The sequence below is a fragment of the Salvelinus alpinus genome, chromosome 16 (assembly GCF_045679555.1).
Source record: "Salvelinus alpinus chromosome 16, SLU_Salpinus.1, whole genome shotgun sequence".
In the NCBI taxonomy this organism is placed as follows: domain Eukaryota; kingdom Metazoa; phylum Chordata; class Actinopteri; order Salmoniformes; family Salmonidae; genus Salvelinus; species Salvelinus alpinus.
In genome coordinates this window covers 30547943-30620031 of record NC_092101.1, presented here as the reverse complement: position 1 = coordinate 30620031, position 72089 = coordinate 30547943, and the positions used below count along the sequence as shown (strand labels likewise).

Sequence of the window (72089 nt, the reverse complement as noted above, 5' to 3'; positions counted from 1 at the left end):
TGACTCCAACCTAATTGTATGTAAACTTCCGACTTCAACTGTATACACTCGCTTATACATTATGCCTGTGGAACAAAGTTCATATTTATCCTACTGACAAAGTGCTCTACGGAACAAATCAAATAGTGCCTAATGGCATCTATAAACTACTTACATTGAATTCAGAAAGTGTTCAGACCACTTGACTTTTTTCACATTTTGTTACGTTACAGCCTTAATTTAAATGTATTCTATTGTTTTTATTCCTCATCACTCTACACATAATACCCCCAAATGACAAATCAAAAACAGGTTTTTAAAATACGGAAATATCACATTTACATACAGTACCAGTCAAAAGTTAGGACACACTTACTCATTCAAGGGTTTTTCTTTATTTTTTACTATTTTCTACATTGTAGAATAATAGTGAAGAGATCAAAACTATGAAATAACATATATGGAATCATGTAGTAACCCAAAAAAGTGTTGTTTTTTTGTTTTTGAAAGACAAGCACATTTTTTTGTCCATTAAAATAACATGAAATTGATCCGAAATACTGTGTAGACATTGTTAATGTTGTAAATGACTATTGTAGCCGGAAATGGCAGATTTTTTAATGGAATATCTACATAGGCCTACAGAGGCCCATTATCAGCAACCATCACTCCTGTGTTCCAACGGCACGTTGTGTTAGCTAATCCAAGTTTATCATTTTGAAAAGGCTAATTGATCATTAGAAAACCCTTTTACAATTATGTTAGCACAGCTGAAAAATGTTGTCCTAATTAAAAAGCAATAAAACTGGCCTTCTTTAGACTAGTTGGGTATCTGGAGCATCAGCATTTGTGGGTTTGATTATATGCTCAAAATGGCCAGAAACAAAGAACTTTCCTCTGAAACTCGTTAGTCTATTCTTGTTCTGAGAAATGAAGGCTATCCCATGCGAGAAATTGCCAAGAAACTGTACAACGCTGTGTACTACTCCCTTCACAGAACAGCGCAAACTGGCGCTAAGCAGAATAACAAGAGGAGTGGGAGGCACCGGTGCACAACTGAGCAAGAGGACAAGTACATTATAGTGTCTTCTCACAAGTCCTCAACTGGCAGCTTCATTAACCTTTCAGCACACGGTCTAGTTTCCTGAATTTCCGCCTGTCTGACGTGCCCAAGGTAAACTGCCTGTTACTCAGGCCCAGAAGCTAGGATATGCATATCATTGGTATAATTGGATAGAAAACACTCTGAAGTTTTTAAAACTGTTAAAATAATGTCTGTGAGTATAACAGAACTGATATGGCAGGCGAAAATCAGAGGAAAATCCCTCCAGAATGTTTTTATTTTGAGCTCCCAGCCACTTCAAATGTGAAGCTATTGAAAACTATGACTTCCGCCTCCCAGATTGCAGTTCCTATGGCTTCCACTACATTTACATTACATTTAAGTCATTTAGCAGACGCTCTTATCCAGAGCGACTTACAAATTGGTGCATTCACCTTATGATATCCAGTGGAACAACCACTTTACAATAGTGCATCTAACTCTTTTAAGGGGGGGGGGGGTTAGAAGGATTACTTTATCCTATCCTAGGTATTCCTTAAAGAGGTGGGGTTTCAGGTGTCTCCGGAAGGTGGTGATTGACTCCGCTGACCTGGCGTCGTGAGGGAGTTTGTTCCACCATTGGGGTGCCAGAGCAGCGAACAGTTTTGACTGGGCTGAGTGGGAACTGTACTTCCTCAGAGGTAGGGAGGCGAGCAGGCCAGAGGTGGATGAACGCAGTGCCCTTGTTTGGGTGTAGGGCCTGATCAGAGCCTGAAGGTACGGAGGTGCCGTTCCCCTCACAGCTCCGTAGGCAAGCACCATGGTCTTGTAGCGGATGCGAGCTTCAACTGGAAGCCAGTGGAGAGAGCGGAGGAGCGGGGTGACGTGAGAGAACTTGGGAAAGTTGAACACCAGACTGGCTGCGGCGTTCTGGATGAGTTGTAGGGGTTTAATGGCACAGGCAGGGAGCCCAGCCAACAGCGAGTTGCAGTAATCCAGACGGGAGATGACAAGTGCCTGGATTAGGACCTGCGCCGCTTCCTGCGTGAGGCAGGGTCGTACTCTGCGAATGTTGTAGAGCATGAACCTACAGGAACGGGTCACCGCCTTGATATTAGTTGAGAACGACAGGGTGTTGTCCAGGATCACGCCAAGGTTCTTAGCACTCTGGGAGGAGGACACAATGGAGTTGTCAACCGTGATGGCGAGATCATGGAACGGGCAGTCCTTCCCCGGGAGGAAGAGCAGCTCCGTCTTGCCGAGGTTCAGCTTGAGGTGGTGATCCGTCATCCACACTGATATGTCTGCCAGACATGCAGAGATGCGATTCACCACCTGGTTATCAGAGGGGGGAAAGGAGAAGATTAATTGTGTGTCGTCTGCATAGCAATGATAGGAGAGACCATGTGAGGATATGACAGAGCCAAGTGACTTGGTGTATAGCGAGAATAGGAGAGGGCCTAGAACAGAGCCCTGGGGGACACCAGTGGTGAGAGCACGTGGTGCGGAGACAGATTCTCGCCACGCCACCTGGTAGGAGCGACCTGTCAGGTAGGACGCAATCCAAGCGTGGGCCGCGCCGGAGATGCCCAGCTCGGAGAGGGTGGAGAGGAGGATCTGATGGTTCACAGTATCAAAGGCAGCCGATAGGTCTAGAAGGATGAGAGCAGAGGAGAGAGAGTTAGCTTTAGCAGTGCGGAGCGCCTCCGTGACACAGAGAAGAGCAGTCTCAGTTGAATGACTAGTCTTGAAACCTGACTGATTTGGATCAAGAAGGTCATTCTGAGAGAGATAGCAGGAGAGCTGGCCAAGGACGGCACGTTCAAGAGTTTTGGAGAGAAAAGAAAGAAGGGATACTGGTCTGTAGTTGTTGACATCGGAGGGATCGAGTGTAGGTTTTTTCAGAAGGGGTGCAACTCTCGCTCTCTTGAAGACGGAAGGGACGTAGCCAGCGGTCAAGGATGAGTTGATGAGCGAGGTGAAGTAAGGGAGAAGGTCTCCGGAAATGGTCTGGAGAAGAGAGGAGGGGATAGGGTCAAGCGGGCAGGTTGTTGGGCGGCCGGCCGTCACAAGACGCGAGATTTCATCTGGAGAGAGAGGGGAGAAAGAGGTCAAAGCACAGGGTAGGGCAGTGTGAGCAGAACCAGCGGTGTCGTTTGACTTAGCAAACGAGGATCGGATGTCGTCGACCTTCTTTTCAAAATGGTTGACGAAGTCATCAGCAGAGAGGGAGGAGGGGGGAGGAGGGGGAGGAGGATTCAGGAGGGAGGAGAAGGTGGCAAAGAGCTTCCTAGGGTTAGAGGCAGATGCTTGGAATTTAGAGTGGTAGAAATTGGCTTTAGCAGCAGAGACAGAAGAGGAGAATGTAGAGAGGAGGGAGTGAAAGGATGCCAGGTCCGCAGGGAGGCGAGTTTTCCTCCATTTCCGCTCGGCTGCCCGGAGCCCTGTTCTCCTGTTCACTAGATGTCAATAGTCTCTATACATGGTTTCAGGCTTGTTTTTTGAAAAACCAACGAGGAATAGTAGTTTATCCAAGGGTAGCACTAAGGCAAAAGCAGTCTCTTTGCGCGCGTGAACGAGGGCGCGCTCTTCGTTATTTTCCTTTCCAATTGAACATAGTAGTCTCCGTATGAAATAAGATCATTTATTTAGATATTAGACTACCTGAGGATTAATTAGAAATGTCGTCTGACTTGTTTGGACTAACTTTACCAGCAAATTTTGGGACTTCTTTGTCTGCATCTTGAACGGGTGGATTACTGAACTCAATGATGCCTACTAAACTGACTTTTGGGGAAATAAAGAAGGACTTTATCGAACAAACCGACCGTTCAATGTGTAGCTGGGACCCTTGGGATTGCAAACAGAGGAAGATCTTCAAAAGGTAAGTGATTTATTTTATCGCTATTTATGATTTTGTGACGCCTGAGCTGGTTTGAAAATATATGTTGTTGTGGGGCACTGTCCTCAGTTAATCGAATGCTATGCTTTCGCCGTAAAGCCTATTGTAAATCGGACAACGCGGATCGATTACCAAGATTCTAAGCTAAAGAATCATGTATGAAACTTGTATTTTCATGAATGTTTAGAACATTTCTAAGTGACCCCAAACTTTTGAATGGTAGTATATTTTAGATTTTAGATTCTTCAAAGTTACCATCCTTTGCCTTGATGACAGCTTTGCGCACTCTTGGCATTCACTCAACCAGCTTCATGAGGCAGTCACATGGAATGCTTTTCAAGGTATGCCTTGTTAAATGTTAATTTGTGGAATTTCTTTCCTTAATCCGTTTGAGCCAATCAGTTGTGTTGTGACAAGGTAGGGGTGGTATACAGAAGATAGCCCTATTTGGTAAAAGACCAAGTCCTATTATGGCAAAACCAAATAAGCAAAGAGAAACAACAGTCCATCCAATGAAATATTGTGTCCAAACTTTTGACTGGTACTGAAAGTATTCAGACCCTTTACCCATTACTTTGTTGAAGCACCTTTAGCAGTGATTACAGCCTTGATTTTTCTTGGGTATGACACTACAAGCTTGGCACACCTGTGTATGGGGAGTTTCTCCCATTCTTCTCTTCAGATGCTCTTAAGCTTTGTCAGGTTGGATGGGGAGCGTCGCTGCACAGGTATTTTCAGGTCTCCAGAGATGTTCGATCAGGTTCAAGTCCCTGGCTTGACCATTCAAGGACTTTCAGAGACATTTCCCGAAGCCACTCCTACGTTGTCTTGGCTGTGTGCTTAGGGTCGTTGTCCTGTTGGATGGTGAACCTTCGCCCCAGTCTGAGGTCCGGCAAGCGGTACCGGAGTGCTAAGTCTAGGACCAAAAGGCTCCTTAACAGCTTCTACCCCCAAGCCATAAGACTGCTGAACAATTAATCAAATGGCCACCGGACTATTACATTGACCCCACCCCCCCACCCCTCCATTTGTTTTGTACAAACTTTAGTTTTTTTTTAACTCTTTCTTGAACTGCACTGTTGGTTAAGGGCTTGTAAGTAAGAATTTCACGGTAAGCTCTACACTTACCGTCAAATAAAGTTTGATTTGACTGCTCTGGAGCAGGTTTTCATCAAGGATCTCTCTGTACTTTGCTTCGTTCATCTTTCCCTCGATACTGACTAGTATCCCAGTCCCTGCCGCTGAAAAACATCCCCACAGAATGATGCTGCTACCACCATGCTTCACCGTAGGGATGGTGCCAGGTTTCCTCCAGATGTGACGCTTGGCATTCAGGCCAAAGAGTTCAATCTTGGTTTCATCAGACAAGAGAATATTGTTTCTCATGGTCTTAGTCCTTTAGGTGCCTTTTTGGCAAACTCCAAGAGGCTGTCATGTGCCTTTTACTGAGAGGCTTCTCTACCATAAAGGCCTGATTGGTGGAGTGCTCCAGAGATGGTTGTCCTACTGGAAGGTTCTCCCATCTCCACAGAGGAATTCTGGAGTTTGGCCGGGTGGCCAGCTCTAGAAAGAGTCTTGGTGGATCCAAACTTCTTCCATTTAAGAATGATGGAGGCCACTGTGTTCTTGGGTACCTTCAATGCTGCAGACATTTTTTTGTACCATTCCCCAGATCTGTGCCTCGACACAATCCTGTCTCGGAGCTCTGCGGACAATTCCTCATGGCTTGGTTTTTGCTCTGACATGCACTGTCAACTGTGGGACCTTATATAGACAGGTCTGTGCCTTTCCAAATCATGTCCAATCAATAGAATTTACCACGGGTGGACTCCAATCAAGTTGTAGAAACATCTCAAGGATGATCAACGGAAACAGGATGCACCTGAGCTCAATTTCGAGACTCATAGCAAAGGGTGTGAATACTTATGTAAATAAGGTATTTCAGTTTTTATTTGTAAACATTTCTAAAAACCTGTTTTCACTTTGTCATTATTGGCTATTGTGTGTAGATTGATGAGGGGGGAAAATAACTTCATCCATTTTATAATAAGGCTGTAACGCAACAAAATGTGGAAAAAGTCAAGGGGTCTGAGTACTTTCCCGAAGGCACTGTATATCTCTATAAAAAATGTTTTATAGAGCCACTTAAAACCCTTTAGACTGACACCGTCCTTTCATTTGTGGTGGAAACTCATTTTTCTCTCAATGAGGATTCATTTATTTCTCTAAGGAGAGGAATGATAACTCAAATATCTATTTATCTCCTGGCCTGTATTTAGCTTTGGCTACACTTGCATAATGGGAAAGAGAGAGAGGCATTGTAATTTAAAAGCAAATAATTTTAAGCAGGCGGGTTCTCCGGAAAAGCCTTTGCAAATAAACCTCCTTTATCTAAGCAATTAATGGTGCTGTGGGAAAATCCATTTAATTTCCTCTCTCTTCTGGCCTGTGATAGCATTCTGGAGAAACATGACACCTTTGTAGGAATCCATCCAGGCCTGCCTGTCCTGGGTCAAGTCCAGTCCAGTTTTGAACAGTTTAAAAGTGTTGAGATCACTGGTGTAGCTCACACCCACACGATTTGGGGGCCCCAACCCCCATCTTCATCTTTTTCAGGTTGGGGTCCCCTCGAAGATCAGGCTCCGCAGATTGTATATGAACACGTATGTTTTTATTTATTCTATTACAGGAAATGTACTTTCAAACTGCAACATTTTCTCTTAGACTCATGGCAAAATGTGTAGAATAGCAGGAAAATAACTCTAAAACAACTAAATTTTCACTTGACCTCATTGCAAAATGACTAAAATAGCATGAGATTAGCTAAATTTTTCTCTCTGCTTGGAAATTGCGGGCTTCCTTGCTAAACTGTGCTACGCCACTGGTGGAGATAGCATTGGAAATAACAACGTGATTCAGAGGAGTTGGGTTAAATCCTTTCCTTACCTTGGCATCCCATTTGGTTTCATTGATCAAGCCTAGTCTCCATTCCATTGGTTTCATTCATACAGCCTCCATGATGATGCTTGTTCTATGGTAATCTGCTTTATCAGCCTCTCTTGCTGTTGACCTTTGCCAAGGAGGAAGTAAAACATCAGAGGGGCAGTCTTAGAGCCACGCTAAGGCACTCAAGGAGTCATAACAAAGCACAGAGATTACAGCAGGATTGGTGCTCTGTGGTATTTCTGGAGAAATGTCAATGTGAGATTACACTCGCCTTCCTGTTTCGTCAAACACTCTGGCACCAGGAAGCCTGATAAATTCTGATTTCCCAGGAAACCAGTGATTATGGCAAATACCACGGCTTATTGCACTTAAACGACCAAATAACAACATGATTATTCATGTTAAGTGGAGATGGAGATTTGAACGATACTTCCATTTTTGGAGGGTTTTAGAAATTATATAACTGGACAACTTGTTCTTTCTTCAGATCCCTTAGAAGTGAGGTGATTTTACAAATAGTTCTATTGTACTATAAAATATCCACGCAGGTGTTCTGCCTACTCTTTGAAGTTTGATTGGAATTGCATTCCAAATATTGTACCAAGATTAAAGTCAGATTTCATCCAAACTGAAATCAATAACGCGGTAATAAAACATATGACCTCATTCACATGATGTAACCGAAGTTCAGATAACCTGCTGCCAACATTACAGTTATTGAATCTTCATCTTGGTGATAGAGCATAATGTGAGGGTTGAAATACTTGGCCTCGCTTTACATTACAAGACCATGTATTTGCTAGTTTAACTAACTACCATGTAGTACATAGTTAATACGTAATTACACCATTTGTAGTACCACTTATTCATTACGTCCAAATAGTTAACGCATCTGGACCATTTTACAGAATCCTGTCTAATTGCTCTCCATATAAGCACAAACTGTATGTGAAATGACAACTAACAACGAAAACAATGACATCCCAGCCAGTGGGGTTGCATGGCAGTGTTTTCCCTTGGCAGACCTTTCTTTGGGTCATTACATCTCTAAGCTGAGCATAGAGCATATGTCCATGGAACAAACAAACTGCCCGGCTGCCAACTGGTCCATGTTTATTTGAACTGCATTATAACTATCGTCTTTGGCAGTTTGGGCTTCCAGTAAAGTCTGTAATCAAAACAAAGCTTTTGTGGTTTTGTATGCTTACATGGTCTCTGATCCGTTACCACTGATGTTGCTGCCTAGAGCACACAAACACTTTCCAAACATGCTAGCTTTTGATGGAGCTGCCACTAACAGAGAAAGTTATTTTGCTTTTTTTCTCAACCCCCATCTGCCTGACACAGTGCTGCTGTTCTACTGAGGCGGGGAAAATTGGGGAAAATGTATTGTTCACCATGTCATCAAGATAAGCCAAGCTGCTTGGTGCCCCTTTATGGTCCACTTGAGAACATGCCAGATGCCATTCTGTTATCAACAATACTGAACGAATTTCCCTCTCTTCAGTTTCCATTTTTACAAACAAATGATCTGTCAATAGTCCAATATGCCACTGTTTATGTCTGGAGGTCTATAGATTAGATCCATAGCCTACATGTTCTATAGACAACACAGCACACATGGAGCAAAGACAAGTTAGCAAGTCTCAACAAATCTGTTCAAAATATTAATTCTTTGGCCTTTGTTATTCTAACTCAGGGGAAAACGTTATCAAGAAAGTTTGATATTTCAGTAGAACAATGTTAAGCCCCTTGTTTATGTAACTGGTGTGGTCCTGGATTGTCTGGGACAGGAACGGCACCTTCTCCTATTCAGGAAACTGGCCTCTGTTTTCCGTGTGCTCTCCAAATATCCCTCCCTGCCAAGCAGCCTGGTCTCTATAGCATGGCTACCGGCTGTAAATCCTGTTCCGTCGACCAGAGAATGGTATTGTTTTAGTTCCTGTCTTGGATTCTATTCAGAGATGCTCTCCAGCATCTCTGAGCCAAATTAAGGGTTCTCTTTTTTTCTTTGTACACAGAATGTTCTTCAGACAGTAGAAGGATCAGACTGTATGTCATGTTTACTTGTTCTTTGAGTATCATGAGTGTGTAATTGCAATTTTCCAAGCTTGTTCATCTTTTGTTTTTGATATTTGTTGTATTTTTCCCCCCATGTTCTTCTCAGAAGATTCCTCACATCAGATTTGGAGGGATTGTTTACTTTCAATGTACTGTAAACATGCAGATGAAGCATAAATGGTACCAAGGGACTGATTTACTGCATTATGGTAATTTGTTCAAAGCAACTAACAGTTAACATTTATTGAATATATGTTGGACTTGTGGCAATTTAACCTCTAAAATGCCAGCACCATGATCCAACAAACCATGCTGATGTCAGCCATGTTATTGTGTGAGAAGTTGTTACAAGTTTTAAACAAATATTTTATTTAACCTTTATTTAACTATGCAAGTCAGTTAAGAACAAATACTTATTTACAATGACGGCCTACCAAAAGGCAAAAGGCTTCCCGCGGGGACAGGGCCTGGGCTTAAAACTAGTGTCTAGTTTGAGAAACAGACGCCTCACAAGTCCTCAACTGGCAGCTTCATTAAATAGTACCCGCAAAACACCAGTCTAAATGTCAACAGTGAAGAGGCGACTCCGAGATGCTGGCCTTCTAGGCAGAGTTGCAAAGATAAAGCCATATCTCAGACTGGCCAATAAAATGAAAAGATTAAGGTGGGCAAAATAACACAAACACTGGACAGAGGAACTCTGCCTAGAAGGCCAGCATCCTGGAGTCGCCTCTTCACTGTTGACGTTGAGACAGGTGTTTTGCGTGTACTATTTAATGAAGCTGCCAGCTGAGGACTTTTATGCATCTGTTTCTCAAACTAGACACTATAATGTACTTGTCCTCTTGCTCAGTTGTGCACCGGGGCCTCCCACTCTTTCTATTCTGGTTAGAGCCAGTTGTTCTGTGAAGGGAGTAGTACACAGCATTGTACGAGATCTTCAGTTTCTTGGCAATTTCTCGCATGGAATAGCCTTCATTTCTCAGAACAAGAATCGACTGACGAGTTTCAGAAGAAAGTGCTTTGTTTCTGGCCATTTTGAGCCTGTAATCGAACACACAAATGTTGATGCTCCAAATACTCAACTAGTCTAAAGAAGGCCAGTTTTATTGCTTATTTAATTAGCACAACAGTTTTCAGCTGTGCTAACATAATTGCAAAAGGGTTTTCTAATGATCAATTAGCCTTTTAAAATCATAAACGTGTCATTGGAACACAGGAGTGTTTGCTGATGGTTGCTGATAATAGGCCTGTCACGCACTGACCTTAGAGAGCCGTTTTATTTCTCTATTTAGTTAGGTCAGGGTGTGATGTGCGGTGGGCATTCTATGTTTTCTATTTCTTTGTTTTTGGCCGAGTGTGGTTCCCAATCAGAGGCAGCTGTCTATCGTTGTCTCTGATTGGGAATCATACTTAGGTAGCCTTTTTTCCCACCTACAGTGGGGAGAACAAGTATTTGATACACTGCCGATTTTGTAGGTTTTCCTACTTACAAAGCACGTAGAGGTCTGTCATTTTTATCATAGGTACACTTCTACTGTGAGAGTCGGAATCTAAAACAAAAATCCAGAAAATCACATTGTATGATTTTTAAGTAATTAATTTGCATTTTATTGCATGACATAAGTATTTGATACATCAGAAAAGCAGAACTTAATATTTGGTACAGAAACCTTTGTTTGCAATTACAGAGATCATACGTTTCCTGTAGTTCTTGACCAGGTTTGCACACACTGCAGCAGGGATTTTGGCCCACTCCTCCATACAGACCTTCTCCAGATCTTTCAGGTTTCGGGGCTGTCGCTGGGCAATACGGACTTTCAGCTCCCTCCAAAGATTTTCTATTGGGTTCAGGTCTGGAGACTGGCTAGGCCACTCCAGGACCTTGAGATGCTTCTTACGGAGGCACTCCTTAGTTGCCCTGGCTGTCTGTTTCGAGTCGTTGTCATGCTGGAAGACCCAGCCACGACCCATCTTCAATGCTCTTACTGAGGGAAGGAGGTTGTTGGCCAAGATCTCGCGATACATGGCCCCATCCATCCTCCCCTCAATACGGTAGAGTCGTCCTGTCCCCTTTGCAGAAAAGCATCCCCAAAGAATGATGTTTCCACCTCCATGCTTCACGGTTGGGATGGTGTTCTTGGGGTTGTACTCATCCTTCTTCTTCCTCCAAACACGGCGAGTGGAGTTTAGACCAAAAAGCTCTATTTTTGTCTCATCAGACCACATGACCTTCTCCCATTCCTCCTCTGGATCATCCAGATGGTCATTGGCAAACTGCAGACGGGCCTGGACATGCGCTGGCTTGAGCAGGGGGACCTTGCGTGCGCTGCAGGATTTTAAATCCATGTCGGCGTAGTGTGTTACTAATGGTTTTCTTTGAGACTGTGGTCCCAGCTCTCTTCAGGTCATTGACCAGGTCCTGCCGTGTAGTTCTGGGCTGATCCCTCACCTTCCTCATGATCATTGATGCCCCACGAGGTGAGATCTTGCATGGAGCCCCAGACCGAGGGTGATTGACCGTCATCTTGAACTTCTTCCATTTTCTAATAATTGCACCAACAGTTGTTGCCTTCTCACCAAGCTGCTTGCCTATTGTCCTGTAGCCCATCCCAGCCTTGTGTAGGTCTACAATTTTATCCCTGATGTCCTTACACAGCTCTCTGGTCTTGGCCATTGTGGAAGAACTCAGGTTGGAGTCTGTTTGATTGAGTGTGTGGACAGGTGTCTTTTATACAGGTAACGAGTTCAAACAGTTGCAGTTAATACAGGTAATGAGTGGAGAACAGGAGGGCTTCTTAAAGAAAAACTAACAGGTCTGTGAGAGCCGGAATTCTTACTGGTTGGTAGGTGATCAAATACTTATGTCATGCAATAAAATGCAAATTAATTACTTAAAAATCATACAATGTGATTTTCTGGATTTTTGTTTTAGATTCCGTCTCTCACAGTTAAAGTGTACCTATGATAAAAATTACAGACCTCTACATGCTTTGTAAGTAGGAAAACCTGCAAAATCGGCAGTGTATCAAATACTTGTTCTCCCCACTGTATGTTGTAGGATCTTGTTTTTTGTTAGCTCTGTGAAGCCTGCAGAATGTGACGTTCGTTATTATTTTTGTTGTTTTTGTTTGATGTTCTGAGTATTAAAGAATCATGAACACTTACAACGCTGCACCTTGGTCCACTTCTTCAGACGAGCGTTACAAGGCCTCTGTACGCCTATGTAGATATTCCATTTAAAAAATCTGCCGTTTCCAGCTACAACAGTCATTTACAACATTAACAATGTCTACACTGTATCAATCAATTTGATGTTATTTTAATGGACAAAAAATGTGCTTTTCTTTCAAAAACAAGGACATTTCTAAGTGACCCAAACGTTTGTACGATCGTGTATGTTCATCGTTACAACCTTCGTAGGCACATTGTTAAATCTCAGAGCTGTTTCCAAAAACCATCATTACTAAAGTTGCACTTGAAAACACTCATTATTTACCTACTACCTCAGACCACTCGTAGAATAGCTAACTGGGTCTTTAGAGGTTTTTATGCACTGACATGCCCCTTTATAGAAAGAAGATCTCCGCTAAACATAAACATCTTGATTCTATCTGTCATGATTCTTTCTGTCGCTCTATTCTATCTATCTGTGACCGCTGATAACTTCAGAACGAAGTTGACTACAATACAAAGTTGTCAATGTCTTTGCAATTGTTATAAACAAGCAAAGGTTAAAAAGATGCTTCTGGGGCCTCCCGGGTGGAGGAGGGGAGCGCTAGCTGCGCCACCAGAGTCTCTGGGTTCGCACCCAGGCTCTGTCGCAGCCGGCCGCGACCAGGAGGTCCGTGGGGCAATGCAAAATTGGCCTAAGTCGTCCGGGTTAGGGAGGGTTTGGCCGGTAGGGATATCCTTGTCTCATCGCGCTCCAGCGACTCCTGTGGCGGGCCGGGCGCAGTGCGCGCTAACCAAGGGGGCCAGGTGCACGGTGTTTCCTCCGACACATTGGTGCAGCTGGCTTCCGGGTTGGAGGCGCTCTGTGTTAAGAAGCAGTGCGGCTTGGTTGGGTTGTGCTTCGGAGGACGCATGGCTTTCGACCTTCGTCTCTCCCGAGCCCGTACGGGAGTTGTAGCGATGAGACAAGATAGTAATTACTAGCGATTGGATACCACGAAAATTGGGGAGAAAAGGGGGTCAAATTTAAAGTAAAAAAAATAAAATAAAGATTCTTCAAATGAAAACCGAGATGACTGCATTAAAAGATAAATACAGCTGGCTATATACTGTAGGCCTATACATTTAAATCATATTGAAAAAAAAATCAATTTCATCAATTTCATGTTCAATCAATTGAGTTCTATTTTACTGTCTGTAATTTTTGCCTACATTTTTTGTGTAGGCCTAACAACATGTGCGCGCAATAATGTGCCAAATATTACATTTTGAATAGCAACACTGATCCGTGAGCAGCACTGCCTTTCTTTCAATCCTATCAGTATCGACACATGCTCTAACTATGCACTTATTGAAAGTTCTCCTTACGTGGTGTTGTGGGAAATGCATGTGAGTTCTTCGGTCGTTATAGAAACAATGTATCCTTAAAACACTTGTAAGCTTAAATTCGGTCACTATCGGGAAACCAGGACCTGGCTATTAATTCATAGACACATGGCTATTTATACAAAACATGGATTCTCCCTTTAAAGAGGAGATGGAAACCTCAGTCAAACCTCAGTCTACTTGCTAGTGCCAAAGAAAGCTGGAGAGTGTGGGTGTGGCCTCTATGTCTACGCATACCATTACTTGTCAATGGGGAAATGCAATCACTGTTTACTATTGTCTTCTTGATTACAGCATGGTCAGTTACATTTGTCACACTGTCTAATCAACACAATGTTGCAAACAATTCAACACACAACTACTTTACATTGTTGTATTTCCAACATTTTATAAACTTCTTCTAACATGAGGTCCAGTCCTCTTGTAATAATTATATATGAACAAAAAATGACTGTCTCTAACTCCCATATGGATTATGGTTTGGTCTTTCACCTTGTTTTCTTAAATGGCTGTAGATGGGATATCTGTGACTGAACGTTTCCTATTAATTTGCTTTGTGTGATGGTTGAAAAGGCCTAGCATACATTGCTCAAATAGATCATGTTTATCTGAAAACATGTTTCTCCAGCTCCACTGGAGTTTGGGCCAGTCCTGGGACCCCCTGTTTGCAGTCGATACTCAAACTTGAATTCACAACAATTTTTTCTAATTGAGAAAGATAATCAAAAGGAATGGGAACACTTTATTTAAAGGTCCATAATAAACCATTTATAAGGCATTTACAGTTTGCTCACCATTTATTAAATCATTATGCCAACATTTGTAATATTAGTATGCTAATTATTCATACGTATACATATATATATATATATATATATATATATATATTTCCTTAAACATCCTGTTTTGTGTGATAATTGTTTTACCAGGTACCACAGGAATGTCTAGCAATGGCATGCCCATCTTTCATCTTTCTGTATTTATAAAGTTTAGATAGAGTTCACTTTAGATTAGGGACTGCAAAAATACTTTACTAATGATTAGTAAATGGTTTATAAATGTGGGAGTAATTATTAATAAATGGTGAACACAATTTATAAATGCCTTTGTTTATTAAGGACCCTTCAAATAAAGTTTTACTAAAGTAATCTTGATTTGCGTGTTAATAAAAGGAATACTTCGGGATTTTGGCAATGAGTCAGATGAACTCGTGGATATACTTTTCATGTCTCTGTGTCCAGTATGAAGGAAGTTAGAGGTAATTTCTCGAGCCAATTCTAATAGAGTTAGCACAATGAATGGAAGTCTATGGGTATCTACTAGCATGGATTTATCTAATAAATTACTTAACAAATTTCTCTTTCACCACCTGATCAGTGGTTGAGTTCAGTGCAACTTTTTTTTCTTTGTAAATGTAAGCATCTGATCCCAGATCTGTGGTTAGGGATTAACCTCTACTTCCAGCCATACCAGTTCTAGCAGACCACTTCTCATGCAGTCGACCCTGACTCCTCTGCCTGCAGTCGTAGACATCCGTTTCATTGGCTAATGCTCTTGTCCCAAAGCCAATAGGCTCTCTGTATATAAACTCCCCAAGAGTGCTGAAGGACAAAGTCAAAAAGAAAAGGGACTCTGAATCTTACGGTGGTGGACTCACTCAACAAAACATCAAAAAGGAAAACTTTATAAAATGTGTAAAGGATTAGCTGCGTTGCCCCAAACATGTCGGATAAGGTGAGATACCAAAAGCAGTATGCTCTTCTGTTTCTCTGAAAGGGTAATTTCTCCTATTTTTGCCTGAAATAAGCCCAGAGAAATTACATTCAAAACATTTCTGAGTTGATTTCTTAGTCAGAAAATGTTTGATCTATATTCAAAATCTGATTTCTGTATTTATAGTTTTTTTTTCATTTTGTAAAAATGCTGAGATGTTTTTAGTATGGTTTAAATTATTGAAAGATTCTGTATGGTAATCTAGATTATTGTGAATATCGTTTGCTCTTCATGTTAAGACAAGTGGAAAGTTTAAAGTTTATTTAAATACTTGATCAAACATTTTCAACTGTCCAAAAAGTTACACGTTTCCAGTTGCAGAGATAAAGGTATTGTTTCATGATCTTAATACCTAGCATTTTGCTGACTGTATTCCCATTTGCAGCACCAACTCAGCTGCAGGTCAATTGCGTCCACATGCAAGACAGGAACATTTAGCCAAGCTGAAAAGCATAACAGAGGTTCACTATCTGCTCTTTGTCATCCTCTGGTCATGAATTTATAAAACAGCATAAGCAGCCAAAAGGGAAAGCGGAATCAGTATGATATACTGCACAGCCCTGTTCCTGTTAAATGGGTTGATTAATATAGTATTCATGCATATGATGTTTACTTCTATATTGAGTTATGGATTTCCTAAATCAGACTATTATCTGGAGAAGTATTTTTATGAAATAGTAGGAAGTTCATAAATAACTAATGGCGATAATGCAGGGCTGTTTTACAAACAGGCATTCCCTGAAAGCCGCTCATCAGTCAAACAATTAGAACAGTTACCAGTTGATCAAAAACCCTAAATTTAAGATACAGTATATTATCCTTTTCATGGGTGATTTCTGTTTTAATTACACATCGTTACTTGGAGATGTCCTAAAAGAAAGTTGCCTAGACCAATGCTACTAACACATCTAAAAATCGTAACAAATAATTTTCTTCTTCATGTGGGCTATCCTGATTTAAAATGTCAATGCCCTGAACTCCTGGGCAATCTCTTAATTACAGCTCTGTTTAGAATGAATATTCTGTAGAAACCCATGGAAATGTGTGGTCAGTCGTAGTTAGGGTTGAAAATTCCTGGAACTTTCAATAAATTCCTGGGTTTTCCGGAAATTGCAGTTGAAAGATCCCGGAGATAGGCGGGAATAAGCAATCTGGAATCCTCCAGCCAGGATTTCTGGAAAACCAGGAAATTGATTTAAAGTCCCTGGAATTTTGCAACCCTACCTGGAATCTATACTCTTAGAAAAATGGTGCTATCTAGAACCTAAAAGGGTTCTTTGGCAGTCCTCATAGGAGAGCCCTTTGAAGAACCCTTTTTGGTTCCAGGTAGAACCCTTTCACCAGAGGGTTCTACGTGGAACCCAAAAGAGTTCTCCTTGGAACCAAAAAGGGTTCTATCTGGAACTAAAAAGGGTTCATCCTATGGGGACAGCCAAAGAACCCTTTTGGAACCCTTTTTTCTAAGAGTGTAGATGTAGTTGGGTGTCATCCCCGGTCAGGAACAACAAGGTCTGTCTTGCTAACAAGAGGCTGCACGTGTGTCTGCATGTGTGGCTGTGGTTTTAGTTGAGCCCATCTATTGATCGCTGACTACATGGATCGATGAAAGTAACAAAGAGGAATCAACTACGTGAGGCTCACCACGTCATGAATTATTGATCAGACTTTGTTTTGTTTAGTTGTCTCTGCTGTTTTTCTAACCTGAGTAATGGGACCAGTAGATAATGATAAAGGTGGGTATTCTATTCAAAGTATTTTTGGTTTACTCACTCAAATGTTCTCTTTGTAAAAAAATGTATTTTGATTATTGCCTTTTTGCAAATAGCAAGTAAAATTGTTAGTGTGTTATTGTGTCCCAAAAATATTGTGGACACTCTCTTTAAGTTTGAGATGGCTTTGAGAAGTGGGTATTTTGATTATTATGATTAATAGTTAACAGAATAAGCTGATTGAAGATTAAAATGAAAGTCATATTATAAAAATGACATAACCTTTTAGCCCTTTTACATGTTATGATTACATTATAGTGTAATCTAACTCCTGACACTGTGCCATTGAAAACAAAGGCTACATCACAGGACCTCTACTAATGGGTCTGATTCATCTGAGGATGTGTTTGTATAATCCTGGGTCTGAAAGGGTAAATTTAAGATCCAAATAAATGAATGTGTAGGCCTAGTTAATGATTAGTGTCACAATACAGAGGCGGATGCAAGATGCAAGCAACGATGGTTTAATGAAACAGTTTACAACATCAACAGGACAGACAGAATATACTCAGACGTAATCCAACCCAGGGCGCATCCTCTGATGATAGCGTGCTGAGAAATCCAAGGGAGTGTGTCCGGCTGGGTAGGAAGGAGCACAGCAGATAATCCACACAAGGGCGGCGAGAGAATGAGCACTGACACACGACACAACCTCAGGGAAGAAACAACGATCTGACAACAAGAAACACAGGTTACAGAACATATAAAGGGGAAGATAATTAATTCCAGCTGGCGCAGACAATCAGGCCAAGATTGGGAACCACGCCCACACAAACACGAGAGAGAGAGAGAGAGAGAGAGAGAGAGAGAGAGAGAGAGAGAGAGAGAGAGAGAGAGAGAGAGAGAGAGAGAGAGAGAGAGAGAGAGAGAGAGAGAGAGAGAGAGAGAGAGAGAGAGAGAGAGAGAGAGAGAGAGAGAGAGAGAGAGAGAGAGAGAGAGCGAAATAGAGAGAGAAAAGAGAGAGTGAGGCAGTGGATTCATGAACCGTGACAATACCCCCCCCCCTAGGAACGCCTCTTGGCGTTCCCAGGCAAATTTACCTGTCGATTGAAATCATCGATAAGGGAGTGATCCAGAATGTCCCTAGCGGGTACCCAACTTCTCTCCTCCGGACCGTAACCCTCCCAGTCTACCAGGTACTGGAATCCGCGTCCCCTCCTTCTCGAGTTCAAAATCCGATTGACAGAAAAGGTGGTCTCCCCATCAACAAGTCGTGGCGGCGGGGGAACCGGGACCGGCGGGTTAATGCGTGCCTGAAACACCGGTTTTATCTTGGACACATGGAAGGTAGGATGAATTCTCCTATACGCCGGAGGAAGCTTGAGCCGGACCGCCACCGGACTAATGATCCTGGTGACCTTGAACGGCCCGATAAATTTGGGGGCAAGCTTGTTAGAAACGGATCGGAGTGGAATGTTCCTCGTAGAAAGCCACACTCTTTGTCCAACGACGTATACCGGAGGCTTCGACCGGTGGCGATCGGCCTTAGCCTTGGTGCGCGCCCCCACCCGGAGGAGAGTCTCACGGGCTCTGCTCCATGCGTGATGGCACCTCTGGATGAAAGCGTGAGCGGAGGGAACAGTGACCTCGGACTCTGTACTGGGAAAGATAGGTGGCTGGTAACCTAAACTACACTCAAACGGAGAGAGACCCGTGGCTGCCACTGGCAACGAATTGTGAGCGTACTCAACCATAGAGAGTTGTTGACTCCAGGAAGAGGGGTTCTTAGAAACCAAACATCGCAACACTCTCTCCAAATCTTGGTTGGCCCTCTCCGTTTGACCGTTGCTCTGGGGATGAAACCCTGAAGAAAGACTGACACTCGCTCCCAGTAACCTACAAAACTCCTGCCAAAACTTGGACACAAATTGGGGCCCCCGGTCAGAAACTACGTCCATCGGCAGGCCATGTAAGCGAAAGACATGATCCACGACCGTTACCGCTGTTTCCTTGGCAGATGGTAATTTAGGCAAGGGAATAAAATGAGCCGCCTTCGAGAACCGGTCCACCACGGTCAAAACAACCGTCCTGCCCTGGGAGAGCGGGAGACCGGTAACAAAATCTAGCGCGATGTGGGACCAGGGTCTCGAAGGGACCGACAGCGGTTGGAGTAACCCATCTGGGGGTCGATTAGAACTCTTCCCAGTGGCACAAACCGAGCAAGCCAAGACAAAACTGTGAATGTCACGAGCCATCAGCGGCCACCAAAAGCGTTGCTTCACTAAAAAGCTAGTACGGCTGACTCCTGGATGACACGCTACGTTGGAGCAATGCCCCCACCGAATAACATCGGACCGACACCCCTCCGGTACAAACAACCGATTAGGCGGACAACCGGGCGGAGGCGTTACCCCTTCTAAGGCCGTTCTGACCCTCGATTCAACCTCCCATATAAGTGTGGAGACCACTAGGGTCCTGGGTAGGATGCACTCGGGAGTGGATGGGCGTTCGGAATGGTCAAAAATGCGAGAAAGGGAATCGGGTTTGACGTTCTTGGAACCCGGGCGATACGAGAGAGAGAAGTCAAAACGTCCGAAAAAGAGTGCCCACCGCGCCTGCCTGGAGTTGAGTCTCTTGGCTGTTCTGATATATTCCCAATTCTTGTGATCGGTCCAAACTATAAAAGGTACCCCCGAACCCTCTAACCAATGGCGCCACTCCTCCAGTGCTAACTTTACTGCCAACAACTCTCTGTTGCCAATGTCGTAGTTGCGTTCCGCAGGTGATAACCGATGGGAAAGGAACGCGCAAGGGTGCATCTTGTTGTCAGAAGCGGCACGTTGGGAAAGTACCGCACCTACCCCCACCTCTGAAGCGTCCACCTCCACCACGAACTGACGCGAGGGATCGGGAGCTATGAGGATGGGGGCCGAAACAAAGCGGCTCTTGAGTTTGACGAATGCAGCCTCGGCTGTATCGGTCCACCTGAACGTCACTCTGGGGGAGGTTAAGGCGGTAAGGGAAGCGACTATCTGGCTAAAGTTGCGAACAAAACGCCGGTAGAAATTGGCGAATCCCAGAAACCTCTGTAGGGCCTTACGGGAATCTGGGCTTGGCCACTCCACCACAGCCTTAATCTTGTCAGGATCCATGCGAATACCTTCAGTCGAGACGATGTAACCTAGGAATGGAACGGATTGTGCATGAAAAATGCATTTCTCCGCCTTGACAAAAAGTCCATTCTCCAACAACCTCTGGAGCACTCGTCTGACATGCTGACCATGTTCCTGGAGAGAAGAAGAAAAAATCAGTATGTCATCCAGGTAAACATATATGAACTGATCAATCATATCTCTCAGCACGTCATTGACGAGTGCCTGGAAAACCGCTGGGGAGTTGGATAGCCCGAAAGGCATGACCAAATACTCGAAATGCCCTCTGGGGGTGTTAAACGCTGTTTTCCATTCGTCCCCCCTCCTTATGCGAACCAAATGATAAGCATTACGTAAATCCAACTTAGTGAACACAGATGCTCCCTGTAACCTTTCAAAGGCTGAGGACATCAACGGTAAGGGATAGGTATTCTTCACTGTGATGTTATTCAACCCACGGTAATCAATGCAAGGACGCAGAGATCCGTCCTTCTTCCCCACAAAGAAGAACCCCGCCCCCGCTGGCGAAGAGGAAGGACGAATGAATCCAGATGTCAGAGAATCAGAGATGTATCTCTCCATAGCCTCCCTCTCAGGAACAGAGAGAGAATATAACTTACCCTTAGGCGGAGACTCACCTGGCAATAATTCTATTGCACAGTCATAGGGACGATGCGGAGGAAGAGAAGCAGCACGGGACTTACTGAACACCTCCTTCAGGTCGAGGTATTCAACGGGCACGTTAGACAAATCCACTGCCTCCTCTAGAAACACAGAATCAGACACAGATGAACAAGCCGACACTAAACAGGACTCAAGACACTTGTTACTCCACATGGATATAGAGTTCTGACCCCAGTCAACTCTGGGGTTGTGTTGGGTGAGCCAAGGGTGGCCGAGAACTAATGGTGCCAGAGGTGAGTCCATGAGTAGAAATGATAATGTCTCAGTGTGATTGCCGGAAGTGATGAGTGTGATAGGTTCAGTGGTGTGAGAAATGTTGGGGAGTTCTTGACCATTGAGAGCGTTGACGGATATCTTGTGCGTGAGTGAGGTGATAGGAATCTGGAGCTTGTGAGCGAGCTTGAAGTCCATGAAATTACCCTCTGCTCCTGAGTCCAGTAAGGCTTGGGTGTCGTGCGTGTGGGTGGCCCATCTTAGTCTTACCGGGAGGAGGGTGGATGATGAGGTCTTCTCTATGGTGACACCACCCGATAGTAGCCTCATACTTACTACCGGGCTTGATCTTTTACCGGGCAGGAATGGATAAAGTGGTCCGCTCTACCACAGTAGAGACAGAGTCCTTGGGATCTCCGCCTCTCCCTCTCCTCCCGAGAGAGGCGAGCTCTTCCCCGCTGCATGAGTTCGTGAGCGAAGTCTGAACTGGCCGTGTTCCCGCCGCTGGCATGCCAGTCCTCCGTGTTGTTATACGGTCTGTTAGGGCATGCTCGGCGGCCAATACGACTCAGACGAGCGTCGACCCTCAAGGCTAATTCCACTAGTCCATTTAAACTCCTGGGAAGATCCAGAACATAAATCTCCTTCTGAACCCGGTCCTCCAGCCCATGCAGGAACATGTCCCACTGCGCCTCCTCGTTCCACTGACACCCTGCAGCCAGAGTGCGGAATTGAATGGAATATTCCGATACTGAACGGTCTCCTTGGCGAAGGTCAGCGAGTAGTCTGGCCGCCTCCCTACCCGCCACGGCCCGATCGAAGACTCTTCTCATCTCCTCGGAGAGTGTCTGGAAAGAGGTGCAGCATGGGTCCTGGTTCGCCCACACCGCCGTTCCCCAAAGAGCCGCTTTTCCGGATAGCAGGGTGAGTACGAATGCTACCTTAGACTGTTCCTGGTTGAAGGTCCGTGGCTGCAACGAGAAATGCATGGAACATCTCGTAAGAAAAGCTCTACAATAGTCCGGATCACCTGAATAACCCTCTGGTGTCGGTAGCCGTGGCTCTAGCTGAGAATCCAGCTCTGGCGGGGCGTGTGGAACTGCCGGTGTAGGTGGCGCAGCGAGACCCCTCAGATGTTGTAATTGTTGGGTCAGCTGGGATACCTGCGTCGCCATGGCTTGTACTGCCCGACCTGTGCTGGAGATGTTCTCCTCTTGTTGATCCATTCTCGTGATACTGCGGGAAATGAATTCGGTCAGACTCGTTGAACTCGCTGCATCCATGGTCTGGTCAGATCGTTCTGTCACAATACAGAGGCGGATGCAAGATGCAAGCAACGATGGTTTAATGAAACAGTTTACAACATCAACAGGACAGACGGAATATACTCAGACGTAATCCAACCCAGGGCCTAGGGCGCATCCTCTGATGATAGCGTGCTGAGAAATCCAAGGGAGTGTGTCCGGCTGGGTAGGAAGGAGCACAGCAGATAATCCACACAAGGGCGGCGAGAGAATGAGCACTGACACACGACACAACCTCAGGGAAGAAACAACGATCTGACAACAAGAAACACAGGTTACAGAACATATAAAGGGGAAGATAATTAATTCCAGCTGGCGCAGACAATCAGGCCAAGATTGGGAACCACGCCCACACAAACACGAGAGAGAGAGAGAGAGAGAGAGAGAGAGAGAGAGAGAGAGAGAGAGAGAGAGAGAGAGAGAGAGAGAGAGAGAGAGAGAGAGAGAGAGAGAGAGAGAGAGAGAGAGAGAGAGAGAGAGAGAGAGAGAGAGAGAGAGAGAGAGAGAGAGAGAGAGAGAGAGAGAGAGAGAGAGAGAGAGAGAAAAGAGAGAGTGAGGCAGTGGATTCATGAACCGTGACAATTAGTCCCTCCTTTTTGAGGTTGGGTACGTATTTTGCACTGTTGCTGATTGCTGTTCAACTTGATTGACTAGTTATAGCTATCTATGTCTCACTTGTTTTTTCTGAATACAATCTGCATTAGCCAAAGTCATTACTAGTGTTGTTATACTGATCTAACTCATGAATGTGTGCCATTTAAAACATTACAGCAACCTCCTAAATGGCCTTATTTCCTCATGACTTTCCTTTCTTAGGGCTAAAGAGATTAAGTCTAAGTTGGGGGTTCTCCTCCAGAAGCCTGAGAATGGCATTGACCTGATCATCCCATACCCAGAGAAACCAGAGAAGAAGCCAGAGAAGCTTCAGAAGTGAGTAGCACAGACAGTCCTCGCACACACAAAGATTAACAGGAACGTATTCTCTCTCGCGTGAGTGCGTGAACAGACCTTATCGCTACATGGTCTGTCAGTTACATCCCTGACTCAGATTCAGTCAATTTTCAAGTGATAATTTTACTTCAAGTGTTCCTCAAAGGAGTGAAACGTTTAGGCCTTACTCTACTTCAAACAGTGTCAAATAGACAATTGTAAATTGCTTCCACTGCTTGGCTTTCATCTCCAGATCTGACTTAGAAAGAGAGGGAGAGCTTGTCTCCGTGCCTGTGGAATGTCAGTATGCACGTTAGCCTCATAATTGATAGCCGTGCATGGACAGAGACCATTGCATGTACTGTATCAGATGGAGAGTTCAAAGGTTGAGACATCTCCATCCCAGGCACTGAAACTGACAAGACCAAGATAATGGTTGTTTATCACAAAAATGCATATACTGTACTATATGTGTTCAGTCTCTACAGTTTATCATGCACTACCTTCTACAGGGAAATAATCAGTTGTATGTATGATTACAGAAAGTGAGTGTTGAAGGAAGAGGAGAAAGATAATGCAGGAGAGAGAGAATGAGGGGGAGAGAACATCCTGTGAAGTGTCACAGTAATGTTTACATATTAAATCATCTCCAAATTGACCATAAATGCATTGCATACTGCGGCTTTGTCTTTCACTTAATTGTGTAACCTCTTACATAATGGATGTTTGCAAGCTATTTCCCCCACTAGCTCAGTAGAACAGCCATCAAAAAAGATGAGATGCTGAAGGGCTCTCTCTCTCACTAGTGTGTGTGTGTGTGTGTGTGTGTGTGTGTGTGTGTGTGTGTGTGTGTGTGTGTGTGTGTGTGTGTGTGTGTGTGTGTGTGTGTGTGTGTGTGTGTGTGTGTGTGTGTGTGTGTGTGTGTGTGTGTTAGGGGGAGGGCAATCGAGAACCTCAATGACCTTACAGGGAGCAGTATGAAGAGGCTGTGAGTGACAAATTTCTGACCCTGGGGATAAAACACTCCGGGTGGGATTCTCTGAATCCAGCTGTTAACATGGCCTTCTGATAATGGGCTGACTTGGTGAAGATGAATAGGCAGGAAATATATTCCAACCAAAGGCTAGTATTGTTTTGGCCTTCCAGAAGATAAGTTCTTCTCCTTCTTTGGTTAGTAAGGACTGACCGTGCTCATTTGCTTGTCTCATGTTAAATCAAGTTTACGGTGATTGACTAGAATATGTGGGTGTTGTATTGTGTAATATTGTGTTTGTGTGTTGTACAGGCCCATTCCTGAGGAGGCTTCTCAGTGGCGTGAGTCCCTGGACCATGTGCTGACCAACAGCTGTGAGTATGCCCAGATCTACAGGCATGTGCACGCAAGCACACCCACACACACACAAACAACAAATAAGTCCTTACGAAAAGCCATGAGGTCTTGTGTAAAACTATATGTTTCTTCACCCCATCATATGAAACTTTACGAGTCATGCCAAATACAGAGCAGACAGACTAGTATAGGATTACAGTAACTCTGATGGTATTGATTACAGTAACTCTGATGGTATTCACTCTCGTTATCCAGATCCAGAGAAGTAACATTTCATAATCCACCTGTGGGCATAACATCTATATTGTGTAATAAATGAAACCTGTGTCTAAAATTAAACTGCTGGAAAATATGCCTTCCTCAAAGGCCTGGTCTAAATGTTCCAGTGTGGTGCATTCCTCCAGGCTGTGTGTGTGTGTGTGTGTGTGTGTGTGTGTGTGTGTGTGTGTGTGTGTGTGTGTGTGTGTGTGTGTGTGTGTGTGTGTGTGTGTGTGTGTGTGTGCGTGTGCGTGTGTGCGTGCGTATGCCAGGAATCTCTCCTTACTCATAACATACAGTGCATTCTGTAAGTATTCTGACCCATTTACTTTTTCCACATTTCGTTACGTTACAGACTTATTTTAAAATTGATTAAGAACAAATATTCTCATCAATCTACACACAATACCCCATAATGGCATTGCAAAAACAGGTTTTTAGAATTTTTGGAAAATGTATAAAAAAATAGACCCTTTACTCAGTACTTTGTTGAAGCACCTTTGGCAGCAATTACAGCCTTGGGTCGTCTTGGTTATAACGCTACAAGCAGTGTTTGGGGAGTTTCTCCCATTCTTCTCTGCAGATCCTCTCAAGCCTTGTCAGGTTGGATGGGAAGCGTCGCTGTACAGCTAATTTCAGGTCTCGATTAGGTTCAAATCCGGGCTCTGGCTGGGCCACTCAAGGACATTCAGGTCACTCCTGCGTTGTCTTGGCAGTGTCCTTAGGGTTAGTTGTCCTGTTGTAAGGTGAACCTTCACCCCAGTCTAAGCTCCTGTTTTCATCAAGGATCTCTCTGTACTTCCATCTTTCCCTCGATCCTGAAAAGTCTCCCAGTCCCTGCCACTCAAAAATATCTCCACAGCATGATGTTGCCACCACCATGCTTCACCATAGGGATGGTGCCAGGTATCCTCCAGAAGTGATGCTTGGCATTCAGGCCAAAGAATTCAATATTGGTTTCATCAGACCAGACAATCTTGTTTGACATGGTCTGAGAGTCCTTTAGGTGCCCTTTGGCAAACTCCAAGTGGGATGTCATGTGCCTTTTACTGAGGAGTGGCTTCCGTTTGGCCACTCTACCATAAAGGCCTGATTGGTGGAGTGCTGCAGAGATGGTTGACCTTCTGGAAGTTTCTCCCATCTCCACAGAGGACCTCTGGAGCTCTGTCAGAGTGACCATCGGGTTCTAAGTCACCTCCCTGACCAAGGCCCTTCTCCCCGATTGCTCAGTTTGGCCGGGCGGCCAGCTCTAGGAAGAGGCTTGGTGGTTCCAAACTTCTTCCATTTACAAATTTACGGAGGCCACTGTGCCTTGACACAATCCAGGCTCGGAGCTCTACGGTCACTTCCTTCGACCTCATGGCTTGGTTTTTGCTCTGACATGCACTGTCGACTGTGGGACCTTATATAGACCTGTGTGTGCCTTTCCAAATTATGTCCAATCAATTGCATTTACCACAGGTGGACTCCAATTAAGTTGTAGAAACATCTCAAGGATGATCAATGGAAACAGGATGCACCTGAGCTCAATTTTGAGTCTCATAGCAAAGGATCTGAATGCTTATGTATATACTGTATACAGTGGGGAGAACAAGTATTTGATACACTGCCGATTTTGCAGGTTTTCCTACTTATAAAGCATGTAGAGGTCTGTAATTTTTATCATAGGTACACTTCAACTGTGAGAGACGGAATCTAAAACAAAAATCCAGAAAATCACATTGTATGATTTTTAAGTAATTAATTTGCATTTTATTGCATGACAGAAGTATTTGATCACCTACCAACCAGTAAGAATTCCGGCTCTCACAGACCTGTTCGTTTTTCTTTAAGAAGCCCTCCTGTTCTCCACTCATTACCTGTATTAACTGCACCTGTTTGAACTCGTTACCTGTATAAAAGACACCTGTCCACACACTCAATCAAACAGACTCCAACCTCTCTACAATGGCCAAGACCTGAGAGCTGTGTAAGGACATCAGGGATATAATTGTAGACCTGCACAAGGCTGGGATGGGCTACAGGACAATAGGCAAGCAGCTTGGTGAGAAGGCAACAACTGTTGGCGAAATTATTAGAAAATGGAAGAAGTTCAAGATGACGGTCAATCACCCTCGGTCTGGGGCTCCATGCAAGACCTCACCTCGTGGGGCATCAATGATCATGAGGAAGGTGAGGGATCAGCCCAGAACTACACGGCAGGACCTGGTCAATGACCTGAAGAGAGCTGGGACCACAGTCTCAAAGAAAACCATTAGTAACACACTACGCCGACATGGATTAAAATCCTGCAGCGCACGCAAGGTCCCCCTGCTCAAGCCAGCGCATGTCCAGGCCCGTCTGAAGTTTGCCAATGACCATCTGGATGATCCAGAGGAGGAATGGGAGAAGGTCATGTGGTCTGATGAGACAAAACTAGAGCTTTTTGGTCTAAACTCCACTCGCCGTGTTTGGAGGAAGAAGAAGGATGAGTACAACCCCAAGAACACCATCCCAACCGTGAAGCATGGAGGTGGAAACATCATTCTTTGGGGATGCTTTTCTGCAAAGGGGACAGGACGACTGCACCGTATTGAGGGGAGGATGGATGGGGCCATGTATCGCGAGATCTTGGCCAACAACCTCCTTCCCTCAGTAAGAGCATTGAAGATGGGTCGTGGCTGGGTCTTCCAGCATGACAACGACCCGAAACACACAGCCAGGGCAACTAAGGAGTGGCTCCGTAAGAAGCATCTCAAGGTCCTGGAGTGGCCTAGCCAGTCTCCAGACCTGAACCCAATAGAAAATCTTTGGAGGGAGCTGAAAGTCCGTATTGCCCAGCGACAGCCCCGAAACCTGAAGGATCTGGAGAAGGTCTGTATGGAGGAGTGGGCCAAAATCCCTGCTGCAGTGTGTGCAAACCTGGTCAAGAACTACAGGAAACGTATGATCTCTGTAATTGCAAACAAAGGTTTCTGTACCAAATATTAAGTTCTGCTTTTCTGATGTATCAAATACTTATGTCATGCAATAAAATGCAAACTAATTACTTAAAAATCATACAATGTGATTTTCTGGATTTTTGTTTTAGATTCCGTCTCTCACAGTTGAACTGTACCTATGATAAAAATTACAGACCTCTACATGCTTTGTAAGTAGGAAAACCTGCAAAATCGGCAGTGTATCAAATACTTGTTCTCCCCACTGTATATCTTTTTTATATTAAATTTGTAAAACTTTCTAAAAACCTGTTTTCACTTTGTCATTATGGGGTATTGTGTGTAGATTGATGAGGAAAAACATTTATTTAATACATTTTAGAGTAAGGCTGTAATGTAACAAAATGTGGAAAAAGTCAAAGGGTCTGAATACTTTCCGAATGCACTGTACATGTGTAAATTATATATTAATCTGGGATCAGATATGTACAGTGCTTACGAACATAAGTACATGATTTAGTGGGTTGTAATGGTACCACATGCTTTGATCTTAGTGTATGGTAGTAGCACACACACACACACACACACACACACACACACACACACACACACACACACACACACACACACACACACACACACACACACACACACACACACACACACACACACACACACACACACACACACACACACACACACACACAACCATCAGATTAACCCAGTGGTGCAAATCCTCTGAGCAGCCCCATCAGTCTCCTCTCCAGCAAAACTCATAGCTTGTAGAGTAGCTATGAAGCTATGAGAGGTTAGGGCTGTTATTGTAACATCCCCAGATAGAGCTCAGCTCAAAATTAAAGTGATTAATTACCCGGAACTGGAAACTGCTGTGCTCTGATTATCTAATGAAGAACTTTTGACATTAACATTACAGTTAATATGGATTCCCCCTGAGTTTCCCTCATGGGGTTTAAATAGGTGTTGTTCTATATTTATTCTCAACCAATTTACTCTAAAGTGTTACGTTCCACCAAGACAAACTCAAAATGTCACTCACAACAAAGGTACCTAACAAAATAAATTATTGACAAAGAGAAAGGGATTCAAAAGAGGTTCTGAAAGGCACCCATGTGGGTGCCCCCTGAAAGTTGGCAAAGCCACTAGTAAGGGGTTCTGAAAGACACCCACCATGGATGCCCACTTGGATTGCCTCCGGAAAGACCAACTGAAAGAAAAACCCACAACAACTTAGGACAGAGAGTGAAAACAATATGGAGCAAAACAAACATGGGAAACACCAAAACTCTGGCTTCTTTCAAACTTAAATAAGGTGCGCTCGAAATCGCATCACAGCTGACATAAAGTGCAGCTCTCCCCAACATCTCTCACGCTCAACTGGAGCACTCGGCCAGCCACCCCTAAATAGCACCTGGGCCAACACAGGTGAAACACCTTCCTACTAACGAGATGGCAACCAGCACAGGTATAACACATACTGACTGGCGAGGTGACACCAAGTCCAACCTCAAAATATAAATGGAAAAACCAAATCCTGTAATTAAAGCAATATTGTAAAATAGGTAACTTTTAGTCGTAGGGGCAGAAATCTTGCAGGAGGCAGGCAAGTTCTGTTGCAGAAGCTATGCTTTTACGTTCAGGTGATGATTGTGGTCTAGACCCACAATCTGAAATATTTACAAAATAATACAATTTACATTTACTGAAATGAAATTAAAAGAAAAGAAATGCCTTGCAGGCAAGCTGTCTATTCCATAAAGACTCAGGTTGGGGTATACCAGGCTTACATAAGCCTCCCCTTACAACTACCAAGATCACTCTGCCAAAGAAGCCAAAACCAGGAATTTAAATTTAAATTTAATAAATTAAATTTAAATTCTCTCTGCCCCTCCCTGGGACATACCACTTTCGAAATGACAATTAAGCCACATACTGTAACTGGTGTTAAATGCAAAAGGCATAGGCCTAGTTCAAAATCCTTAATCACATATTAGTGTTAAGCAAACAATCATAATCAGAACTCGTTCATAAAAATGTATTTCACAATTCACACTCATTCATAATATTGGCATCCTGCTGGAAGGCCATGAAGGCACCCGCGCACACACATAACTTTTACAAAACAGGTACTCTGGCAAAAGGCAACTAACAACAGGAATGCTGGGAGGCTGTGAAATATCTAGGTAGCTAGCTACCTCCTCATTTGACTCAAGACTAAGCTACTACCTTTCATTCAGGCAACCTAGCTAGCTAGCAACACTTCAAACTCTAGCCCTCTAGGGATATCAGAAAATTTTAGCTAGCTAGCTAGCATTTAGGTTAGCTTAGTTATCTAACTAGCTAGCTGGAGAAAAACGTAACCACCAAGTCATGTGAAATGTGTCAAATAATTGATTTCCTCACATCCGCTAGCTAAATTGCTTTCTCAAACAGGTTTCCACTTATTGGTTCCTCAGTTTCCCCGTTGCACCTCTGGCGCCAAAATCGAAATGAACGTTGGAACTTTGAACCACCACCTGAGTGTTCCTTCGTTTGCTAAATTGCATCAATTTTAGTTCGTGACATTGGAGGGTGTGGTTAACAAAACAAATAATTTCCTAATGTTTGTTTTGCAGTTTGAGTTTAAAAAAAAAAATTTGTTTGTTCTCCAAAACTTCTCTTGAAAATGTTTATGGCCGCCATGCACTTCCTGTACATTTTAATTTAGACATGAAGTGCTTCCTGTGTGGCAATGATACATGCACAGTTTCTTCTCACATTCAATGTGGGAATTCTGCCTGGGACCCACAAGCAACAAATAACCTTTATTTTAAAGTGTACACTAAAGAACATTTGACACAGATGAGGAGCTCCAAGAACTAAACATCAAACAATCACATTTGATGGAAATAAATAAAGTGAAGTGGCTGGATCAGGATGCTGATTATTTATTTATATATAGTCAGGCCCAGTATAATGTTCTCAATTCAGCAGACACTTTTATACAAAATGACTCACAAGCAACATATATTGAGGATTAGCGGGCCATGTAAGAATCCAACCCAAACTCTGCTGTTGTGAACACTGTGCTACTGTACCAACCACATAAGCTATCGGAGCTAGTCCTATCACATCATCTAACAGTTTAAAACAGAGGCACAGTGGCAGTTTGTCTCTGGAATTCAGGTCTCATGGGAGATGTTAGAGGATTGGTGCAATGCTCTCTGTGTGGCAGGAAAATATGGGACTACTTGTTCTCTCTCTCTTTCTCCATCTTTCTCTTCATCTCCAAGGTGGCCTGGCCATGTTTCGTAGCTTCCTGCGCTCTGAATTCAGTGAGGAGAACATTGAGTTCTGGGTGGCCTGCGAGGACTTCAAGAAGACCAAGTCTCCCATGAAGATGGCTGTGAAGGCCAGGAAGATCTATGAGGACTTCATCCAGACCGAGGGACCCAGAGAGGTGACAGAAAATGTGGCCATCAAATCTGTGGTTGTATTTGTTGTGGAAGCCCAGACTTACCTTTGCCTGCCTTTCTGTGTCTCTTTCTCGCTCTCTCTTCCTCCCTCCAGGTGAACATTGATCATTACACCAAGGATGTGACCCTGAGGAACCTGGTTGATCTTTCCCCTGTGACCTTTGACCTTGCCCAAAAGAGAATTTATGCTCTGATGGAGAAGGACTCCTTTGGCCGCTTCCTGAGATCTGAGCAGTACCAGGAGCTGGTCAAATAAGGAGATGATCGCAGAATAAGGGTCAATTCCAAACCAATTGGATGTCATTTGAAGTGGATGGAATTAGGCCTTTTTTAAATAATTTGATGCAATTGACACAAGCGAGACTGCAGGTTTGATAACTAAGGGCCATCATAAAGATTGATCTCATTCTAGACCAACTTAAATCTATATTTCAAATGACTTCTATATTTGTCTTATCTACCTGCAGCCAATCAAAATGTCACATGTCAATTCAAAAAGTAAAGAGTGTGGAACATACATTATGACAGTATTTGTTAAATGAGAGACAAACAAACCACCAATCAATTAAACAGTGATTTAAACAAATACATTGGAACATCACAATCTCTTGGGAAGATTTACCAAAGGTCATAAATATTGCAGACAAAATCTCTCGCAATCATTTTGTCCCATAGTCTAAATAAAAAGGAAGATCCTAGACAGACAGATAGACACACCATATTTGTACATCATAGCTTTCCCAGAAAAAAACTGAAGTGGCTTTCAGAGTTTCTGGAGAGAACAATCTGACCTCTGCCTTGAGACTCTTAGTGACACATCCAGTACCCATCAAGTGTTCTAAATGGGGGAGAACGGGTGACGGACTTGGCCACACTAGTGTTCACACAGCCAAGTGATAAACAGTTTAAAAACAACAGACATAGAGACCAAGTGTCTTGAGGAGCTGTGAGTTGGCTCCAACGTGCTCTCAGGCCATCCTTGGGATCAGTGGTAGGCAGTTTGTTCAGTGGTTCACGGGCCACTGTGTTGTAAGTTGCTAAAATGGGAAAACCAAGTAGAGGTGGATCTCAGAAAAGAAAAGAACTCAGTATTTTCTCCAGATAATTATTTTTTACCCATTTGAACTAAGTAGGCATAAATTAATTCCATCTTAGGTCATTTCAGCCATTCATTTCACCTACAGATGGTTATGAAGGAAAGGAGATGAGGAAAGGACACACGCAATACAACAACATTTTAACATTTAGGGACTTTACTAACCTAACCAAAGAGAAAGATATGCACTCCATTATTGACTAACTAATATTATCCGGTATTTCAATACAGCTTTCAGCATTTCTGTTTGTCACTAACCATTCACTATAATAACTAGCCTTCACACCTTTTATAGTCAGAGAAGTATATGGTTTTGAGGGTGGAGGTCTTTGGTTATGCAAAGGGTCTCTCAGTCCCATGTAGCAGTTTCTATAATGCTCTTCTATGTTTTTATGTATTTAAGAAGTGCAGCTGTCATAGCCATATCATTGAAGTACTATTACACAAATACGCAATACCTTAATAAGTCCTTATTGTTGCCCAATACAGCATAATTTGACTTTCTGCAACACTGCAGGTCAGGAGTTGACAATTGTGGTCATTTTAATTAACTGATTTTCCCATTTATTTTCACTTGAAGCTAAAGTGCCAAAATGTTAGATCACATACTTTGTAATCACTTGACATCATATAGTAATTTAAAGTTTAGTAACAATACCAACACAAAAAACATGTTTCTAAAGTGGCATTGATAAGGGTATCCAGTAGCATATATTGGCCAATCTACTGCTATTGCCCAAGATGTCATGCCTTTAGTGAAAACACTTGATGAAAACATCAGTAAGGACTTATGTGGTGCTAAGTTAATATCTGACTCATACAGTCTGTGCATGTATTATTTGTAGTCACCCACATAAAAGGCATCAATACATGAAATTCCTGAAAATGTATTTATTTTTCTTTGTAAATACAGTATCTACCAGTATTTAGTAGTATTTGTGTTGATTAAGTTATTCATGACTACCCCACTGGAATGAATGGGAGTTGTGACCAAGAGAGCACTGGGGTCCAGGAGTATCTAGGAGAGAACTGTCTTTTCATTGTCATAAAAGAGAAAACATCTGACTATCTATTGTCACTCTGTTTTTATTATCCAATATCGGAGGATTTTTTCCCCTTTTTGTGATCACAAGTTTATCATTAACTGAAAACATCTCTCGACATAGTACCCAAGAGAAGGCATACTCAAGGATTACACAAGCATATTTGTATCTTATAAACACCAAGTGTTTCATTATAAGTAATTATGTGTCTTTGTGTGATGACATAAGGGATATTTTTTACACAGATACATACATATACAAAAGGAATAAAAAACCCAAATAACCATTTAAAACCTTGAGCATGATAAAGCTCATTGAAAATTAACACCCACTAGGAAATCTTCCAACAACAAAACACGCAGCTTTTTGAGGCTGAGTTAGCTAACGTCCTTACTCTTGACTTGTCTTTTTCCCAGACGGCGAGTGAGGGTGTTTTTCTTCTTCAGAACAAAGTGCGTCAGTCGGACCCCGGAGGAGTGCATCGTTCGCCGGCGAGCGAATGAAAATGTCAGAGTAGCGAGGGGAAACAGAAAGGAACCAGATGCACTCTGGGAGATACAGCCAACACAAACAGTGTCAAGTCCTAACATGTACACACTCCTTATTACGGTCACAGTTCCTAGAATCACAGAAGGGTTGTGATGGCTGCTTGGGGGCATCGGTGAACCTGATAAACATCTCATTTGGTTTCTCTCTTCTCTTTTACATGTATTCACTTCTCACACAGTAGCGTGTCATATGTGTTGACATCTACCCAAAGCTGTGTCATTGGAAAAGATCAAGAATATCAGTCAGACATCTTAGTAGATCTTTATAATATACCTTTCATGAGCAAACCAACCCATTGTTAATAAGGAGTGTAAATACTATTAAAAGCCAGACCAGACAACATTACTTTATAATGTTAAGAAATAGCTGACATCTCTTTATACTGGCTGGCCAAGCAACACCACTACCATTCCATGAACCATGCAGGCCACTAGTCATATGTCCAAATATATACCTAGAGAGTACACACAATGCTAGCCCGGAGATGACAACCCACACACTGTGTAGATGGGCAGATAGCACCTCAATGCTTCTTATATTGTTATACCATGCAACATGAAGAGATTGTGGATTACAAAGAGGGCTAGGATTACCGAAACATCAAGCCTGCTCTTATAAATTATGTGTTTACAAACATAAGAAAAAGAGCTTCACCTTCTCTCCTCATTTGAACTTTTCAACTGCTCCTAGTCTGTTATTCTCTAGAAGCAAAAGCTGTCTCATCCTACAGCATACAGTGAAGAAGCTTCTCAGCTGAATTTACTCATCTGTCAAGGAACATCGCCATTAAGACTTGGGAAGAAAACTAAACTGTGCTTCCTAGGGTCTCTAAGTTTAGATCCCACTGATGGATGGTGACCATAAACCTCCATATAATGTTAACACTTTATTTGGATAGTCCATCTGTCGATGCTCTATAGACTATCTACAGACTATCAGTAACATTTCCAACTAACTTTCTACTAACCCTAGCCCTAAACTTAACCCTAACCGTAACCTTAGCAAGCAGTTGCTTATCAACAGATAGTTGGTTGATAGTATGACCATCTGTAAAGCATCTACAGATGAACTATTCAAATAAAGTGTGACCAATATGATTGATGTTTACAATAGCTTTCTGAGAGCATTGTGAGCTTCTTACTCACTTGGCTCCACTTTAAAGACTGGAATGTTCTGTCCCTTTCACTGACATAGTCTGTAACATATGCAGGCACACACACACTGAGGTCATTCATACCCGATAACTCTGTGGCAATAACTCCAGAACTTTCTCATGAATGCTCTGAAAATAGTTTTGGTTTAAACACTGATGGTGAAAAAGAAAATAATTATAGACTGAAACCGCACACTTGAACTTCATTCTTATTCATTCAGATCCATAATTGCAAATGCCACGGGTGAAGGAGCCGAGGGGGGACATGTCCCTGCCCCAATTTTAGAAGCAGGTAAAATTGTCCCCCCCACCCCAATTATTTTTAAATATAAATTTTAAAAAGCAGTCGGGTCTAAACTTACTGTTGTGCATTAGAAAAGTCGAAAATATAAGGTGCAATTTTAAATGTTGGTTGAATGGACCGGAAAAGACTGGAATGTTCTGTCCCTTTCACTGACATACTCTCCTAGAGCAAGGCTCCAGAGCTGCAGGCCCCCAGAACTCCAGAGATGCAGAACTGCAGCCTGGAGGACTCAGTGTGATGACATTACTAACACCAGGCCCTCTCTGTTACTCTGTAAAGACCAGACATGCATGGCTTCTGTCCTGCCTGCAGCTACAGAGACACAGAGAGGAGAGGAAACAGAGGGAGAGAAAACAGAGAGAGAGAGAGAGAACAGAGAGAGAGGAAGAGAGAACCAAGGGAGAGAAAGAGAAAGAGAGAATAGAGGGGGAGAGAGATAGAGAGAGAGAAAATGGGGGGAAAGTCTGCTGTAATTATATGCTGCGGTTGGGAAGTATAATGTAGTTTTGTTAACAAATTGGCAGCCAATTTGTAACTTATTTGGAGAGTCATTACTTTATTACATTGCTCAATATTTTCTTAACATTTGTCATAATTAGTTAAAGCAATGAAATTGTATCCACTCTTGTCCGACTTCAGCTGCATATTTTCCGCCATTTTCTTGAAATCTGAAAACGTTGTGAAGCCACGCCCACTTTCGGAAGAATTGTATTATGGGCCCTAAATGCACGGAAATAGTGTACACTGCTTGTATACTTCGTATTTTGGCGATTTTGGTATGACATACGGGACCTTTTGGCATACTAACTATATCCATACTATGACCAATAAGCATACTATATACTCAATTTACATCACAAATAGTACGGTTAGTGCAGTTAGTATGAGTATTCAAACACAGCTCACATGGCTTTCTCAGATATCTCAATTCTTATTAGCCAATACCCATCACGTGATCAGGTCCTTCTCACAGGCATTTCAGCTAAGAAGTAGGCTACAAGTGAATGATGACAGACACATCGTGGACGCAACTGCACGTGTCCCTTTTATCGAATTCCGAGGCGCATATTGAAGAATTTAGAACTGTCCACATTTAGCCTACTTTCTATCAGCCAACAGGATGTGTAGGCCTAACAAAGAGCAAAAGCACTAACCTATGTCAATCTACTATCCCCCATAAATAAATATTCCAAATATACTCTGGGACAGTTGTGGGATGCGATAGATCCCAAATAAATACAACCACTCACGTAAAAAAGGCATGCGTTGTTTCTTGCCTTACTGCACAAGCTTGGCATCATTCACAAGTGATAATTCATTATTCACAAGTGATAACTAACATTGTCACCCATCAGAATATTCTTAACTTAATATTGTCTTTAAAAAATATATATATTACCTCTTTTTCTCCGCAATTGGTAGTTACAGTCTTGTCCCATCACTGCAACTCCCGTACGGACTCGGGAGAGGCAAAGGTCGAGAGCCATGAGTCCTCCCAAACACGACCCAGCCAAGCCAGACTGCTTCTTGACACTGCTCACTTAACCGGAAGCCAGCCGCACCATTGTGTCGGAGGAAACGTCGTTCAACTGGCGACCGTGTCAGCGAGCTTGCGCCCGGCCCGCCACAGGAGTCGCTAGAGCGCGATGGGACAAGGACATCCCAGCAAGCCAAACCCTCCCCTAACCCGGACGATGCTAGACCAATTGTGCACCGCCTCAAGGGTCTCCAGGTCGCGGCCGGCTGCAACACAGCCCGGGATCGAACCCGGATCTGTTGTGATGCCTCTAACACTGCGATGCAGTGCCTTAAACCGCTGCATCAGTCTGGAGGCCCAATTTCATGTTGTCTTTACAGATGCTAAATAATATACGTGTGAAATTAGTTTTGATTTAGAATGGACAATTATAAAGCACCCGTCTCGGAACAGGGGCATGGGGGAAAAAAATACAGCACGTCATCTATGTACTTACAGTGCATTCGGAAAGTATTCAGACCCCATGACCTTTTCCACATTTTGTTACGTTAAAGCCTTATTCTAAAAAAAAATGTTTTTTTTAAGTCCCACATCAATCTACATACAATACCCCATAATGACGAAGCGAAATATTCAGATCATTTGCTATGAGACTCAAAATTGAGCTCAGATGTATCTTGTTTCCATTGATCATCCTTGAGATGTTAATTGATCGGAGCCCACCTGTGGTAAATTAAATTGATCGGTCATGATTTGGAAAGGCACACCCCTGTCTATATAAGGTCCCACAGTTGACAGTGCATGTCAGAGCAAAAATCAAGCCATGAGGTCGAAAGAATTGTCTGAAGAGCTCCGAGACAGGATTGTGTCGAGGCACAGATCTGGGAAAGGGTAACAAAAAATGTCTGCAACATTGAAGGTCCCCAAGAACACAGTGGCCTCCATCATTCTTAAATGGAAGAAGTTTTGAACCACCAAGACTCTTCCTAGAGCTGGCCGTCCGGCCAAACTGAGCAGTCAAGGGAGAAAGGCCTTTGTCAGGGACGTGACTTAGAACCCGATGGTCACGCTGAAAAAGCTCCAGAGTTCCTTTGTAAAGATGGGAGAAACTTCCAGAAGGACAAGCATCTCTGCAGCACTCCACCAATCAGGCCTTTATGGTAGAGTGGCCAAACGGAAGCCATTCCTCAGTAAAAGGCACATGACAACCCGCTTGGAGTTTGCCAAAAGGCACCTAATGGACTCTCGAACCATGAGAAACTAGATTCTCTGGTCTGATGAAACCAAGATTGAACTCTTTGGCCTGAATGCCAAGCATCACGTTTGGAGGAAACCTGGCACCATCCCTACAGTGAAGCATGGTGGTGGCAGCATCATGCTGTGGGGATGTTTATCAATGGCAAGGACTTGGAAACTTGTCAGGATCGAGGGAAAGATGAACGGGGCAAAGTATAGAGAGATCCTTTAATAAAAACCTGCTCCAGAGAGCTCAGGACCTCAGACTGGCGCGAAGGTTCACCTTCAAATAGGACAACGACCTTAAGCACACAACCAAAACAATGCAGGAGTGGCTTCGGGACAAGTCTCTGAATGTCCTTGAGTGGCCCAGTCAGAGCCTGGACTTGAACTCGATCAAAAATCTCTGGAGATGCCTGAAAATAGCTGTGCAGCGATGCTCCCCATCCAACCTGACAGAGCTTGAGAGGATCTGCAGAGAATAATGGGAGAAGCTCTCCAAATACAGGTGTGCCAAAATAATGTCTGTGAGTATAACAGAACTGATTTGAAACCCGAGGAAAATCCATCAGGAAAATTTGTTTTTGAGGTCACAGGCCATTTCAATGCTAGCCTATTGGAAAAACAAATAGATAGGACCCAGATTGCAGTTCCTATGGCTTCCACTAGATGTCAACAGTTTTTAGAAAGGGTTTCAGGCTTGTTTTTTGAAAAACAAACGAGTAGTTGTAGTTTTCCCAAGGTGTCCCTCGTTAGAAAATAAGTCTTGTTGCGTGCGGGAATGAGGTGCGCCCTCTTCGTTATTTATCTGCCCTATTGAACATACTATTCTCCGTCTTAAATTGTATCATTTATTTAGATATTAGAGTACCTGAGGATTAATTAGAAACATCGTTTGACTTGTTTGGACGAACTTTACCGGTAACTTTTTGGATTCGTTTGTATGCATGTTGAACGAGTGGATTACAGAAATCAATGGCGCAAACTAAACTGACATTTATGGATATAAAGAGGGACTTTATCGAACAAAACAACCATTCATTGTTTAGCTGGGACCCTTGGGATTGCAATCAGAGGAATATCTTCAAAGGTAAGTGATTTATTTTATCGCTATTTGGGATTTTGTGACGCATGTGCTGGTTTGAAAAAGTATTTTGTGTCTCTATGGACGTGGGCCTTATTTTTTAAATATATTTTTTAACCATTTTTGAGCAAACAGAATGAGCAGCAGCTACGTTTGGCTACATACGGACCATTAGTGGAATACCCACGAGAGAGTAACGGTTAATGTGATTGGATGTTACTTATTTGACTAGGCTACTGTACCTGTATTTGACATTGTGTTGTTATTTCGCTGAACACTAGATGGTTTAATTTTATTTTTGGCAGTGAAACGAGGCTACTGAGGCAAGAAAAAAACATCACCCAAATGTATAGCCCCATTGGAAAATCTAAATGGTCTGTTTGAAAATGTGAATTACATTTTATTTGACGTACCCCCGATGGCACTGCACGTACCCCTACAGGCATAGCCTATAGAAAGGTTGCGCAACATGAAATCATGGGCTCTCATTAAATGTTTGATTAGATTTTCAATTACATTTGCATTGATGTCAAAGTGATTAGAGGGACAATAGAGGGCTGAGTACCAGGCAGTTAGCAAGTTTGGTAGGCTACTAATGACCATTATGACCATTCAACCAAGATCTCAGCGATCACTGCCTCATTGCCTGCATCCGTAATGGGTCAGCGGTCAAACGACCTCCACTCATCACTGTCAAATGCTCCCTGAAACACTTCAGCGAGCAGGCCTTTGTAATCGACCTGGCCGAGGTATCCTGGAAGGATATTGTTCTCATCCCGTCAGTAGAGGATGCCTGGTTCTTTTTTATAAATGCCTTCATCACCATCATAAATAAGCAAGCCCCATTCAAGAAATTTAGTACCATGAACAGATATAGCCCTTGGTTCTCTCCAGACCTGACTGCCCTTAACCAACACAAAAACATCCTATGGCGTTCTGCATTAGCATCGAACAGCCCCCGTGATATGCAACTTTTCAGGGAAGCTAGAAACCAATATACACAGGCAGTTAGAAAAGCCAAGGCTAGCTTTTTCAAGCAGAAATTTGCCTCCTGCAACACAAACTCAAAAAAGTTCTGGGACACTGTAAAGTCCATGGAGAATAAGAACACCTCCTCCCAGCTGCCCACTGCACTGAGGATAGGAAACACTGTCACCACTGATAAATCCACTATAATTGAGAATTTCATTTTTTGACGGCTGGCCATGCTTTCCACCTGGCTACCCCTACCCAGCACTGCACTCCCCACAGCAACTCGCCCAAGCCTTCCCCATTTCTCCTTCTCCCAAATCCAGTCAGCTGATGTTCTGAAAGAGCTGCAAAATCTGGACCCCTACAAATCAGCCGGGCTAGACAATCTGGACCCTTTCTTTCTAAAATGATCTGCCGAAATTGTTGCAACCCCTATTATTAGCCTATTCAACCTCTCTTTCGTGTCGTCTGAGATTCCCAAAGATTGGAAAGCAGCTGTGGTCATCCCCCTCTTCAAAGGGGGGGGAGACACTCTTGACCCAAACTGCTACAGACCTATATCTATACTACCCTGCCTTTCTAAGGTCTTCGAAAGCCAAATCAACAAACAGATTACCGACCATTTCGAATCACACCATACCTTCTCCGTTATGCAATCTGGTTTCAGAGCTGGTCATGGGTGCACCTCAGCCACGCTCAAGGTCCTAAACAATATCTTAACCGCCATCGATAAGAAACAATACTGTGCAGACGTATTCATTGACCTGGCCAAGGCCAATCACCACATTCTCATCGGCAGACTCGATAGCCTTGGTTTCTCAAATGATTGCCTCGCCTGGTTCACCAACTACTTCTCTGATCGAGTTCAGTGTGTCAAATCGGAGGGCCTGTTGTCCGGGCCTCTGGCAGTCTCTATGGGGGTGCCACAGGGTTCAATTCTTGGACCGACTCTCTTCTCTGTATACATCAATGATGTCACTCTTGCTGCTGGTGAGTCTCTGATCCACCTCTTCGCAGACGACACCATTCTGTATACTTCTGGCCCTTCTTTGGACACTGTGTTAACTTGTTATGGCTGCAGGGGGCGTATTGAGTAACTGGAAAGAGGTGCCCATTTTCAAACGGCCTCGTACTCAATTCTTGCTCGTACAATATGCATATTATTATTACTATTGGATAGAAAACACTCTCTAGTTTCTAAAACCGTTTGAATTATTTCTCTAAGTGAAACAGAACTCTTTTTACAGCCCATTTCCTATCCGGAAGTGAGATTTCCAAAAGCGAGGTCTCTCTTCAAGAGCTTGTCTATAAAAGGGCATGTCACTTGGGACTATAGAAACACGTCATACACCTTCCCCTGGGTGTCAAGCGGAAGTGAGAGCAGAAATGACTTGATTATCTTGTTCTGGGATTGAATACACCCTCTTGGAGTGAGAAGTCCGCCATTATTTGGACCTGGAATCGCCTCCTGGAAAACCGTCGTTATAGGTGAATATGATCTCCGGCTTCGATTTTATTTGATACATGTCACAATATCATCCTAAAGTATGTTTTTTCAATATAGTTTAATTATATTATTGAAATTTATTCGGGACTTTAGACGTGATGCGTTGCAAGAATTTGTTCAAGAAGGAGAGGTTAGCGCCGCACGGCCAGTGTGCTTGCTAATTCAAGAGGGAAATAGTTCGTTCTGGATCCAAACAAAGACGGTTCTGAACAAAGGACCCCTTGTACAACATTCTGATGGAAGATCAACAAAGATAAGGACCCAATTTGGGATGCTATTTCATATATCTGTCGAACTGTGCTATCGCTACCGTTTGCCTTGAATCAATGCTGCTGTGTGTTAGCTATTGTAGTAAGCTAATATAACGATATATTGTGTTTTCGCTGTAAAACACTTAAAAAATCGGAAATATTGGCTGTATTCACAAGATCTTTGTCTTTCATTAGCTATCCACCATATATTTTTCTGAAATGTTTTATGATGAGTAATTAGGTAGTTGACGTTGGTGTCTGTATTTACTCTGGCTACTCCCGTGCGATTTCTGACTGTAGCTATGATGGTAGCTATGATGGTAGCAGTAATGTAAAACTGATTTATACCTCAAATATGCACATTTTTCGAACAAAACATAGATTTATTGTGTAACATGTTATAGGACTGTCATCTGAGGGAGTTTTTTCTAGGTTATTTAGGTTGGTTCTAGGTTAGTTAGGTTGGCTTTGTGCATGCTACCTGCATGCTACCGTTGCTGTGAAAAATGTTTGTCTGTCTTTTGTATTTGGTGGTGAGCTAACATAAATATACGTGGTGTTTTCGCTGTAAAACATTTTAAAAATCGGAAATATTGGCTGTATTCACAAGATCTTTGTCTTTCATTTGCTATCCACCATATGTTTTTCTGAAATGTTTTATGATGTGTAATTAGGTAGTTGACGTTGGTGTCTGTATTTACTCTGGCTACTCCCGTGCTATTTCTGACTGTAGCTATGATGGTAGCAGTAATGTAAAACTGATTTATAGCTCAAATATGCACATTTTTTGAACAAAACATAGATTTATTGTGTAACATGTTATAGGACTGTCATCTGAGGGAGTTTTTTCTAGGTTATTTAGGTTGGTTCTAGGTTAGTTAGGTTGGCTTTGTGCATGCTACCTGCATGCTACCGTTGCTGTGAAAAATGTCTGTCCTCTTTTGTATTTGGTGGTGAGCTAACATAAATATACGTGGTGTTTTCGCTGTAAAACATTTTAAAAATCGGACATGTTGGCTGGATTCACAAGATGTTTATCTTTCAAATGCTGTATTGGACTTGTTAATGTGTGAAAGTTAAATATTTTTAAAAAATAGATTTTGAATTTCGTGCCCTGCACTTGAGCTGGATGTTGTCATAAGTGTACTGGTGTCGGGCTTGCAGCCATAACAGGTTTAACAACCCTCCAGACGAGCTTCAATGCCATACAACTCTCCTTCTGTGGCCTCCAATTGCTCTTAAATACAAGTAAAACTAAATGCATGCTCTTCAACCGATCGCTGCCTGCACCTGCCCGCCCGTCCAACATCACTACTCTGGACGGTTCTGACATAGAATATGTGGACAACTACAAATACCTAGGTGTCTGGTTAGACTGTAAACTCTCCTTCCAGACTCACATCAAACATCTCCAATCCAAAGTTAAATCTAGAATTGGCTTCCTATTTCGCAACAAAGCATCCTTCAATCATGCTGCCAAACATACCCTTGTAAAACTGACCATCCTACCGATCCTCGACTTCGGTGATGTAATTTACAAAATAGCCTCCAATACCCTGCTCAATAAATTGGATGCAGTCTATCACAGTGCCATCCGTTTTGTCACCAAAGCCCCATATACTACCCACCACTGCGACCTGTACGCTCTCGTTGGCTGGCCCTCGCTTCATACTCGTCGCCAAACCCCCTGGCTCCAGGTCATCTACAAGACCCTTCTAGGTAAAGTCCCCCCTTATCTCAGCTCGCTGGTCACCATAGCAGCACCCACCTGTAGCACGCGCTCCAGCAGGTATATCTCTCTGGTCACCCCCAAAACCAATTCTTCCTTTGGCCGCCTCTCCTTCCAGTTCTCTGCTGCCAATGACTGGAAAGAACTACAAAAATCTCTGAAACTGGAAACACTTATCTCCCTCACTAGCTTTAAGCACCAGCTGTCAGAGCAGCTCACAGATTACTGCACCTGTACATAGCCCATCTATAATTTAGCCCAAACAACTACCTCTCCCCCTACTGTATTTATTTATTTATTTTGCTCCTTTGCACCCCATTATTTCTATCTCTACTTTGCACATTCTACCACTGCAAATCTACCATTCCAGTGTTTTACTTGCTATATTGTATTTACTTCGCCACCAAGGCCTTTTTTTTGCATTTACCTTTCTTATCTCACCTCATTTGCTCACATTGTATATAGACTTTTTTTTCTACTGTATTATTGACTGTATGTTTGTTTTACTCCATGTGTACCTCTGTGTTGTTGTATGTGTCAAACTGCTTTGCTTTATCTTGGCCAGGTCGCAATTGTAAATGAGAACTTGTTCTCAACTTGCCTACCTGGTTATTAAATAAAGGTGAAATAAAATACATTTAAAAAAATTTGCAGCATCAGAGTTTGGAGAAGCCTAATTACCGTGAATAAACAGTGACGTGGAATTTGACAGCCATCATGACTCGTGACCGCCATTGTGGAGGTAATACGGTCAGTGCCGTTTAAAATGAGGCTGGAACATTTTTGGTCATGGCCTTATTTCTATTACAGCATATACTCTCATTCATATTCCATTCACCCAGTTAATTGTAACAGTGATAGGTTTAGGCCCCATCAAGACATCAAAACTATGAAATAACAGATATGAAATCATGTAGTAACCAAAAATGTGCCAAACAAATCAAAAAATCAAAACATCAAAACATGAGATTCTTCAAAGTAGCCACCCTTTGCCTTCATGACAGCTTTTCACACTTTTAGCATTCTCTCAACAACAATCATGAGGTAGTCATCTGGAATGCATTTCAATTAACAGGTGTGTCTTCTTAATGCGTTTGAGCCAATCAGTTGTGTTGTGACAAGGTATGGGTGGTATACAGAAGATAGCCGTATTTGGTAAAAGTCCATATTATATGGCAAGACAGCTCAAATAAGCAAAGAGAAACGACAATCCATCATTACTTTACGACATGAAGGTCAGTCAATACGGAAAATTTCAAGAACTTGAAGAACTGAAAGTTTCTAAAAGTGCAGTCGCAAAAACCATCAAGTGCTATGATGAAACTGGCTTTAATGAGGACCCCCACAGGAAAGGAAGACCCAGAGTTACCTCTGCTTCAGAAGATAAGTTCATTAGAGTTACCAGCCTCAGAAATTTCAGCCCAAATAAATGCTTCACAGAGTTCAAGTAACAGGCATTTCTCAATAAATCAAATCAACTTTATTTGTCACTTACTTACAAGCCATTAACAAACAGTGCAGTTCAAGAAGAGTTAAGAAAATATTTACCAAATAAACTAAAGTAAAAAATAATCAAAAGTAACACAATAACATAACAATAATGAAGCCATATACAGGGGGTACCGGTACCGAGTCAGTGTGCGAGGGTACAGGTTAGAGGTAATTTGTACATGTAGGTAGGGGTGAAGTGACTATGCATAGACAATAAACAGGGAATAGCAGCAGTGTACAAAACATTTGGAGGGGAGGGGGTTAATGCAATAGTACGGTGGCCACTTGATTAATTGTTCAGCAGTCTTATGGCTTTAGGGTAAAAGCTGTTAAGGAGCCTTTTGGTCCTAGACTTGGAGCTCCGGTACCGCTTGCAGTATGGTAGGAGAGAAAACAGTCTATGACTTGGGTGACTGGAGTCTCTGACAATTTTATGGGATTTCCTCTGACACCGCCTATTATATAGGTCCTGGATTGCAGGAAGCTTGACCCCAGTGATGTACTGGGCCGTACGCACTACCCTCTGTAGCGCCTTATGGTCAGATGCCGAGCAGTTGTCATACCAGGCGGTGATGCAACCGGTCAGGATGCTCTCGATGGTGCAGCTGTAGAACTTTTTGAGGATCTGGGGACCCATGCCAACTCTTTTCAGTCTCCTGACGGGAAAAGGTTTTGTCGTGCCCTCTTCACGACTGTCTTGGTGTGTTTGGACCATGATAGATCATTGGTGATGTGGACACCAAGGAACTTGAAACCCTAGACCCGCTCCACTACAGCCCCGTTGATGATAATGGGGACCTGTTCGGTCCGCCTTTCCTGTAGTCCACGATCAGCTCCTTTGTCTTGCTTACATTGAGAGAGCGGTTGTTGTCCTGGCACCACACTTCCAGTTCTCTGACCTCCCTATCATCGTTGTCGGTGATGAGGCCTACCACTGTTGTGTCGTCAGCAAACTTAATGATGGTGTTGGAGTCGTGTTTGGCCACGCAGTCATGGGTGACCAGGGAGTACAGGAGGGGACTAAGTACACACACCCAGTGTTGAGGATCAGCGTGACAAAAGTGTTGTTGCCTACCCTTACCGCCTGGGGGCAGCCTGTCAGGAAGTCTAGGATCCAGTTGCAGAGGGAGGTGTTTAGTCCCTGGGTCCTTAGCTTAGGGATGAGCTTTGTGGGCAATATGGTGTTGAACGCTGAGCTGTAGTCAATGAACAGCATTCTCACATATCTGTTCCTTTTGTCCAGGTGGGAAAGGGCAGTGTGGAGTGCGATTGAGATTGCCTCATCTGTGTATCTGTTGGAGCGGTATGCGAATTGGAGTGGGTCTAGGGTATCCGGGAGGATGCTGTTGATGTGAGCCATGACCAGCCTTTGAAAGCACTTCATGGCTACCGACGTGAGTGCTACGGGGCGGTAATCATTGAGGCAGGTTACCTGCCTTGGGCACAGGGACTATGGTGGTCTGCTTGAAACATGTAGGTATTACAGACTCAGTCAGGGAGAGGTTGAAAATGTCAGTGAAGACAATTGCCAGTTGGTCCACTCATGCTTTGAGTACACGTCCTGGTAATCCATCTGGCCCCGCGGATTTGTGAATGTTGACCTGTTTAAAGATCTTGCTCACATCGGCTACCGAGAGCGTTATCACACAGTAATCCAGAACAGCTGGTGCTCTCGTGCATGCTTCAGTGTTGATTGCCTCGAAGTGAGCATAAAAGGCATTTTGCTCGTCTGTTAGGCTCGCGTCACTGGGCAGCTCGCATCAGGGTTTCCCTTTGCAGTCCGTAATAGTTTTCAAGCCCTGCCACATCAGACGAGCATCAGAGCCAGTGTAGTAGGATTCAATCTTAATCCTGTATTGATGCTTTGCTTTTTTGATGGATCGTCTGAGGGCATAGAAGGATTTCTTAGAGGCGTCCTGGTTAGTGTCCCGCCCCTTGAAAGCGGCAGCTCTAGCCTTTAGCTCGATGCAGATTTTGCCTGTAATCCATGGTTTCTGGTTGGAATATGTACGTATGGTCACTGTGGGGACGACGTCGTCGATGCACTTATTGATGAAGCCGATGACTGAGGTGGTGTACTCCTCAATGCCATTTGATGAATCCCGGAACATATTCCAACCTGTGCTAGCAAAACAGTACTGTAGCATTGCATCCTCGTCATCTGACCACTTCTGTATTGAGCGAGTCACTGGTACTTCCTGCTTTAGTTTTTGCTTGTAAACAGGAAACAGGAGGATAGAATTATGGTCAGATTTGCCAAATGGAGGGTGGGAGAAAGCTGTGTATGCATCTCTGTGTGTGGAGTAAAGGTGGTCTAGAGTTTTTTTCCTCTGGTTGCATATGTAACCATGCTGGTAAAAATGTGGTAAATCTGATTTAAGTTTGCCTGCATTAAAGTCCCCGGCCACTAGGAGCACACCGGGTGAGCATTTTCTTGTTTGCTTATGGCCTTATATAGTTGGTTGAGTGCGGTCTTAGAGCCAGCATTGGTCTGTGGTGGTAAATAGACGGCTATGAATAATATAGATGAGAACCCTCTTGGTATATAGTGTTGGTCTACAGCTTATCATAAGGTACTCTACATCAGGTGAGCAATAGAGACTTCTTTAATATTAGACATCGAGCACCAGCTGCTATTGACAAAAAGACTCACACACCCACCCCTGAGGGTCTTACCAGAAGTACAGTTGAAGTCGGAAGTTTACATACACTTAGGTTGGAGTCATTAAAACTCGTTTTTCAACCACTATACAAATTTCTTGTTAACAAACTATAGTTTTGGCAGTCGGTTAGGACATCTACTTTGTGCATGACACAAGTAATTTTTCCAACAATTGTTTACGGACAGATTATTTCACTTATAATTCACTGTATCACAATTCCAGTGGGTCAGAAGTTTACATACACTAAGTTGACTGTGCCTTTTAAACAGCTTGGAAAATTCCAGAAAATGATGTCATGGCTTTAGAAGCTTCTGATTGGCTAATTGACATCAATTGAGTCAATTGGAGGGGTACCTGTGGATGTATTTCAAGGCCTACCTTCAAACTCAGTGCCTTTTTGCTTGACATCATGGGAAAATCAAAAGAAATCAGCCAAGACCTCAGAAAAAAATGTAGACCTCCACAAGTCTGGTTCATCCTTGGGAGCAATTTCCAAACGCTTGAAGGTTCATCTGTACAAACAATAGTACGCAAGTATAAACACCATGGGACCACGCAGCCGTCATACCATCTCCTAGAGATGAACGTACTTGCTGCGAAAAGTGCAAATCAATCCCAGAACAACAGCAAAGGACCTTGTGAATATGCTGGAGGAAACAGGTACAAAAGTATCTATATCCACAGTAAAACGAGTCCTATATTGACATAACCTGAAAGGCCGCTCAGCAAGGAAGAAGCCACTGCTCCAAAACCGCCATAAAAAAGCCAGACTACGATTTGCAACTGCACATGGAGACAAAGATCATACTTTTTGTAGAAATGTCCTCTGTTCTGATGAAACAAAAATAGAACTGTGAAGCACGGGGGTGGCAGCATCAAGTTGTGGCGGTGCTTTGCTGCAGGAGGGACTGGTGCCCTTCACAAAATCGATGGCATCATGAGAAAGGAAAATTATGTGGATATATTGAAGAAACATCTCAAGACATCAGTCAGGAAGTTAAAGCTTGGTCGCAAATGGGTCTTCCAAATGGACAATGACCCCAAGCATACTTCCAAAGTTGTGGCAAAATGGCTTAAGGACAACAAAGTCAAGGTATTGGAGAGGCCATCACAAAGCCCTGACCTCAATCCCATAGAACTTTTGTGGGCAGAACTGAAAAAGCGTGTGCGAGCAAGAAGGCTTACAAACCTGACTCAGTTACACCAGCTCTGTCAGGAGGAATGGGCCAAAATTCACCTAACTTATTGTGGGAAGCTTGTGGAAGGCTACCCAATTCGTTTGACCCAAGTTAAACAATTTAAGGCCTCCCGGGTGGCGCAGTGGTCTAGGGCACTGCATCGCAGCGCTAGCTGCGCCACCAGAGTCTCTGGGTTTGCGCCCAGGCTCTGTCGCAGCCGGCCGCGACCGGGAGGTCCGTGGGGTGACGCACAATTGGCCTAGCGTCGTCCGGGTTAGGGAGGGTTTGGCCGGTAGGGATATCCTTGTCTCATCGCGCTCCAGCAACTCCTGTGGCGGGCCGGGCGCAGTATGCGCTAACCAAGGGGGCCAGGTGCACGGTGTTTCCTCCGACACATTGGTGCGGCTGGCTTCCGGGTTGGAGGCGCGCTGTGTTAAGAAGCAGTGCGGCTTGGTTGGGTTGTGCTTCGGAGGACGCATGGCTTTCGACCTTCGTCTCTCCCGAGCCCGTACGGGAGTTGTAGCGATGAGACAAGATAGTAATTACTAGCGATTGGATACCACGAAAATTGGGGAGAAAAGGGGGTAATATTTATTTAAAAAATAATAATAATAATTTAAAGGCAATGCTACCAAATACTAATTGAGTGTATGTAAACTTCTGACCCACTCGGAATTTGATGAAAGCAATAAAAGTTATTCGGACATTTCACATTCTTAAAACAAAGTGGTGATCCAAACTGACCTAAGACAGGGAATTTTTACTAGCATTAAATGTCGGGAATTGTGAAAAACTGAGTTTAATAAATGTATTTGGCTAAGATGTATGTAAACTTCCGACTTCAACTGTATGTATACTGTACCAGTCTAAAGTTTGTACACACCTACTCATTCAAGAGTTTTTCTTTGTTTACTATTTTTTACACTGTAGAATAATAGTGAAGACATCAAAACTATGAAATAATTCATATGGAATCATGTAGTAACCAAAAAAGTGTTAAACAAATAAAAATATATATTTTTTTGATTCTTCAAAGTAGCCACCCTTTGCCTTGACAGCTTTGCACACTCTTGGCATAAAGAAAAACCCTTGAATGAGTAGGTGTTCTAAAACTTTTGACCGGTAGTGTATACTGTATATATAATATATTGTATACTGTATAAACTTCCATACGTTTTTTTTACTATTCTTTTTGGGCCCAGGTGCTTCATACCCGGTAAGCCACTGCATTAATCCGGCCCTGTGTGTGTGTGATTATGTTCTTCACGGACTGTTTGAAAGATAAGGTCTTTTACACACACATGCTCAACATCTGCAGCTCTCTGTGTATAGCGTATATGTCAGGCCTCCGCTTTTCATCAGATAGATGCAATGAAGGCTCACTCTTATTTTCAGTAAAGAGCTCAGAGTCAATGCCAAACATCTATCAGATTGCTCAATAAAAGTCTAAGCTTAAACCTTTTTATGTTTCTTGGAGCCAGACCTGGGTCAAATAGTTGAGCTGGCCGAGATTTACAGTAATTACCAATGGAATAGTTCCAAAAGAGCATACTCCAGCTAAATCAAGCTAAACTACCTTAAATATCTCTAAGTATTTGAAAGTATCTGACATATGTATTGTACACAGGTCATGTCGAGGCCGCCTGTGTAGTCCCTTGTAATAGCTCCGTTAAACAGTATATAGGTGACAGGCCTTCTCCTGCGTCATCCAACAACCACCTCAGGCTACCGATTATACTGTACCTCTAAATATCAGCCCAGACCCATTTTCCTCTGCTTAGTCAATCCAGATCCATTCACACTAGTTAGCTATCTAAATCTGTATAGACTCATTCTTCTGCTACAACCAGGTTGGCAGCATGATCACACTATCTTGGCTGTACTAATATTTGAGCATATTTTCCCTTATTCTGTCAATTGAAGTTAGAATTTAGACTCACCAAGAGAATATTTATGTAACATTGGAAGTGGGTACAGATTTGATCACACTTGTGTTGTTGAGAATATTCCTGTACCGCAGGAAATGCAGATGCAGATGAAATGCAGCTTTGTGATTGACATACATTTACTGAAAACCCACACTAACAGACGGTTATATTAACAGTATTGCAATTTTCATGTAGCCTAATTTTGGCCAGCTATAGCCTAACAACCAATCAAGCAATATTATGGAGATTGCATGGCTGTGTGCTCCATTTTATACACCTGTCAGCAACAGGTGTGGCTGAAATGGCCGAATCCATTTATATGAAGGGGTGTCCATATTCTTTTAGTCTTGTAGTGTATCTTCAGTGTGGTTCTGAATAAACAAGCTTTAATGGTCAAACAAATTACCCTGACTGTTGTTGGCACCCATGAGAGCTGTGCGAAAGGTAACATAAAAAAAAAAAAAAAATTAAATACTGTATGTCCACTCGTTGTTTGCTGCTCACACAAGTGCTTTCAGTGACAGACAAATAACCTTTAAATCGACGTGATCTGCATTAGGCCACTGACGTAAGACCTTATCTTTCTAAATATGGCTTGTTATAGGACGAGTCAAGACTACGTATGGGAGTAGCAAAGAGTGAGTGAACCTAGTCTTCTCTACAGTTGCGACTTCTATTTTTGCCCAACTCTTATGCCAAGTTGTATGTATGTAAATACTGTCTTTTCCACATTAAAGCTGCAGTCTGTGGTAATAAACTAGTTGGAATAGTGTGTACTGGAGCATATCTTCTGTCACTGGCACTGTGACCTATACAGTGGGAGGTAAAATCAATATTTATACTGAGAGCAGTCCATAGTTAAGTAGTTTAATCTAGTGTCTGTAACTCTCTGTCATCCCGTTTCTCTGTTTATCAACAGATGAACTAATTAAATCAGAATTTTTTTGTGGTGATGTATTCAGTTTATACAGGGCAATGCAATGATTGGAATACATGGTCGTAGGAAACTGCATATTGCCTTAAATAGAATACGTACAGCTAGTGTGCTGATATTAGGATATGTATGTTTCCGAAACTGGTACATTTTACAGTATTGGCCTTTCGTTCATTTGGATAAATGCATGAAAGTAAGTAACCAACTCTGTTGATGCATTGTTTTATTCACAAATAAATGAATAAACGTGTCAAGAAAACAAATATGAAGATGATTATTATATAATAAATATTTAGCCATCATCATTGGAGGCGAGTAGGAGTAATGTTTTAACAAAACTTACAGAACCATATAATGATATCAATAGCATTACCAATAACCATATAATGATACAGTATCAATAGCTTTACCAATAACCATATAATGATATCAATAGCTTTACCAATAACCATATAATGATATCAATAGCATTACCAATAACCATATAATGATAAAGTATCAATAGGTTTACTTCATAAGCACATCAGGAAAGGATCAGCTGAAGCAAGTCGCTGAATCGCTCAAATGGGAGTGTGTGCGTGTCTGTGTGTGTCTGTTAGGGGTGGATAGAGAAGTAATTCCAGATTGTTTCTCCCTGTGTTGTGAATCAAAACATCACCTGGTCATGACTTTGTTGTCAGGTTAACAGAAGGCCAGTGAGTTACACCTTAGCAGGGCATGAACTGGCCACAGGTCAAGTAAAGACAGAAAAACAGAGTCAAACAAAAACATCAGTCAGGTGAAAGAAGCTTTTAACACCAATCCATTCAGAAACTATAATCTAATTTAACACTCAGTTTGAAGAAGTGCATTTTCATTATTGGTGTTTAAGCATGACTTAGCATGGAGCCCTTAATTAAAGCCAGACAGAGGGGACACAGGGAACTAACCAGGGTGAAATACCTAAATGCTTGTTTGAACCATTTGAATATTTTTAGAGATCTGGAAGATATTCCGTGTAAAGAAAGCAGACCCTCGCACAACAATGAAAATCAGAGAAAGGAGCATCCTTTCAGGAGCATATTTCTCCTGAAAAATTACATCTGACAGTTCTCTCCCTCTCCAATCGTCCCCTCGTCTCAAAAATAATCTATTTGTGATGCGTGTTGAAATAGTTATCTAGAACAATGGACCGAAAAAATAAAACCCCACCCACTCATAATGTTTTCTCTTCAAGACTACCTGCTCTTTCCCCTGACAGATTGACAAAATCTTACACATTCTTCAATCCGTCCTTGTTTCTCTCTCCATCTCCATCTATGCACCACATCTGTTCTCAGAACAGCCTATTTTCCCTCCTATCTTCTTCAGTGCACAGAGTGGGGTGGTGGTGCTCAACAGGGACAGATCCTGGATCAGTTTGGAGTGGAGGAACCTTCTGTATGAGTCTTTCTCCATCAAAGTGAAGATCTTCTGCTGGGCGTCATCGAAACAGGATAAGCCGGCAATAGACAGGTTCTGTCTGGTCTCCTCTCGCGTTGCTGAGTCCAGGTTCACCTGATAGGGAGAGGGAAAAAGAGATATACACTGTAAAAGTAATGCAATAAACCATGGATACTGTATCAACAAAATGTGCCACAAAAGTGCTATAAAAATCCAAAAGGACAATCCCATAGGAAAAACTACAGGTGTTTTTCGAAAGGGGGGACTCATTGAAGGAGAAATCCTCAGTTGAAACAATAACAAAGCGTGCTCTGTTTCGGTGAAAAAATGAGGGATGGAGAAATGTAACCACTCTCAAATTCATAGAATTCAAAATTATATGATGCTATAAAAATTATAGTTTAAACCATCTTTTGTGAGTGGCTCTCAGTTGGTATAGGTTGTGTTGCTCTTGTTAGCATAATATTTGCATATGTTCAGGCCGTCATTGTAAATAAGAATTTATTCTGTCTTGTCTGGTTAAATAATGAAATATAATAATTTTAAAAAGCCATAAACATGCCAATCATTATTCCCATTTGACCTCATTTGGAGAGTCTGCCTCAATGTACTGTTCGTAGATCTCTTTAGCTTTGACCGCCATCTTGTTTGGGGCAGACTTTTTGTATTCCTCGCAAGCGTTCCAGAATTCCAAGTTCTCCTGGCTGAGCTCTGACTTCAGGAACGCAGTAAACACTGTACGACCACCTGATAGACAGACAGACAAACAAACAGAGAAAGAGGTTAGGTCAGTCTTAGATCCTCTTACTTAGCATGTGTAACATCCAGAGATATTTCCTGGGTGCTGGGTTGAGTGTTCGATATGAAACCACACACTATTAAACAAATCCTAACTGCTTTTCTCTATTAGAAGGTAAGAGAGAGAGAGGGTGAGAGAGAGAGAGAGTGTGAGAGAGAGAGAGTGAGTGAGAGAGAGAGAGAGAGAGAGAGAGAGAGAGAGAGAGAGAGAGAGAGAGAGAGAGAGAGAGAGAGAGAGAGAGAGAGAGAGAGAGAGAGAGAGAGAGAGAGAGAGAGAGAGAGAGAGAGAGAGAGAGAGAGAGAATGAGAGTGAGAGTGAGAGTGAGAGAGAGAGAGGGTGAGAGAGAGTGGGAGGGAGAGAGAGAATCCCTCTGTAGGGAGTCAGTGATGACGGTCAAGGCCTGGATGGTTCTCAGGAGGCGTTGCTCCTGCTCTGTGTCCCAGCCTGGTCTCAGACTAGACGTAACATAGAAAAAGTAAAAACTATGATACGTTTGGTATGGTTACATAAGACAGATGGTTATTGAGGCAAAAACAAAAGTATGGTGGTTGGTTGGGGTGGATGGGTAGCCATATAAGGCAAACATCTAGCAAACCAAAGGTTGTGAGTTCAAATCTCATTACGGATAACTTTAGCATTTTAGCTAATTAGCAACTTCAACTACTTACTACTTTATAGCTACTTTTCAACTACTTATCATGTCAGCTAACCCTTGCCCTAACCCCTGAACTTAACCCTAACCTCTAACCCTAACCCCTAGCCTAGCTAACGTTAGACAGCTAACTAACGTTAGCAACCTAGTTGGAATTCATAACATATCATACATTTTGCTAATTCGTAACATATAGCACGTTTCGCAAATTCGTAACATATTGTACATTTTGCAAATTGGTAAAATATAACATGAATTGTAATTAGTAACATATCATACGAAATGGGTGCTTGACATATACAAATTATATATGGTGTCCCCACAAGGTGTCCCCACACACAGCCTGATACCACAGGGACTGTCAGCACACACACTGTTTGTTCACCAGCACCTGCCCGCAACTGCTAATAACCCAACAACCAGAATATACAGTTGAAGTCGGAAGTTTAACTACACCTTAGCCAAATACATTTAAACTCAGTTTCACAATTCCTGATGTTTAATCCAAGTAAAAATTCCCTGTTTTAGGTCAGTTAGAATCACCACTTTATTTTAAGAATGTGAAATGTCAGAATAATAGTAGAGAGAATGATTTATTTCAGCTTTTATTTATTTCATCACATTCCCAGTGGGTCAAAGTTTACATACACTCAATAGTATTTGGTAGCATTGCCTTTAAATTGTTTAACTTGTGTCAAACGTTTTCGGTAGCCTTCCACAAGCTTCCCACAATAAGTTGGGTGAATTTTGGCCCATTCCTCCTGTCAGAGCTGGTGTAACTGAGTCAGGTTTGTAGGCCTCCTTGCTCGCACATACTTTTTCAGTTCTGCCCACAAAAGTTATATGGGATTGAGGTCAGGGCTTTGGGATGACCACTCCAATACCTTGACTTTGTTGTCCTTAAGGCATTTTGCCTTAAAACTTTGGAAGTATGCTTGGGGTCATTGTCCATTTGGAAGACCCATTTGTAACCAAGCTTTAACTTCCTGACTGATGTCTTGAGATGTTTCTTCAATATATCCACATAATTTTCCTTTCTCAAGATGCCATCGATTTTGTGAAGTGCACCAGTCCCTCCTGCAGCAAAGCACTCCCACAACATGATGCTGCCACCCCCGTGCTTCACGGTTGGGATGGTGTTCTTCGGCTTGCAAGCCTCCCCCTTTATCCTCCAAACATAAAGATGGTCATTATGGCCAAACAGTTCCATTTGTTTCATCAGACCAGAGGGCATTTCTCCAAAAAGTACGATCTTTGTCTCCATGTGCATTTGCAAACCGTAGTCTGGCTTTTTTATGGCAGTTTTGGAGCAGTGGCTTCTTCCTTGTAGAGCGGCCTTTCAGGTTATGTCGATATAGGACTCGTTTTACTGTGGATATAGATACTTTTGTACCTGTTTCCTCTAGCATCTTCACAAGGTCCTTTGCTGTTGTTCTGGGATTGATTTGCAGTTTTCGCACCAAAGTACATTCATCTCTAGGAGACAGAACGCATCTCCTTCCTGAGCGGTATGACGGCTGCGTGGTCCCATGGTGTTTATACTTGCGTACTATTGTTTGTACAGATGAACGTGGTACCTTCAGGCATTTGTAAATTGCTCCCAAGGATGAACCAGACTTGTGGAGGTCTATATTTCTTCTTAGCTGATTTCTTTTGATTTTCCCGTGATGTCAAGCAAAGAAGCACTAAGTTTGAAGGTAGGCCTTGAAATACATCCACAGGTACACCTCCAATTGACTCAATTGATGTCAATTAGCCTATCAGAAGCTTCTAAAGCCATGAAATCATTTTCTGGAATTTTCCAAGCTGTTTAAAAGGCACAGTCAACTTACAGTACGTAAACTTCTGACCCACTGCAATTGTGATACAGTGAAGTATGAGTGAAATAATCTGTCTGTAAACAATTGTTGGAAAAAGTACTTGTGTCATGCACAAAGTAGATGTCCTAACTGACTTGCCAAAACTATAGTTTGTCAACATGAAATTTGTGGAGTGGTTGAAAAACAAGTTTTAATGACTCCAGCCTAAGTGTATGTAAACTTCCAACTTCAACTGTATGTGATAAAGTGGAAATCTGAGCCCCGCATCCGGCACTAACCCGCAAATATAGAAAATGTGTTGTAGAGTCAGAGACGGCAGAACGATATTTTGAAAGGGGGCACAGAATTTTTTCTGCTTATAATTTCCAAAATTTTGGTTGGTTATTTTTTAGTCAACTTGTCTACATGCATCTTCTCTTCTGTCATTACTTGTTATCCTAGAAAACTAAATAAACACTTGCTCAACAGAATGTCATAAATCGATGAAATTAATGCTTCAATCTAGTTGGCATGGTAAATTCTTTCATCTTTTCAAAGCAAAGATGTTTAGGGACGGGGAAGAAAATGCAATAAAAATTCCATGCAAAATGTGAAAATTACATCCGTTTGACCGGTTTTAAGGAAATTAAAAGCTGTGAAAACCACTCAACATGTTTATGTTAAGATTTCAGTTCACCTTGGAAGCATATTTTATGTGTTTGAAATACTATTAGCTTTTATGATGCTGATAAAGATAGCACCTTTACAGATGGTCCATAACCACTCATTACTTCTCTCAAGATCAGTGGTGTAGTGTTATTTTTTTGGGGTTGGCTACCAGAGATAATTGTTAAAAATTGTCAGAATTTCTCCTATATTTTTTTTCAATCAAAGTATAATTTTACAGCAAGAAATGCTTAATCTTGCAGAAGTTAGCCTAATATTATATTAGGCTATGTGAGAGGTTATAGACCTACAGTCAGATTTCAGTTTGGCTACTATTCCATTTAACCCATATGAGACTACAGTTCCCTTGATGTGCCATATTGAAGTCCCCGTCTTGTGACTGTGGAATTTGTATAGCGCCATACAATCATCACACAAAACATAGTCGGCACTGCTATCATCCTCTTTTCACCAAATCTTTCCCAAACATTGCTGTTCAGTCCCTCCCTTCTCTTTATTTTCAAGTCAACTCTCCATTTCACAGCTTTTCTCTCTTGAATACAAATCCAACATTTTTATTTTTGCCTCAGTGGATCGTCGTTAATGTCACGCCCTGACTTGTTATATTTGGTTTCTTTATTATTTGGTTAGGTCAGGGTGTGACTAGGGTGGTTTGTTTAGTTTGTGTATTTTCTATGGGTTTTTGTCTTGTCTTGGGTTTTTGTTATCTATGGGGATTTTGTATTGTCTAGGGGTAATTAGGTTGATGGTGGCCTGGATGGGTTCCCAATCAGAGACAGCTGTTTATCGTTGTCTCTGATTGGGGAGCCTATTTAGGTTGCCATTTTCCGACTTGGTTTTGTGGGTAGTTGTCCTTGTTAGTTGCCTGGATGCACTACGTTGGTGTCACGTGTCGGTTTGATATTTATTGTTTTTGTTGGCGACATCGGTAAATAAGTATGTACGCTCAAAACGCTGCGCCTTGGTCCACTCCTTTAAACGGCCGTGACAGTTAACTTTTTCTTCCCAAGTTCCCAAAAGCATTTGGTGTGTATTTGACATGTGTACAGTTAGGCACTAATGCCAGATAAAATAATGAACAAACTATGTAGCTTATAGATATGAATTTCACAATAATTTACATTTATGGATTTTGTGTATGCATTGTTTTCCATTTATTCAACCTGACCACCACCCACCCGCCCTTCATCCACACAATATTTAATGACCCTAAACCCTCCCGCCGCGTGGATATAACTGCGGGGACTGAGAGTTCTGGTTCATCCAGCGCATCACACACACACAGGGAGGGAGCAGAGCAGCAGGCGTCTAGGGGCTACCCAGCATACCCTCTAGACACATAGCACATGTCCAGAGCATGAAAACGTATCCGGAGAGCTGGCTGAAGTCCCCAACCACACAGGCATCATGACATCAGTCTTTAAACAGAACCCTAGAGAGTGATAAAGCCCATTGAATTTAATTGAGTTGGGGTCAGAGAGACAGGGGGAGAGGAGGTGAGGGAGATACAAATGTCACTCAAGTTTTGAAGAAATGTTGTTCCGTGGTCTGGCTTGGTAATAGGTCATGGTAGAGTTTTATCAGAGATTCAGGAATTCCAGCTTCAATTAAATTCAAAATCAATACATCTTTTCAATTCAGTAAACCACCATAACATTTGAGCAAGATCGACTCCCCAATCCTTCAGTATTCTAAAGATGTCTCTTTGATTTGTGAGAAACTCACCTTCACAATTCATCAGGTTGTTGAAGGACAGCTTCCATTTCTCCAAATCAGCAGGTGAAACTCTAAAACCAGAGAAATAACAATTATTATACTGTACACCTGTATTACTGGGAGAAACAATAATATTATTAATATTTCAGTACATCTCTTGTGTGATATCCCACAGTTCTTGACCTGCATATTGCTGATGACCTGTATTTTAATGATAGCCTACCAGTAGATGTCATATCTATCATCTTACATAATGTTCTTTACAACAGGACATACTGTATTTGACTACTGTATTTTCCATGAGCATCAGCCACACCAGATGCACCTCTTCGAGCTATTGAGTAACCAACCACTTATTTACATTACTCACCTATTTGAGCTAATGAGTAACCAACCATTTTAAAACATTATAAACTGGGTGGTTCGAGCACTGAATGCTGATTGGAGGGGGTGTGGTATATGGCCAATATACCACGGCTAAGTGCTGTTCTTACGCACAACGCATCACGGAGTGATTAGACACAACCATTAGCTGTGGTATATTGGCCATATACCACAAATCCTGAGGTACCTTATTTCTATTATAAACTGTTTACCAACATAATTAGAGCAGTATAAATACATGTTTTTGTCAAATAATGTTCTAAGAATGTTATTTAAAAACATTCTCAGCATCAACAAAACAATCTATCTTCTATCTTGTTAAATGTGTTTAGGTGTGTTGGTCGTGCCCACTAATTGGCCACAACTGATCTTAATGAATGCTTGTTTCCTTTGAAATAGGGTCTGTTTAAATAAACAAAAATGAACAATTCCCACAACTTCCAAGGAACCAAATGTGCTAGCTGGAAAAGGATTTTGGAACCTCACCCTGATAATTTGAATGGTATACTCATGGGTATTCTTAATATGGCTGTCAGTCTTGACTTGAAAGGGCACTTTTGTTCTACGGATTCTATTTCCATGGATTTTATTTCTCACTGTCAGTGTATAGTGAAAGACCTTTCGCAAATACAATTCAATTCAAAATAAAATTGTGGGAAAAAGGTTTGGAAAGCATATGCCTACTGCTGAAAAGAGAAATCAAATCAAATGCAAATCACATGCCCCGAAAACAAAGTGAAATGCATACTTTACAAGCCCTAAACCAACAGTGCAGTTCAAGAAGAGTTAAGAAAATATTTACCAAATAAACTCAAGTAAAAAATGATAAAAATTAACAACATAACAATAACGAGGCCATATACAGGGGGTACCGGTACCGACTCAGTGTGCGGGGGTACAGGTTAGAGGTAATTTGTACATGTAGGTAGGGGTGAAGTGACTATGCATAGATAATAAAGAGCGAGAAGCAGCAGTGTACAAAACAAATGGAGGGGTGGGGTCAATGTGGCCATTTGATTAATTGTTCAGCAGTCTTATGCTTTGGGGATAGAAGCTGTTAAGGAGCCTTTTGGTCCTAGACTTTGCGCTCCGGTACCGCTTGCCGTGCGGTAGCAGAGAAAACATACTATGACTTGTGTGACTGGAGTCTGACAATTTTATGGGCTTTCCTCTGACACTGCCTATTATATAGGTCTTAGATTGCAGGAAGCTTGACCCCAGTGATGTACTGGGCCATACGCACTATGGCCCAGTACTCTGCTACCCTCTGTAGCGCCTTACGGTCCGATGCTGAGCAGTTGCCATACCAGGCGGTGATGCAACCGGTCAGGATTCTCTCGATGGTGCAGCTGTAGAACTTTGAGGATATGGGGACCCATGCCAAATCTTTTCAGTCTCCTGAGGGGAAAAAGGTTTTGTCATGCCCTCTTCACGACCGTCTTGGTGTGTTTGGATCACTATAGAGCGTTGGTGATGTGGACACCAAGGAACTTGAAACTCGACCTGCTCCACTACAGCCCCGTTGATGTTAATGGCCTGCTCAGCCCGCCATTTCCTGTAGTCCACGATCAGCTCCTTTGTCTTGCTCACATTGAGGGGAGAGGTTTTTGTCCTGGCACCACACTGCCAGTTCTCTGACCTCCTCCCTATAGGCTGTCTCATCGTTGTCGGTGATCAGGCCTACCACTGTTGTGTCGTCAGCAAACTTAATGATGGTGTTGGAGTCATGTTTGGCCACACAGTCGTGGGTGAACAGGGAGAACAGGAGGGCAACACACCCCTGAGGGACCCCCGTGTTGAGGATCAGCGTAGCAGACATGTTGTTGCCTACCCTTACCAGCTGGGGTTGGCCCATCAGGAAGTAGAGTGAAGTGTTTAGTCCTTAGCTTAGTGATGAGCTTTGTAGGCACTATGGTGTTGAATGCTGAGCTGTAGTCAATGAACAGCATTCTCTCATAGTTGTTCCTTTTGTCCAGGTGGGAAAGGGCAGTGTGGAGTGCGATTGAGATTGCGCCGCTTCTGGGTGAGCATCTTCTTGTTTGCTTATGTAACGGATGTGAAATGGCTAGCTAGTTAGCGGTGGTGCACGCTAATAGCGTTTCAATCGGTTACGTCACTCGCTTTGAGACCTTGAAGTAGTGGTTCCCCTTGCTCTGCAAGGGCCGCGGCTTTTGTGGAGCGATGGGTAACGATGCTTCGTGGGTGACTGTTGTTGATGTGTGCAGAGGGTCCCTGGTTCGCGCCCGGGTCGGGGCGAGGGGACGGACATAAAGTTAAACTGTTACACTTATGGCCTTATAGAGTTGGTTGTGTGCGGTATTAGTGCCAGCATCGGTCTGTGGTGGTAAATAGATGGCTATGAATAATATCTGTCAGTATGAACTCGGATGAACAGAACTGTAATTCAAGGTAGCTCTGGCCTAGGCTACGCATATTCATGTTATCTTCATCATTGAATGAGTCAGTGCCACTGGAAAGTTGATTTAGTAGCCTACTGCAGTATACAGTGGATTCAGAAAGTACTTAGACCCCTTGACTTTTTACACATTTTGTTATGTTACAAAGGACATGTCCGTAGATCTCCGAGACAAGATTGTGTCGAGGCAAAGATCTGGGGAAGGGTACCAAAAAATTCATTGATGGTCCCCAAGAACACAGTGGCCTCCATGTTTCTTAAATGGAAGAAGTTTGGAACCACCAAGACTCCCCCTAGATCTGGCCGCTTGGCCAAACTGAGCAATCAGGGGAGAAGGGCCTTGGTCAGGGAGGTGACCAAGAACCTGATGGTCACTCTGACAGAGCTCCAGAGTTCCTCTGTGGAGGAGGGAGAAGCTTCCAGAAAGACAACCATCTCTGCAGCACTCCACCAATCAGGCCTTTATGGTAGAGTGGCCAGACGGAAGCCACTCATCAGTAAAAGGCACATGACAGCCCACTTGGAGTTTGTCAAAGGGTACCGAAAGAACTCTCAGACCATGAGAAACAAGATCCTCTGGCCTGATGAAACCAAGATTAAACTCTTTGGCCTAGATGCCAAGCACCACGTCTGGCACCATCCCTACGATGAAGCATGGGAGTGGCAGCATCATGCTGTGGGGATGTTTTTCAGCGGCAGGGACTAGGAGACTAGTCAGGATCGAGGGAAAGATGAACAGATCAAAGTACAGAGAGATCCTTGATGAAAACCTGCTCCAGAAAACCTGCTAAGAACCATTAAAATAATGGCGACGGAGGAGATGGATGCCATTTTATGGGGTCCTAACCAATTGTGCTATTGTGTTTTTTCACGTTATTTGTATATAATGTTTCTACCACTGTCTCTGATGACCGAAAAGAGCTTCTGGATATCAGGACAGAGATTACTCACCTTGTACTGGACAAAGATTTTTTCTTTAACGAGTCGGATATGAATGATTTACTTCAGACACCCAACAAGGCCCAAATTCCCGTCATTCTCATGAAGAAGAGATGTAGATATCGGGGACGTAGGTTGGGGTGCCTTGTCAGGATCCGACGGCGAGTGGATAATCTGCCTCTACCATCAGTCCTATTAGCCAACGTATAATCATTGAATAAAAAAATGGATGAGCTACGATCACGAATATCCTACCAACGGGACATTAATTGTAATATCTTATGTTTCACTAGTCGTGGCTGAATGACGACATGGATAACATACAGCTGGTGTGGTTTTCGCTGCATCGGCAAGACAGAACAGCTGCCTCCGGTAAGACAAGGGGTGGGGGTCTGTGTATATTTGTAAACAGCTGATGCACAAAATCGAATATTATCAAAGTCTCTAGGTTTTGCTCACCTGAGGTAGAGTATCTCATGATAAGCTGTAGACCACACTATTTACCAAGAGAGTTTATCTATTTTTTGTAGTTGTCTATTTACCGCCGCAAACGATGCTGGCACTAAGACCGCACTCAATGAGCTGTATAAGGCCATAAGCAAACAGGAAAACACTCATCCAGAGGCGGCACTCCTAGTGGCCAGGGACTTCAATGCAGGGAAACTTAAATCCGTTTTACCTCATTTTTATCAGCATGTTAAATGTGCAACCAGAGGGAAAAAAACTCTAGACCACCAAATCTGACAATAATTATATCCTCCTGATTCCTGCTTACAAGCAAAAACTAAAGCAGGAAGCACAGGTGACTCGCTCAATACAGAAGTGGTCAGATGACGCAGATGCTAAGCTACAGGACTATGTTCTGGGATTCCTCCTATGACATTGAGGATTGCACCACATCAGTCACTGGCTTCATCAATAAGTGCATCGATGACGTCATCCCCACAGTGACCGTACGTACAGTACATACCCAAACCAGAAGCTATGGATTACAGGCAACATCCGCACTGAGCTAAAGGGTAGAGCTGCTGCTTTCAAGGAGCAGGCCTCTGGAATCCTTTAAATTTCCCTGGGGGGTGCAAACAAAGGATCCGCTTCGGGAAAGTCGTATTCCTGGTCGTAATGCTGGTAGTGCTGGTGAGTTACCACCGCTCTGATATCCAATAGTTTTTCCCGGCTGCATGACATATTACCTCAACTACCTCGACTAACTTGTGCCCCCGCACAATGACTCTGTACCGGTCCCCCCTGTTTATAGCCTTGCTACTGTTATTTTACTGCTGCCCTTTAATTTGGAGACTTACATTTCCCTCACTAACTTTAAACATCAGCTATCTGAGCAGCTAACCGATCGCTGCACATAGTCCATCTGTAAATAGCCCACCCAATCTACCTACCTCATCCCCACATTGTTTTTATTTACTTTGCTGCTCTTTTGCACACCAGTATCACTACTTACACACCATCATCTGCTCATCTATCACTCCAGTGTTAATCTGCTAAATTGTAATTACTTTGCTATTATGGTCTATTTATTGCCTTACCTCATGTCATTTGCACACACTGTATATAGACTTTATTTTTTTTCTATTGTGTTATTGACTGTACGCTTGTTTATTCCATGTGTAACTGTGAGCTGTGTAAAAAAAAAAAAAAAAAAAAATACAGTGAATGCTTACTTACAAGCTCTTAACCAACAATGCATTTTTAAGAAATATAAGTGTTAAGTAAAAGAATAGATAAGTAGAAAAAATTGAAAAATAACTAATAATTAAAAAATATATATATTTTTTTATTTCACCTTTATTTAACCAGGTAAGCTAGTTGAGAACAAGTTCTCAATTACAACTGCGACCTGGCCAAAATAAAGCAAAGCAGTGCGACGGAAACAACAGAGTTACACATGGAATAAACAAAACATAGTCAATTATACAGTAGAACAAAAGAAAACAAAAAGTCTATATACAGTGAGTGCAAATGAGGTAAGATAAGGGAGTTAAGGCAATAAATAGGCCATGGTGGCGAAGTAATTACAATATAGCAAGTAAAACACTGGAATGGTAGATGTGCAGAAGATGAATGTGCAAGTAGAGATACTGGGGTGCAAAGGAGCAAGATAAATAAATAAATACAGTATGGGGATGAGGTAGGTAGATAGCCCATCTGTAAACAGCCCATCTATGTACAGGTGCAGTAATCTGTGAGCTGCTCTGACAGCTGGTGCTTAAAGCTAGTGAGAGAGATACGTGTTTCCAGCTTCAGAGATTTTTGCAGTTCGTTCCAGTCATTGGCAGACGAGAACTGTAAGGAAAGACGACCAAAGGAGGAATTGGCTTTGGGGGTGACCAGTGAGATATACCTGCTGGAGCGAGTGCTACGAGTGGGTGCTGCTATGGTGACCAGTGAGCTGAGATAAGGTGGGGCTTTACCTAGCAGAGACTTGTAGATAACCTGTATCCAGTGGGTTTGGTGACGAGTATGAAGCGAGGGCCAACCAACGAGAGCGTACAGGTCGCAATGGTGGGTAGTGTATGGGGCTTTGGTGACAAAACGGATGGCACTGTGATAGACTGCATCCAGTTTGTTGAATAGAGTGTTGGAGGCTATTTTATAGATGACATCACCGAAGTCGAGGATGGGTAGGATGGTCAGTTTTACGAGGGTATGTTTGGCAGCATGAGTGAAGGATGCTTTTTTGCGATATAGGAAGCCAATTTTTGGATTGGAGATGCTTAATGTGAGTCTGGAAGGAGAGTTTACAGTCTAACCACACACCTAGGTATTTGTAGTTGTCCACGTATTCTAAGTCAGAGCAGGGCGAGCATGCACGGGCAGGTACGGGCGAGCAGGTGCGGGCAGTGATCGGTTGAATAGCATGCATTTCGCTTTACTTGCATTTAAGAGTTGTATGGCATTGAAGCTCGTCTTGAGGTTAGTTAACACATTGTCCAAAGAGGGGTCAGAAGTATACAGAATGGTGTCGTCTGCGTAGAGGTGTATCAGAGAATCACCAGCAGCAAGAGCAACATCATTGATGTATACAGAGAAGAGATTCGGCCCGAGGATTGAACCCTGTGGCACCCCCATAGAGACTGCCAGAGGTCCGGACAACAGGGCCTCCGATTTGACACACTGAACACTATCGGACAAGTAATTGGTAAACCAGGCGAGGCAATCATTTTAAAAACCAAGGCTGTCGAGTCTGCCAATAAGAATGTGGTGATTGACAGAGTCGAAAGCCTTGGCCAGGTCAATGAATACGGCTGCACAGTAATGTCTCTTATCGATGGCGGTTATGATGTTGTTTAGGACCTTGAGCGTGGCTGAGGTGCACCCATGACCAGCTCTGAAACCAGATTGCATAGTGGAGAAGGTACGGTGGGATTCGAAATGGTCGGTAATCTGTTTGTTAACTTGGCTTTCGAAGTCCTTAGAAAGGCAGGGTAGGATAGATATAGGTCTGTAGCAGTTTGGGTCTAGAGTGTCTCCCCCTTTGAAGAGGGGGATGACCGCGGCAGCTTTCCAATCTTTGGGAATCTCAGACGACACGAAAGAGACCTTGAACAGGCTAGTAATAGGGGTTGCAACAATTTCGACAGATAATTTTAGAAAGAGAGGGTCCAGATTGTCTAGCCCGGCTGATTTGTAAGGGTCCAGATTTTTCAGAACATCAGCTATCTGGATTTGGGTAAAGGAGAAATGGTGGGGGCTTTGGCGGGTTGCTGTGGAGGGTGCCGGGCAGTTGACCGGGGTAGGGGTAGCCAGGTGGAAAGCATGGCCAGCCGTAGAGAAAAGCTTATTGAAATTCTCAATTATAGTGGATTTAGTGGTGACCGTGTTTCCTAGCCTCAGAGCAGTGGGCAGCTGGGAGGAGGTGCTCTTATTCTCCATGGACTTTACAGTGTCCCAGAACATTTTTGAGTTAGTACTACAGGATGCAAATTTTTGTTTGAAAATGCTAGCCTTAGCTTTCCTAACTGCCTGTGTATATTTGTTCCTAACTTCCCTGAAAAGTTGCATATCACGGGGCTGTTCGATGCTAATGCAGAACGCCACAGGATGTTTTTGTGCTGGTCAAGGGCAGACAGGTCTGGAGTGAACCAAGGACTATATCTATTCCTAGTTCTACATTTTTTGAATGGGGCATGCTTATGTAAGATGGTGAGGAAGGCACTTTTAAAGAATAGCCAGGCATCATCTGACGGGATGACGTCAATGTCATTCCAGGATACCCCGGCCAGGTCGATTAGAAAGGCCTGCTCGCAGAAGTGTTTTAGGGAGCGTTTGACAGTGATGAGGGGTGGTCGTTTGGTCGCAGACCCATTACGGATGCAGGCAATGAGGCAGTGATTGCTGAGATCTTGATTGAAAACAGCAGAGGTGTATTTGGAGGGCGAGTTGGTTATGATGACATCTATGAGGGTGCCCGTGTTTACAGATTTGGAGTTATACCTGGTAGGTTCATTGATAATTTGTGTGAGATTGAGGGCATCAAGCTTGGATTGTAGGATGGCCGGGGTGTTAAGCATGTCCCAGTTTAGGTCACCTAGTAGCACGAGCTCAGAAGATAGATGGGGAGCAATCAATTCACATATGGTATCGAGGGCACAGCTGGGGGCAGAGGGAGGTCTATAGCAAGCGGCAACAGTAAGAGACTTGTTTCTGGAAATGTGAATATTTAGACTGTAAGGTCTACCTGTACCTGTTGTACTCAGCACATTTAACAAATAACATTTGATTTGGGGTGAAGGTTCACCTTCCAACAGGACAACGACCCTAAGCACACAGCCAAGACAACTCAAGAGTGGCTTCGGGACGAGTCCCTGAATGCCCTTGAGTGGCCCAGCCAGAGCCCGGTCTTGAACTCGATCAAACATCTCTGGAGAGAGCTGAAAAACAGTGCAGTGACGCACCCCATCCAACCTGACAGAGCTTGAGATGATCTGCAGAGAAGAATGGGAGAAACTCCCCAAATACAGGTATGCCAACCTTGTAGCGTCATACCCAAGAAGACTCGAGGCTGTAATTGCTGCCAAATGTGCTTCAACAAAGTATTGAGTAAAGGGTCTGAATACTTATGTTAATCTGATATTTCGTTTAATTGTTTTATACATTTGCAACATTTAGTTGTCATCGTGGGGTATTTTGTGTGGATTTATGAGAAAAAAAAATTAAAATTATAACGTTTAGAATAAGGCTGTAACGTATCAAAATGTGGCAAAGGTCAAGCGGTCTGAATACTTTCCAAATGCACTGTATAATAGTTATAAACTGTACAATCTGTGTGTTTCCCTTCTTTTTATTGGCCCTGGGCCAGGTCAAGGTTCGGTATCTCAAAATCATCTTAAGGCTAAATTCATCTTAGAATCGTAGGATCCTATTTTCAACAATGAACTTAGCCTTAGATGTGTTTATATTTATCTGTGTGACAGTGTCAGAGTAGCCACTAATTTTGATAATTTGTGTAGTATTAAAATTTGTGTAGTATTATCCTGTCTTGTAGGCCTAAGATTTTCCCACTATATGTATAAATCCTAAAAATGCTTCTGCTGAACTGTATGCGACTAGGCCAATGCAATTACAGAATGCTTTATATTAAAGGATTTGTTTTTTAACGAAAGTACCATTTACATTTTTGAACTCAAAGTAAAATGAGTTCACCTACATTGGCTACAATCAGATTATCAAAGTTGATCAATATTAATGCAAACTGTGAGGTTGCAATTAAGGGGTTGTGTTCGTTTTTTCTCATCATGAGGGCACTGATTAGATTTTGTGCTAATGAAATAAAAAGTCAGGCTGGATATTGTCTATGCTGACTAGTTTAGGGACAACAGATGCAAAAACTGGTCGAATCAACTTTGTTTCCACGTCATTTCAACAACAAAAATAAATGTGATGATGTTGAATCAACGTTGAAAGCTGATTGGAGGTAAGGGAATTTAGTATTTTCACCCAACCTTTCACCTAAATACATGGACATGGTGACATGTTTTGTTTATTTCACGTTGAATTCACGTGAGTTGACAACTTAACCAAATGTAAATCAAAACTAGGTGTAGACCTGCATTAAAACCTATTTACCCACGTGTACAATGGGTATTGCCTTGAGAGCATTATTCCCCATGGTGTGATAAATTAATTTAATGGAGTCTGAAGGCTATTTTATCTATGATATATAAACGCAACAATTTCAACGATTTTACTGAGTTACAGCTCATATAAGGAAATCAGTCAATTGCAATAAATTTATTTGGCCCTAATCTATGGATTTCACATGACTGGGCAGGGGCACAGACATGGGTGGGAAGGTATAGGCCCACCCACTGGGGATCCAGGCCTTGCCAATCAGAAAGAGTTTGGTCGCGACTTATGGTAGAGAAATTAACATAAATTTCTCTGGCCACAGTTCTGGTGGACATTCCTGCAGTCATCATCACAATTGCATGTTCCCTCAACTTCAGACATCTGTGGCATTGTGTTGTGAGACAAAACTGCACATTTTAGAGTGGCCTTTTATTATCCCTATCACAAGGTGCACCTGTGTATTGATCGTGTTGTTTAATCAGCTTCTTGATATGCCACACCTGTCAGGTAGATGGATTATCTTGGCAAAGGAGAAATGCTCACTAACAGGGATGTAAACAAATTTGTCCACAACATTTGAGGGAAATCAGTTTTTTGTGCTTTTGGAACATTTCTTGGATCTTTTATTTCAGCTCACGAAACATGGCACCAACACTTGTTGTGTTAATATTTTTGTTCAGTCTGTATGATAATGAGTATCAAGATTTTATTTGCTGCTCACATTTAACAGGTCTCCCTGGTAAAATAGATCCTTAATCTCAAAGAGATGTCCTTTATAAATAAATCAATACATTCAAAGTGTCACTATTCTCCTGTACACTCACCCCTTGACAGCGGTCGTCTTCTCTTTGACCTGTTTCTGGTCTGTTGGAAACTCAGGCTTCTGGAGCAGAAAGCCAATCTTGTGTTTGATGTCTTTGGCACTGAGGGAGGAGAGAGAGTGGGTAATGTTTGCCTACAGAATGTATTAAAACATCTCACAGTCGTGTGTCCTATTATATGTAATGCACTTACTGTATAACAGAACCAAGATGCCTGGCACACAAGGCTCGTATTCAACATACATTACTGTCTGAAAATATCCCATTGCAGCACAGACATGACATCTTTCAATTGTTAGAATCTCACATGACATGTTGCATTACTTTTGTTGCATCAAATTTTAAACCTAGCATTTTCCAACTGTTATTGTTGCATTTATCCTCTTCCATACAACTCAATACATGTTCCATACATGTTGATAGTGATCTACAACAACATGCTAACAAAGTAGAATAACCATCTTACCTTTTTAAGCAGGTTGCTGGCAGTGTTGCTAATCCCTTACACATGTTGTATGTTTGCTCAATCCAAATCTAGGAGAATGATTTGCAGTGGTTTGGAGTTAAGAGGAGAAGTCTGTAAGTATGACTGTTAGTCCTCTCAGTGTTTCAGTGGTATGCTGTGTCTTGGTGAAATCTCCTACAGTTGGGGTTTTATACAGCCACTGTGCTCACACACAGATGGAGAGCCAATCACAGCCCTCACTGGGCTAAGTATGCTCGATCAATTCTCTCAAAGAGGGAAAATAATATGAGCCGGTATTTGTCAGTGACTGCTTGTTACCCCCTGAAAGGTAAGGCTCTTTAGTATAAAGCCAGACTTATAAAGCCAGGTGCAGGGCATTAAGACATTGTTTCTATGCTGTAGCCTTCCCAACTGTAGGCATACTGGTAACTGCCAAAATAAAGGAAACACTTGGGAATAAAAAGTACACTACATACACTACACTACAAGTATGTAGACACCTGCTCGTCGAACATCTCATTCCAAAATCATGGGCATTAATAAGGACTTGGCCCCCTTTGCTGCAACAGCCTCCACTCTTCTGGAAAGGCTTTCCACTAGATTTTGGAACATTGCTGCAGGGATTTGCTTCCATTCAGCAACAACAGCATTAGTGAGGTTGGGCACTGATGTTGGGTGATTAGGCCTGGCTCACAGCCGGCGTTACAATTCATCCCAAAGGTGTTCGTGGGGTTGAGGTCAGGGCTCTGTGCAGACCAGTCAAGTTCTTCCACACCAATCTCAACAAACCATTTCTCTATGGACCTCGCTTTGTGCACTGTCATGCTGAAACAGGAAAGGGCCTTCCCCAAACTGTTGCCACAAAGTTTGAAGCACAGAATCGTCCAGAATGAACCATGAAAAACAGCCTCAGACCATTATTCCTCCTCCACCAAACTTTACAGTTAGCACTATACATTAGGTCAGGTAGCGTTCTTCTGGCATCCTCCAAACCCAGATTCATCTGTCGGACTTCTAGATGGTGAAGCATTATTCATCACTCCAGAGAATGCTTTTCCACTGCTCCAGAATCCAATGACGGCGAGCTTTACACCACTCCAGCCGACACTTGGCATTGCAAGTGCTTATTTGCAGCTGCTTGTGTCGTCTACCATTTCGCGGCTGAGCAGTTGTTGCTCCTAGACATTTCCACTTCACAATAACAACACTTACAATTGAACGGGGCAGCTCTGGCAGAGCAGAAATTGAACGGGGCCCTCCGCCCCCCCACCGTCCCCCTGCGCGCTCGTGTGCCACGTCATTTTCTATGGGCACAAGCACCGTTCATGACACAAACTGTTTACACTCCTCTTTTTGACAGAGACAACATTTTTGCAGGTTTATTTCCTGAAATTCTACACATTTTGTCATGGGGTGCAGATAAAATTTTGCAGTTTTATAGCTCTGTTTCTTGTAATTCTATACATTTTGCTATGTCTAATATGTATTCATGTGATATTCAAGAGACTCAAACATTACAACAAAATTTATGGGCAAAAAAACCTAGCTGACATGGGCTAGTTGATCTGGACATTTCTGACAAGTTATAAATAGCTTTCTAAGGTACTGTATGCAATGAATGACATGAGAAGAGGAAAACTGGTGACGCACTACCCAATTTGGAAATTGCACTTTGTGCATTCTACTATTACAACTTTCAAGAGTAAGTTGAAAGCCGGGCTTAGGCCCTTTTATCTATTCATACAGTATACATTTCCTTAATAATTGTTTTTTGTTTGTTTTTTTGTTTACTGCCCCTTCGGCCCCCCACAGGCCTGAACCTGGGCCCAGGGGCTTCAGCCCCGGTAAACCCCTGTATTAAGCCGGCCCTGGCCAGGTGGTAATGACATTTTCCTCGAGGCCTGAACACACCTATTTTTCTGTAGACACTGAGGCAGGCTAGCCCACCTGGCTATCAGTAGCCCCTTTCTGTCAGGGCTACACACAACAAACACCCATTGTGTTCTGTCAGCATGGGAATGACTGAGGGATAGGTGCAGTTCAATAAACAGATCTTCTCATTACCTTGACAA

At 42.7% G+C, this 72089-nt stretch overlaps 2 protein-coding genes across 2 annotated transcripts; one reads left to right on the top strand and one right to left on the bottom strand.

The window, feature by feature from the left end:
- Positions 1-15011: 15011 nt before the first annotated feature.
- Positions 15012-33398, top strand: LOC139541343 (regulator of G-protein signaling 5-like). The gene is made up of 5 exons (XM_071345901.1): positions 15012-15224; positions 23142-23255; positions 24541-24602; positions 31052-31218; positions 31329-33398. The coding sequence occupies exons 1-5, from the start codon at positions 15181-15183 to the stop codon at positions 31488-31490; spliced, it is 549 nt and encodes a 182-aa protein (XP_071202002.1). The 5' UTR covers positions 15012-15180; the 3' UTR covers positions 31491-33398.
- An 18637-nt stretch (positions 33399-52035) lies between these two features.
- rgs4 (regulator of G protein signaling 4) lies at positions 52036-70174 on the bottom strand. Its single transcript, XM_071345900.1, has 5 exons — positions 70018-70174; positions 69555-69653; positions 58914-58975; positions 53835-53998; positions 52036-53365 (listed from the first exon to the last, which is right to left on the bottom strand). Exons 1-5 carry the CDS (start codon positions 70059-70061, stop codon positions 53126-53128), a joined length of 609 nt encoding a protein of 202 aa, XP_071202001.1. The 5' UTR covers positions 70062-70174; the 3' UTR covers positions 52036-53125.
- Positions 70175-72089: the final 1915 nt, after the last annotated feature.

Bases quoted from the DNA above. Each gene is read 5' to 3' on its own strand.
- LOC139541343 (XM_071345901.1), top strand. From the start codon at position 15,181: ATGTGTAAAGGATTAGCTGCGTTGCCCCAAACATGTCGGATAAG. The intron at 15,225-23,141 runs GTGAGATACCAA...TTCCTTTCTTAG, and splicing joins CCCCAAACATGTCGGATAAG to GGCTAAAGAGATTAAGTCTA. The intron at 31,219-31,328 runs GTGACAGAAAAT...TCCTCCCTCCAG, and splicing joins AGACCGAGGGACCCAGAGAG to GTGAACATTGATCATTACAC.
- rgs4 (XM_071345900.1), bottom strand. From the start codon at position 70,061: ATGTGTAAGGGATTAGCAACACTGCCAGCAACCTGCTTAAAAAG. The intron at 58,976-69,554 runs GTGAGTGTACAG...CTCTGGTTTTAG, and splicing joins AAGACGACCGCTGTCAAGGG to AGTTTCACCTGCTGATTTGG. The intron at 53,366-53,834 runs GTCAAATGGGAA...TCTCCCTATCAG, and splicing joins AGGCAGACTCTCCAAATGAG to GTGAACCTGGACTCAGCAAC.